We start from the raw sequence: 67,116 nt of genomic DNA on the forward strand, positions 1-67,116 counted from the left end.
TGGAATCTTCTAAAAATTTCCAAGGTGTTTACAAATATTTCCGGAGTCCATTACTCAAATGGTATCTCAACTATTTCAAATTATCTTCTAAATTCATTTTTCTTTCGTTTGTAACAACAAAGTCACTGAACTATGTCTATTGCACTCAGAAGGTCACTCAACTAAATTTTTTAAATTTTGAATTGCCAAATACCTATTTTACTCTCTAAATAATAAACATTTATCTTCTTTTTATTTTTTAACTTTTTAATATTATGATTTTTCCCTTTTTAATTTACATTATGGACTTACCCATAGAATAAATAAATATTATTTATAAAGTAATAAAATAAAAAATATTAAGCATATATAATGTTGGAATAACAAAATAATGAGCATAGTAAAAAATTAATTAGAATAATTTGTTAGTAATAATAATTTTAGTATTAACAACAAAAATTTAAAAATTTATTACACAATCAGAATGCAAGAAAATAAAGGTTGTAAAATATATATTCCATGCACATAATATAAAAAAATTTATTAAATAAAGGTATTTTTATAATATACATTATATATTTTTTAAAATTATGCTCAATTATATTATTTATTTTCCATATTGCACGACTTAACATAGCAAATTTTACCCTATAGAGATAGTCCCCCCTGCTTTCCGGTGACATAACTTTGTGTCGTCAAAAAGTTGGTAGAAACATAATAATATAATTGAGCATAATTTTCAAGAATATATAATTTATATTATTAAAATATCTTTATTTAAATAATTATTTTTGTATTATGTGTATGGAATGTATATATTTTATACCTTTATTTTCTTTAATTCTGAATTGTGTAAATAAATTTTTGAATTTTCGTTGTTAATGCTAAAAAGTTTAAAAAAATAAAAAGAAGATAAATGTTTATAATTTAGAGGGTAAAATAGGTATTTGGCAATCCAAAATTTGAAAAATTTAGTTGAGTGACCTTCTGAGTGCAATAGACATAGTTTAGTGACTTTGTTGTTACAAACGAAAGAAAAATGACTTTAGGAGATAATTTCAAATAGTTGAGTGACCATTTGACTAACTCATATTTACGTTATAGTAAGAAATATAGTGCACTTCATATTAAAATCGTATCATAATAATTTTTTGGATGTATTTGAACGATTTAAAATGGGTTGAGTTTGTGCTGAGGCAGTAGGCTATGCCAAAATAGGTAAACAATGAGTAGTTCCTAGCCCAACTCACACTACGCTTACCGAGTTTTAATTTGTATGTTTGTTTTCATATAATTTCTTTAATTGCCCAACACTATCTTTTTCTTTAATATAGCAATATATAATTGTATGAGTCCAAATTTGATAACCACGGTAACATATAAGTAAGACAAAAAGCGGGGTCGACCATAATATAACGACTAAAGGTTGTCCTCATGAAGGCCGACGCCCAAAGCGGACAGTCGAGATAGAACAGTAACGGTAACTTAGGTTAGAAGTGGACATAAAGAATATTCGAAGCAATATTCTTTATGCTGTACTTTTTAGGGGTTTTGGGGGAATGTGCCTTATAAATAGAAAGAAAGAGGAAACAAAAAGGGGATCTGCCTTTTTGAGAATTGAGACATATTGTAAAGTTGAGAAAAAGATATACGAAAGAGTTGTTTTATCCATTTTATTCAAGCACATGTTGTTCAGTCTTTATTCGTAAATCTCAAGATCCTATATACATATTGACTGTTTGCCTTTCCACATCGTCAGAGAAAGAAAACACTCAATCATACAATCATTGGGTGATAATTCCTTTACACTATAACCCTTGTCATTTCTTACATTCATTACATATTTATGATGTTATAATTTTTTTTATCAATCATTGGCATATTAAGTTCACTACTTAATGCTCTCAAAATCTACTTGTTATTCAAAAGTTTTATTTTATTTGGTCTAGGATTTATTAAGTTTAACAGAGATTCACCATATTAACTTATTATTAATTGGTTTAGCATTTATTTGCTCAAACAATTTGACGCTATCTGTGGGGAGGTTTCAGTTGAAATTATAGTTCCTTCTAGATAAAATAAAGAAGAAGAAACAATCGTCATTTCTTCGTTTGCACAAACTAACAATGGCAGGTAAAGGAGATGCAAGGTTGAAAGCGATAGCAGGTATCACCACCAACATCTTGAACACCATCAACGAAGATGGCAGAGAAGACAACGAGAACATGATGCCAAATGCTACGCCTAGATAGAGTGCTTCACCTCCCCCTCGCGAAAGTGTAACTGCTTCACACGAAGGGGAGCCTCCACGTCAAGAACTGAGGAAGCACCATCAGCTGTGAAGAAACTACTGGAAGAATGGCTAACAAGCACTCTAAATAACATACTCGACAAACCCGTCCAAAGGGAGAATAGAAACACCGCACAAGTCGATATCACAACAGCCATCGACGAGCAGCCCGCCCCCCCAAACAGGTAACACTTACACCACTGTTGATGCAGGTAATGATGCGCTCGCAGCCATTCTAAAGAAAATGGAACATATGGAAAATGAAAATAAGGCACTCCGTGATCAGATGAAGGAGCATTAAGAAAGGGTCAATAAGATACCGCGAGCCCCAAAGTTGCTACCGAAATGAGACATTGGCCAATTCGTCAAACAACAATACAACGAGGAAGCAGCTCCCCATGCCATTTCCAAAACCTTTAAAATGCCACCGCACCTGAAGATATACGATGGCACTACAGACCCAGAAGATCATATCGTCCACTACGCCACAACGGTGAAGGGCAACGATCTTTTGAAGGAGCAAGTACCATTAGTGCTACTGAAAAAGTTCGGCGAAACCCTAACAGGGGACCCTAACCTGGTATTTATAACTACCAGCGCGGTCAATAGCAACGTTCGAGGAAATGGCAGACAAGTTTTTCACCGCACATGCAGGGGCTAAAAAGACGTAAGCCAGGGTGAATGACATATTTGCCGTTAGGCAATCACCTGGAGAGGGACTCAGGGACTTCCTCACCTGGTTTAACAGGGTGAGAATGAGCCTACCAAATATATCAGAAGGGATGGCTGTAGCGGCTTTCCAGAACGGGTTGAGCAGGAACGGGTCGAGAGCAACCAGAAAACTGTTAAGCAGGCTCATGAAATACCCCCGCCCTCCCCACCACCACCACTTGGAAAGAAATCCACAATGCCTATTAAGCCGGGGTGAGTATTATGCCCTGCAATATTACGTCGATATTTCATCCTACAGCATTATATTATGATGATGTTATGCCTTGGAGTATTACATTACGAAGATGCTAAGCTTTGCAGTATTTAATTGCGACGATGTTGCACCCTGTAGAATTGTATGTTGAATTTGTCGTAAGGTGATTGACATCAGTCCAAGGAAAAGATTATTTGGAGATTATAAGGATTATGCTATTTCAAGCATGTGATGAGTAAATTCTGTGAAGGTAAGAGGGGAAGCAAGTCAAAGAAAATGAATTTTCGTTCAAGTTTGGCATGTTGGGATAAAATACAGGCCGAACGTTAATACCTAATATTTATGGACTAGTACCATACAACGTACCATATGTGCATAATAATATGATATATAAAAGGGTACTTAAAATGAGTAGTATTTTAAGTAATTTGAGATAATTTTTAATTATGCGTATAATTGATTAATTAATTTGGTAATGGGATTAAGGAGTCTAACGTGGCAGCAAGACCTTGCCCAAATTATGACTCATAATGAGTGAAAGGGTGAAAAGTTTAAGTAGTATGTGGTAGCAAGACACCTCCTAATCACATGACTCTTAGTCATTGTTGGGTAGGTGGCAAACTAAGGTATTAATTACAAAAAAAAACACTACAATCAAACACTAGCAATTCATTCTAATATTTCCAATTCAAAGGCGCTAAATTCTGACAGTAACAATTCCTACAAGCATGCCTAACATTTTCAAAGATATTTCTAAGAAATCTTCAATCAATTCTTACAAAAGAAATCCAACGAGATTTCTTAGCACATTAGCAACGTGAGATTTGCGATTCTAAAGGAGTACGGTACAACCTTTTCCAAGAATATCATACGGATTTTTCCCTACTCCAGATATATTAAGGCTAAGCTCTTCCTTCATTTTGGCATGATCTCGTCATTACACAAGTTTGATAATGAAGCATAAAAAAAATTCATATCCCGAAATTTATGTATATTTTGCAGTCTCGCAAGTTACAATATTCGCTTTATCGGGACTTTATATTCAATTGAGCATTTCCTTCTTCCGGTCAAGAGAGCAGAGAGTATATATATACAGTATTAAAATTATTTTCATTACCATCGAGCTATAATCGATGGGTAGGCTCCTATTGGGCAACCTCTGATTAGATGATAAGATATATACCGAGCCTACTATGGCCGAGTACGTATGAGCGAGCCCAGTTGGTCGAGATACAGAGCCTAGTATGGCCGAGCGCCTATGAGTGAGCCTACTATGGCATAGCAGTTATATATATACCGAGCCTTATAAGGCCAGATAGTTATTTTACTTACTATATTGAGAGAGTCGAGTCAGTATCAATAGGTAAGCATATCTTCAGATTATCTTTGACTTCCAACTACTTGCAATTATTATATTATCAGTTCAGTTTCAGCTTTCAGCATATTGCCTTACATACTCGGTATATTATTTCAACTGACGTTCCTTTTCTGGGGGCACTGCATTTCATGCGTGCAGGTTCAAATAGACAGACGGGTAGACCTCCTCATTAAGTATTGCCCGAGTTCAGCTTGATCAGTAAGCTCCATGCCTTTCGGAGTCGTCGGGTCTAGAGCTTTATGTATATCTTGTGTATATATGTATATATGTATATATGTATATATGTTGTGAGTAGGTCGAGGAGCTGTTCCGATCACAGTATATCCACCAGTAGAGGTTTGTAGACATGTCCTGTCAGCTAGTGTAATATGTTGAGCTTGTAGGCCTTGTATGTATATTTGGTTAGTTTGTCAACTGCAATAATTATGACGACCTTATCAGCCCAACTTTTATCGATATTTAGTCAACATTCACAATTGTCTTGCAATGTGGTCCATGGACAAAGTATGATGTCATATGTTCAAAGTCCCTTAGTTACAAGTTGGTACACAAGGATAGGTGAGGTACTGGGTGTCGGTCTCGCCCACAGGTTCGGGGTGTGACAATGAGAGCCGACGAGGACGACCTCAACGGTCCGACACAATGGCTAACGTCAGTTCAAGCAGAATCAAGGAAAGATCATCGTAACAACGGCCGAAGGGATCAGTCGGGCCCCCATCTCAGCCGAGAAAGACATCAGCCCTACATCAGAACAACCGTCCCACCACCTCCTCGGCACACGTAAGGGCCACCCAGGCCACACAAAGGACTTAGCGAAACGAAAGAGGTATGCCTCCACTCTTATCCCCTCATAATTTTTGTGTTTACCCTTCAGAAATAGTGTACGCACTAGAGAAGCTCGGCAAGAAGGTGAAGTGTCCACAAAAGATGAAATCCGACCCAAATACTTGGAAGTCGAACGTCCTATGTGAATTTCACCAGGAAAGGGGTCATAAACCGAGCATTACATAGGGCTGCGGCAAGAGGTAGTGAGAATTTTAAACCAAGGGCACCTGAGGGAATTGATGAGCAACCGTGGACGAGCCAGCTTTGCCCGAGGACACGAACCACACCAGGGACCTCTAAAGCCACCCTCTACCGCTCGCACCATCATTTTCTAAATGATCATCGGTGGAGGCGATGAAGCAATGATCAACCATATGAAGTTCACCACTACGCATAAACTGAAATGGTCGATCACCCATGAACGACACGACGACCTCGAAGACAGTATCATCTTCAATAAGTCGGATACCGATGGTTTGACTTTCCCTTATTTCGATGCTCTTGTTATTACTTTACGTATTTTAGACACTGATGTAAGAAGAATAACGGTAGACGACGAAAGCGGCGCGTGTATCATCCTCCCTCGAGTCCTCGCACAAATGAGACTCGAGGACAAGATAATACCGCATTGAATAACACTAACAGGTTTTAACAATGCAGTTGAGTGAACATCTGGGGAGATAACGCTACCGTTCTGGCCAGGGGCGTCACCCTAGAAGCAATATTCCATGTCATGAACTAAGAAACAGCTTACAAGGCCATCATAGGCCGGCCATGGATACACGCCATGAGGACCATCCCGTCAAGCCTCTATCAGGTAATCAAGTTCCATACTCCATGGGGAATATTCAGTATCCCGGACGAACAACACACCGCCTAAGAATGCTACCGTATCACCCTAGATTGCACGTACACCCAACAAATGAAGGGAACAGACGCAAAGGTATAACAATTACCACAGTTTGGGACCGGACTCGACGTACAAATAGACATCATCAGGGACCCCGACATCGTGGAAGCGGTTGAGTCAATGGTAGAAGATCTCGATCCCGTCCAATGGAACAACAGTGACAGCAGCAAAAAGGCTTACATCGGACATAAGCTCTCAGAACCAGGTAAATTTCACAAGTTTTTAATTGACAACACCGATCTGTTTGCTTTCTCCCATGCAGATATGTTGGGTATCCCGAAAGACGTAGCCACACATAAGTTGAACGTCAACCCACTCTATCCGCTAGTATGGCAAATAATAAGGAAATTCAACGCCACAATCAATGAGGTCGTAAGTGATGAAGTGGATAAGCTCCTCGCCAACGGTTCCATTCGAGAATCAAAATACCCCTAATGGGTCGCCAACATGGTCATGGTAAAAAAGAAAAATGAGAAATGGCAGATATGCGTAGATTTCACATACCTAAACAAGGCGTGCCCAGAAGACTCCTCTCAGTTGCCGCACATCGACCAGCTCATTGACGCAACAGCAGGACACGAGTTGCTAAGCTTCTTGGACGCCTGCTCGGGTTACAACCAAATCTTTATGGAGGAGGAGGACCCAGAGAAAACTACTTTCATCACTCATAAGGGAACGTACTACTACAGAGTCATGTCGTTCGGGTCGAAAAATGCAGGGGCAACGTACCAAAGGTTGGTCTTCAAGATGTTCAAAGATCAACTTGGCAAAACAATGAAAGTTTACATCGACGACATGTTGGTTAAATCAAAAAAGAAAGAAGACACATCGGTCACCTGAAAGAAGCCTTCGGTATATTGAGGCGACACGGCATGAAACTAAACCCCGAAAAATGCACCTTCAGCGTGACCTTGGGCAAATTTCTCGGTTTTTTGGTATCACATAGAGGCATTGAGGTCAATCCAGATCAAATCAAAGCCATTGAAGGGATACCTGAGGTGCTGACAAGCAAGAAATAGGTGCAAAAACTGAACGGCTGTATAGCCGCCCTGTCAAGATTCATCTCATGGTCATCCGACAGATGCCACAAATTCTTCAACGTGCTAAAAAAAGATAACGGGCTTTAGTGGAACTCAGAATGCATCGATGCCTTGAGAGAACTAAAAGCATACCTGCCCTCGCCCCCACTACTTGCCAAAGCCGAGCCTATGGAGCATCCTACATAAACCTGAATTATCAGGAAGACTGGCCAAGTGGGCCATAGAACTGAGCGAGCATGATATAACATATCAGCTGCGAACAACAATAAAATCGCAGGTACTCGCCGATTTCAGTGCCAAAATAATGCCCGAGGTTGAGCAGGAAGCTTCTCATACTTCCCTTGGGCAACCCGATCTCTGGGTCCTTTACACCGACGGCGCATCCAATGCCTTGGGATCTGGACTGGGACTCATGCTCGAGGTCCCAATAGGAGAAGTTATTTGCCAATCCATACAGTGCCCCAATATGACTAACAATGAGGTCGAGTACGAGGTCGTAATTGTAGGGTTAAAGCTATCTCTCAAATATGGAGCACGACAAGTCGTCCTCAGATGCGACTCACAACTCGTTGTCAACCAGGTTATAGGGACTTTCCAAATCAAAGAGCAAAGGCTACAAAAATACCAGGCAGAAATTCACAAACTACTGCCAGAATTCGATGAATGCCGACTCGACCAGGTACTCCGAGCTCAAAACATCGAGGCGGATGGCCTCGCCAAACTAGCAGCAGCCACCAAAAATATCATTAAAGAAAATGTGGTCACCCTCCTCCACTCGTCGATAGACCAACTCGAGGTACATTCCATAAATTTGACTTAGGACTGGCACAACTGCATTGTGACATATTTGCTGGAGGGAATACTCCCACAAGACAAAAAGGAAGCCAAAAAGCTTCGAATGCAGGCGGCCAGGTACAGCCTCATAAATCACGACCTGTACAAAAGAACGTTCGGGGGCCCCTTGGCAAAATGCCTAGGGCTGAGTCAAACAAGATGCGTACTCGAAGAAGTACAAGAGGGTCATTGTGGTGCCCATACAAGCAACCGAGCCCTCGTTAGATTACTAGCCCACTTTGAAAAAGGAAGCTGCAGATTAGGTTAAAAGATGCGAACAGTGCCAAAAGTACGCGCCTATGATACATCAAGCAGGCAAACTCCTCCACTCTGTCACTTCGCCATGGCCGTTCATAAAATGGGGAATGGACATCGTCGAACCCCTCCCAGTGGGATGAGGTAAGACACGTTTCCTTTTAGTTTTAACTGACTACTTTTCCAAATGGGTGAAAGCAGGTTTATCCACCTAAATACGTGAACATGAAGTCATCACCTTCATATGGAGGAACATCATATGCCGCTTCGGCATCCCCAAAGAAATCAGCTACAATAATGGACCCCAGTTCACCAGGAAAAAGACGACCGAGTTCTTCGAAAAATGGCGCATCAAGCGAATACTCTCCACGCCATATCATCTCGCCGGCAACGGTCAAGCCGAATCCTCCAACAAAACAATATTGAACATCTTAAAGAAAAAGCTTGAGGACACCAAAGGGATGTGGCCGGAATTGCTACCAGAGGTACTATGGGCCTACCGCACCACACCAAAAACAAGCATAGGAAAAACGCCATATTCATTAGTCTACAGGACTGATGCCATGATACCTGTCGAGGTCGGAGAGCCTAGCCTGAGATACTCCAATGAAATCGGACCAAACAACGACGAGAACAGAAAACAAGACCTCGACGAGGCAGAAGAACGAAGAGACATGTCTTATGTAAGGATAGTAGCCCAAAAACAACAAGCAGAAAGGTACTACAATAAGAAGGCCAAAATACGACCACTCAAAGTCGGAGACTATATTCTCAAGGCCAAAACACAAGCGGCCAAAGACCCGAAAGAAGGGAAACTAGGAACCAATTGGGACGGGCCGTAAAAAATCACAGCGGCAGCATGCAAAGGAGCATTCCAACTAGAAACAATGGAAGGAAAACTACTATAAAATAACTGGAATGTCGTCCACCTCAAATACTTCAACTTCTAAAAAAGAACACCCTCAAGTCGTACTCTTTTTCCCTCACCCAGGTTTTGTCCCAATTGGATTTTCTCAGGGAGGTTTTTAACGAGGCGACAAGAGGGACGTCTGGAAGTTCAAAGTATAATTCATCGGCCCGCCTACCGATCACCTCTCCAGGCCGAACGATGAAGGGACTACATACATGGAAACTTCTCCAATATATGTATGAAACATACATGTATAGTAATCCAGTGAATAGAATAAAGCAACATTTTGTACTCCACCAAGATATTCTCTAATGAGTGAAATAAAGCAACATTTTACTCTCCATCATTTTCTGCAGCTAAATTCGACCTCGCTCGAATCACAACGGGTTAACATTTCGATCGTAACACAAAATAACACCCATACGGCCAAAGGCTATCGTCAAAAGAAAAAAATTCGACATCGCTCGAATTACTTAACGATCAACCTTGCTCGAATCACAACGGGTTAACATTTCGACCTTAACTCGAAATAACATCCCTACGGCCAAAGGCTATTGCTAAGAGAAAAAATTCGACCTCGCTCGAATTACTTAACGTTCGACCTTGCTCGAATCACAACGGGTTAACATTTCGACCTTAACTCGAAATAACACCCCTATGGCCAAAGGCCATCGCCAAGAGAAAAAATTTGACCTCGCTCGAATTACTTAACGTTCGACCTTGCTCGAATCACAACGGGTTAACATTTCAACCATAACTCGAAATAACATCCCTACGGCCAAAGGACATCACCAAGAGAAAAAAAAAATTTGACCTCGCTCGAATCACAATGGGTTAACATTTCGATCCTAACTCGAAATAACACCCCTACGGCCAAAGGCCATCGCCAAGCGAAAAATTCGACCTCGCTCGAATTACTTAAAATTCGACCTCGCTCAAATTGCTTCACATTCGACCTTGCTTGAGTTACAAAGGTCAATGATCGACTACGCCAAAAACATTACACACGAGCGACCAAAAAGTCAGGAACCTTCTCACAGCAAACAAAAATAACAATTCGAAGGTACACAACAAAAAGGTAATCATTCCATTACAACTGTTATATTACAAAAACTTTTTACAAAGGGCTCAAAGACACCCCCCATGAAAATAGCAAGGCAAAAAAAATAAATACAACGACCCTACGCCGCGTCGTCCCCCGCAACATACTCCTCGTTATACTAAGAGTCAGAGGCGAGCCTGTCCGCATCAGCATCGACATTGTCCCCGTTAGGCGTACCGAGATCATAACCATAGGCTTCACGGGCTGCGCGTGCTTTGACACGAACACCCTCGAGTTCTGCCTTGGAAACCTTCCTGTTAGCCTTCAGATACTTGTACACATTAAGTTGAGCCTTATCGAGGACGTGTGGGGCTACGACCTCAACAAACGGAGGGACTAACTGTATGGGTTCAAATTTGGTAACCACATTAACGTATAAGCAAGACAAAGGGCGGGGTCGACCATGATACAACGACTGAAGGTCGTCCTCATGAAGGCCGACGCCCGAACCGGGCAGCCGAGATAGAATAGTAACTGTAACTTAGGTTAGAAGTGAACATAAAGAATATTCCTTCGAATATTTTTTATGTTGTACTTTTTAGGGGTTTGTGGGGAATGTCCCTTATAAATAGGAAGAGAGAGGAAACAAAAAGGGGATCTGCCTTTTTGAGAATTGAGACATATTGTAAAGTTGAGAAAAAGATATACGAAAGAATTGTCTTACCCATTTTATTCAAGCACATGTTGTTCAATCTTTATCCGTAAATCTCAAGATCCCATATACATATTGATTGCTTGCCTTTCCACATCGTCAGAGAAAGGAAACACTCGATCATACAATCATTAGGTGACAATTCCTTTATACTATAACCCTTGTCGTTTCTTACATTCATTACATATTTATGATATTACATTTTTTTTGTCAATCATTGGCATATTAAGTTCACTACTTAATGCTCTCAAACTCTACTCATTACTCAAGAGTTTTGTTTTATTTGGTCTAGGATTTATTAAGTTCAACTGAGATTCACCCTTTTAACTTATTATTAATTGGTTTAGCATTTATTTGCTCAAACAATAATATAAACAAAAAATATTTTTACTTAAATAATTAGACAAGTTTTCTCACATATACTTTAAAGTATTATTGGATTGAAAACGTCTGGACCATCCAATAATACTTCTTCATTGATGTTCTCAATCGAGTTCAATTTTTTAAATTTGTTTTACGATGAGAGTATCTATGAGTCAACTTCTATACAGTTTTCTTTCGATACAGTTAACAGGGGAATAGTACTCACTGTTTTTACATATCAAACATAAGTTCTATTCTAAAATCATTACGTCCAAAACATCCATAATTAGCACGCACGTTTCCTAACACATCCTTTTAGGGTCTTCTTGCCAACCGGGAAGGGGCCTCTTACTGAATTGTGATAGCCCATTCACAAAAATGGCCCACTTAGAATGAAATTAGAAGGTTTTTTGAAGTCCAATTGACCTTGTTTTTCCGGGAGAAATTCAAAAATAATCAGATTTATAACTGGTCGTTCAAAAATAGCCCAATTTCAAAAGTAATCGAAATTTAGCCATTTTTCATGTAAAGATAAATTTGAGCGAAAACACTGTTCAAAACCCGAAAAATACGTCAGTATATTATACTGGAGTTCCAGGATAAGTATGTTGGAACTCCAGCATAATATGATGGAGTTCCAGCATAAGTACACTAGAACTCCAGCATAATATACTGGAGTTTGGAGCACCGGTGCTCCAGTCTCCAGTATATTATACTGGAGTCAGCAAAGTATACCGGTCCAGCATAATATGTTGGAGTTCATACACAGGTGCACCGAACTCCAGTATATTATGTTGGACCGGTCTCTGTTGCAACAAAATAGTGGCTATTTTTCATTGACTTCGTAAACACTGACTATTTTTGAATAACCAGTCCGAAAACTGTTTATACCGTGTTATTTTTACTGTTTTTCTCCATCTTAAATGTGGGCCAATTTTAAATAAGTACTCTGGATTTGTTTTGTTTTTTACTTGATAGACTCAAACCTACTTCTCTCTTTCAGAACAACAATGGAAGCAATTTCAATGAAACAAATTAGTGGTCAAAATGTCATAATTTCAAAGTTGCATCACAATTCAGAATGTAAAACGTCAAACAAATTTCATAATTCCCAAGATATCTCAAATTCTTCAGTTGGAAATGGCAAAGGAAAGTCTCGAAATATGACTTCCTCCACTCTCCAGAAATGTAATATCTATAAATTAGAGGAAAATGCGTTTTTAAGATAAATATTAAGACAATCAAACATTAAAAAAAAAACATCGAGAAAAGATTTTCATCCATACCAAAAGACACCCTAGGAGGAAATTACCCCAGCAAATTAATTGACTTACGTGTGCAAACTATTATTCAAGTATAGGCTTAGCGAATCATGTATTCAAGTATAGGCTTAGCAAACTATTACATTTGCACGCCATTATTACAGTAAATTTTATTTTGAAGAAAGAGTTGACAATCAACAACCATGAAGTAAAGTCTCATGTGAAAGTCTGCTTCACACTTACAAGTAGGGGTATACATAGGCCGGGTTAGTTCGGATTTTTCAATTACAAAACCAAACCAATTATCTCGGATTTTTAAATTTATAAACCAAACCAAACCAAACCAACAAAAGTCGGGATTTCAATCACGATTTTTCTTGAGTTTTTTGGTTTTCTTGGATTTTCCGGGTTTTTTTCCCGACAAAATCTTCATAGCATAAAATTTATAATTTGTACTCAAATATTTCTTAGGTCCTAGTAGGATAAAACTATACAAGATATTACCCAACAAAATAATACAAGATAATAGGAGATAGTCACGATTATACTAAAATACTCAACAAATCGCATAAGATAAATATTGCTAATTAATAAGCCATAATAAAAATAAACATAATCTAAAAGTACTAAGTCATGTTAAAATAAGTACGACTAATAAGTACTAGTATTAATTACATGACTAAATAATATTAAAAGTGAGTTATGCATTTTCACTATCTAAATCAATGCAAAACTAATAAAATAAATATCCGATACTATTGTTATTTCTAGTATCGAATTGAATTTTTTTTGTTAGCATTAGTATTAACTAGTATTAGTACTCGCGCGATGCGCGGACACAAACATGTGATTTGAGTTATTTGATTTATATGCAAATAACTTTAAAATATAAATCTTTCAGATAAAAACTATATATAATCATTAAATAAATGTTAATAAAAAAACAGAAATTTCTCAAATCTCTTAAAATTACCCATAATTTCTTGGCTATATTGCATTACCCATAACTTAAAATTATCATATTCTTGTCCGTTACTTACATTATAACAAATTATAAATAAAAATATGTTTTTTTTCTTGTAGTAAAATTTTTTATTTTTCTTTTATTCTATTGTTCATATTAATGTTTAAATTTATCATATTTTTTATAATACCTATATTCTTATCTTTATAATTAATTAAGATAGAGGCGTTGTTTTTATCTTTCAATTTATTTATTTTTAAAATTTTATTAATTAAGATAGGGCAGATAATATCTTTACAAAATATTCGCTGTCTTTTAATTAAGATTCAAAAAGAAAATTTTAAATTAAGTATTAGTATTAATATTATCCTAAATTTTCAAGTAGTTTTATAGTAGTTTGTCACTTAGCTTATCCACAATGCAAGTTTTATTCGTTATAATTTAAAATACTTTCTCTTCTCAAAAATCAAATAAGTCTTATCCTTCCAAATATTTCTACATTGAAATAATATGTATGTATGTATGTATGTATATATAATACGTTAATATATATATACTTTCTCTTCTCAAAAATCAAATAAGTCTTACCCTTCCATATATTTCTACATTAAAATTATATATATATATATATATATATATATATATATATATATATATATATATATATATATATATTCTCGTTTTCTTTTCCGTATTGCATTACCATAACTTAAAATTATTTGTATCCTTGTCCGCACTTTCATTATAGTACATTATAGACTAATGTGGTTTTTTTTTCTTGATCCATACACACACACACATACACACACACACACACACACACACACACACACACACATATATATATATATATATATATATATATATATATATATATATATTCTCTTGGAATTTAGTTTATAAATTTTTCGATTTTCCGAGAGGTTAACAATATTACAAAAACTCAATGTCAAATTAGGAAAAAGCATGTAGGCTTCAAAAAATAATTCTTTCGATGTTACCTTTTCAAATATATATTTCTTGCAAATAACCCTTTTAAATGCCTAAAATTAAAGCGGGAAAGTAGTTTTAAAGAGGATTAACAATATCCCATAACTTTAGGCATTTATTAGTCCAATTAAAAATGAAGATTTTCCAAATCTTCGAACGTGATACAAAATCAATATATTATATTTTCTTCTTATCCTTTTAACTTTATCCTAAGTCTTTCCTAAATTCTTATTTATTTTGTATTACTTTGCTATATGTCTTATTCTTAAGACGCTACTTTATTTTATATTTTAACTCAGCCCAAAGTATAAATAGTCATATGTTATCTTAATTTACGTCTTTTATATTTTTTGTTTTGTTTCTATTATATCTTTTTAATTAATTTTTCACCTCCATATTTCTTGTTAATATATAAGAAAATCTATGAGTGGATCAATATATAGATATAAAATATAAATATAGATGTAGATACCAATATACATATAAATAAAAAATAGATATATAGATTAGATTTGTTTAAGATCTATTTAGATTATGAATAAGATTAATTCAACTATTTCCATTAATTATGTTTCCATTTAGAATTTTTAATTATTATTATTGTCTTAAAATTGCCAAGTGGATGCATTTTAGCTTGCCACTTGGCTCAACCACAATGCATACTATCCTACTTTTAATATAATATAGATGCAGACTACCCTCCTTTTAATATAATATAGATATTAGTACTCGCGCGATGCGCGGACACAAACATGTGATTTGAGTTATTTGATTTATATGCAAATAACTTTAAAATATAAATCTTTCAGATAAAAACTATATATAATTATTAAATAAATGTTAATAAAAAAAAAAAATCTCAAATCTCTTAAAATTACCCATAATTTCTTGACCATATTGTATTACCCATAACTTAAAATTATCATATTCTTGTCCGTTACTTACATTATAACAAATTATAAATAAAAATATGTTTTTTTTCTTGTAGTAAAATTTTTTATTTTTCTTTTATTCTATTGTTCATATTAATGTTTAAATTTATCATATTTTTTATAATACCTATATTCTTATATTTATAATTAATTAAGATAGAGGCGTTATTTTTATCTTTCAATTTATTTATTTTTAAAATTTTATTAATTAAGATAGGGTAGATAATATCTTTACAAAAATATTCATTGTCTTTTAATTCAGATTCAAAAAGAAAAATTTAAATTAAGTATTAGTATTAATATTATCCTAAATTTGCAAGTGGTTTTATAGTAGTTTGTCACTTAGCTTATCCACAATGCAAGTTTTATTCGTTATTATTTAAAATACTTTCTCTTCTCAAAAATCAAATAAGTCTTATCCTTCCAAATATTTCTACATTGAAATAATATGTGTGTATGTATGTATATATAATACGTTAATATATATATACTTTCTCTTCTCAAAAATCAAATAAGTCTTACCCTTCCATATATTTCTACATTAAAATTATATATATATATATATATATATATATATATATATATATATATATATTCTCTTTTTCTTTTCCGTATTGCATTACCATAACTTAAAATTATTTGTATCCTTGTCCGCACTTTCATTATAGTACATTATAGACTAATGTGGTTTTTTTTTCTTGTAATAATTTACACACACATACACACACACACATATATATATATATATATATATATATGCGCACACATATATTCTCTTGGAATTTAGTTTATAAATTTTCCGATTTTCCGAGAGGTTAACAATATTACAAAAACTCAATGTCAAATTAGGAAAAAGCATATAGGCTTCAAAAAATAATTCTTTCGATGTTACCTTTTCAAATATATATTTCTTGCAAATAACCCTTTTAAATGCCTAAAATTAAAGCGGGAAAGTAGTTTTAAAGAGGATTAAAAATATCTCATAACTTTAGGCATTTATTAGTCCAATTAAAAATGAAGATTTTTCAAATCTTCGAACGTGATACAAAATCAATATATTATATTTTCTTCTTATCCTTTTAACTTTATCCTAAGTCTTTCCTAAATTCTTATTTATTTTGTATTACTTTGCTATATGTCTTATTCTTAAGACGCTACTTTATTTTATATTTTAACTCAGTCCAAAGTATAAATAGTCATATGTTATCTTAATTTACGTCTTTTATATTTTTTTATTTTGTTTCTATTATATCTTTTTAATTAATTTTTCACCTCCATATTTCTTGTTAATATATAAGAAAATCTATGAGTGGATCAATATTTAGATATAAAATATAAATATAGATGTAGATACCAATATACATATAAATAAAAAATAGATATATAGATTAGATTTGTTTAAGATCTATTTAGATTATGAATAAGATTAATTCAACTACTTCCATTAATTATGTTTCCATTTAGAATTTTTAATTATTATTATTGTCTTAAAATTGCCAAGTGGATGCATTTTAGCTTGCCACTTGGCTTAACCACAATGCATACTACCCTACTTTTAATATAATATAGATGCAAACTACCCTCCTTTTAATATAATATAGATATTTCTAGTTAATATATAAGAAAATCTATGAGTGGATAAACATATAGATATAAAATATAAATATAGATGTAGATAGAAATATACATATAGATTAAAAAAATAGATATATAGATTAGATTTGTCTAAGATCTATTTAGATTATGTATAAGAATAATTCAACTACTTCCATTAATTATGTTTCTATTTATAATTTCTAATTATTAATGTTGTCTTAAAATTGCCAAGTAGCTTCATTTTAGCTTGCCACTTGGCTTAACCACAATGCATACTACCCTACTTTTAATATAATATAGATTTGGTTTTGCTTTGGGCTTTATTTGAGTTACTAACTTTTTGGGGCTATAAAACATATTTGACCATTCAAAAGTTCTAAGTTCAAGCTTGAAATAATACATTAAAAGAGAGAACCATTAAAGAGTTTAAATTATATTTATAAATTACATTACAATAATTATTTTTATGTATAAAATATTTTTAAAACTTGTATACATGTAATGTCGGGTTGGTTTGGTTTTCAGTTTGACTTTTTTATTTAAAACCAAACCAAACTAACTATGGTCAGGTTTTTTTTCGAATACCAAACCATAATCGGATGTTTGTTCTCGGTTTGACTCAGATTAACGGTTTGGTGCAGTTTGTCGGTTTACTTTGTACACCCCTACTTACAAGCAAGAACTCCTCTATCCCTTACTAAATCGAATTTGAAGTGATGAAAAAACCCCAATGAAAAGTCAACAACAACAACAAAAATATCCCAGTGCGATCTCACAAGATCCTTGCGAGGTACTATGTATGTAGGCCTTACCCTGCGTTGTGAAGCTAAAAAATATTTTCCGATAGACCCTCGACTCAAGTAATGAAAATCCATCTAAAAGAAGAAGAAAACATATATAGGTAACCCGGAAAAAAAAAGAATGTGGAAGAAATCAAGAACTGTAGAAAGTGGACTATGAGTTACTAGGTTATGGCACTTTTGCCTTGCATTCTCGATGCTTAATATAAAGGGTTTCGTTCCTATACCATATAGGAAACTATATTACCAAATATGTTTATAGGTTGCATATTACCCTTCATGCTAATAGTATTTTTACAAAATATAGTCCATGCATTAAATAAGGAATTATTGTAGCTGTAGGCTTCCTTATTTAGGCGCGCTAAAATTGGGGGATTAAATATTCTTCCAGATCTTCCAAACGCAAATCACGCACATTAATCTTCTTCGTCAGTTTCGTTTCAAATTTAGCGTCTCTACATCAAACACAATTATTCTTCTACAATTCAAAAACGAATTGATTATTCTTCTACAATTCAAAACGAATTGATTATTCTTCTACAATTCACAAATCAACAACGACTAAATCTTCTACAATTCTTCTACATCAAACACAATTATGTCCAAATTTCAGTAAAACAAAGCAAAGAAAAAGAGAGCAGCAATTCCACCATTGACAACCATTAAAAAGCTTGAAAGCTTTGAATTCAAATTTGGGTTTTCAATAATCATTATTTGTTTGGATTGGGTATTGTTGAAAATAATTGGGAATATAGTTTGGAGTTTATATCTCAATTTTGAGGGGTTTTAGTGAATATTAGACTTGGTTTTGATTGAATTTCAGATTGAAACTCGAAGAAGAAGAAGAAGACGTATATTGCAGAAATTGTAGATAATTGAAGAAAAACTGTAGACTATTGTTTATTTATTTATTTTTTATTCATTTACCTATTGTATGAAAGTTGAACAACATTGTATAAATATTGTATTTAAGTGGATGATTTAGTACTGTTTTGGATAAAAATATATATAAAAAATGTGAAACATACATTTCAGGGGAAGCATGTCGAGTCCAAATATATACCCAGTTTGTAGATATTTTGTAGATAAATTATAGATTATTTGCATTCTGATTGTAGATGCTTTATTTTCTGTTTTCACAAATAAAAAAATGACTAAAACTTCTACAAATCTTCTGAAAAAACACAATTATGTCAAAAATCCCAATTATGCTACAATTGAATGGGAATTGAGATACTAAAATTCAATGTACCCAGTTTGTAGATATTTTGCAGATAAATTGTAGATTATTTGTATTCTGATTGTAGATGCTTTGTTTTCTATTTTCACAAATCAAAAACGACTAAAACTTCTACAAATCTTCTGCAAAAAAACGCAATTATGTCAAAAATCCCAATTATGCTACAATTGAATGAGGATTGGGATTTTAAAACTCAATGTACCCAGTTTGTAGATATTTTATCGATAAATTTGTAGATTATTTGTATTCTGATTGTAGATGACCTGTTTTTTATTTTCATAAATCAAAAACGACTAAAACTTCTACAAATCTTCTACAAAAAACGTAATTATGTCGAAAATCCATATTATGCTACAATTCTGTGATTCTCTTATATGCTCTTGTTACTCCTTACAAAACTGCTATGCTAAATATGGAATCCAAAACAACATTTCTGCAATTTTTCTTCAAGAAAAATAAATAAACAACAGTCTACAATTTTTATTCAATTTATCTATAATTTTTCTACAATTTCTGCAATATACGTCTTTTTTTTTTCTTCAAATTTCAATTTGAAATTCAGCCAAAACCAAGTCTAATCTTCATCAAAACCCCTCAAAATTGAGATATAAACTCCAAAACATATTCCCAATTATTTACAACAACACCCAATCCAAACAAATAATGATTTTTGAAAACCCAAATTTGAATTCAAAGCTTCAAAGCTTTTTAATGACTGTCAATGGTGGAATTGCTGCTCTCTTTTTCTTTCCTCTTATATTATTGAAGAAACCTGAAATCATAACCATCAAAAGTTATTGCTGTGTATGAAACTTTGAAGATTTGACTTCAATTTTGATTGGTTGTAGAAGAAAAAACCTTGATTTTGGACGTTAATGGTAGAGGGTTTCAATTGTTTTTCTAGATTTAGCAGAGGTTTCAATTGTTTTTCTGATTTTTCTAGTTTCTGGGTGTGTGGTGATACGTGGGTGTCACGACCCAAAATCCCAACCCGGTCATGATGGCGCCTCTCGTGGGGACAAGGCCAGCCAACAACAAAACAATACATCTCTTTATAATTACTTAGCAGGAATAAGTCTAATTCGCAGATAATATAATCACAAGTGCGAAGTAAACATGATAGAATAATGGAAACCATCCCGACTCAGCCCGAAATCGGGGTGTCACAAGCCACGAGCATCTAAAGATCTAAATACTAATACAAGACCAGCAATATACAGAATGGAATTTAGAATCAATGAAGAAATACGGTGCCGTGAACGCTGACGGTCACCTTGCTCAGCTACAATAGTATACCTTCAGTCCGCTAATAACCCGCTACCGGGTGAACAGTACCTGCAACTGCACGCGAGGTGCAGGGAGTAAAGTGAGTACTTCCAACTCAGTGGTAATAAGAGTAAATAATAACTGAGCGATAAGAAATCACGTAAGAACACTTCATCATGCTATCTAAGACGGTACAACCCTTTTTGAAAACAGTAATTCCATGAAAATCCTTTATAAAATATCTGACTCAGTTTTAAACCTCTTTTGAAAATAATCTTTTTAACAGTTGCAAAATAATTCCAGCCATCAGTGTCACTATGCACAGAAACCCGCCCCTCGGGCAATATCTTCGTTCCTGGTCAGCCACTCGGGCCCCAACACTCAAGGATCAGATAGCACCAGCAAAAGCAGATAAATATCTCCAGAAATATCACAACGACAAATAATGAACAAATGCATGAATGCAATGCAATGCAATGCATATGATGGTACATTCCAGTACCCACTGCGGCGTGCAGCCCGATCCATCCATATTTATTTATCGTCGACGGAGCTCACTGGGGGTGTGTACAGACTCCGGAGGGGCTCCTACAGCCCAAGCGCAATATCTTGGTCAGTCATTGTTACCTGACCGGTCAGCCATTGTTACCTGACCAATTTATATCATACAGTGCCATTGTTACCACTGTTCAAGTATATCATCCAGTGTCATTGTTACCACTATTTCAAGTATATCACACAGTGTCATTGTTACCACTGTTTCAAGTATATCACACAGTGTCATTGTTACCACTGTTTCAAGTATATCACACAGTGTCATTGTTACCACTGTTTCAAGTCACTTTATAATCAGTCCAGAAAATAATATAATAAGCCCCTTGGGCATTTACAAAACAGAAGTTCCCAGCCCGGAATACATTTAAAAATATCATTTAAGTTTTCAACACTTAGAATTATGGCTGAGTTTGCAAAACAACATTTAAAACCTTGGACTGAAATTAAATGATATGCAAATCATGCTAAGCAGTAATATCAATCCTCGAAGGATTTTACAAATCGGCACAAGGCCCCAAACATGGCATCAAGCCCAGTAATATCAATGAAGTATGTGTATCAATCACCAGTATAGTATAAACATCACACGGGATGGACCAAGTCACAATCCCCAATAGTATCCGACCCCGCACTCGCCATGGAGTGCGTGTCACACCTCAATATAGCGTTACGATGGGAAAGTCCGGGGTTTCAAACCCTCAGAACAGCATTTACATCTATTACTCACCTCTAACCGGCCGTAGACTAGTCCGCAATGCCCTTTCCTCTTGAATCGACCTCTTCGCGCGTCGAATCTAGTCAAAACCACAACAAATACGTTACAATAGGCTAAGGGAATATAACCCAATTGAAAAGACTCGAAAAATGTCGAAAATCCCGAAATTAGCAAAACCCGAGCCCCGGGCCCACGTCTCAAAATTCAGAATTTTTTTTACATCAATACGACCCTTATCTCGCCACAAGTCTATACATACCAAATTCACAAAAATCGGAGTTCATTTGACCCCTCAAATCACCATTTAATTCTCTTAAGTTTCAAGCCCTAAACCACCATTTTTGTCCATAATTTACTTGAGTTTTCAGCTCTAATCCATGTATTTAACTTGGAAATAAGTAGAAACAACTCACTTTTGATGCTTGATGAAATCCCCCTTGAAATTCTCTCCAAAATAATCCAAGCCAAATGAAAGAAATGAAAGAAATAAGCCAAACCCGTGTTTAAAAGAATCTGCCCGTGCTTCGTCGAGTTGTACCTTGCACTTGTGTTATACAAGTTGTACATCCTATTAAAATTTTTTCTTGTCGGACACCTTCTGTTTAAACACCCATAACGTCTTGTATAAGTATCCAAATGACAAACGAATTGAAGATTTAGAAACTAGACTCGAAGATCTTTAATTTGATAGGTTGTACACCATATAGCTATTTATATATCCCGAGATATGAGCTTCTAAATTAGGCTCCCCGAATCAGAAAATTGCAGCAGAAATTTCTGCAGCTTTTTCTTTTCTTTTTGGTCCGAATTTCATTCCGTTAACCTTCCGAAATCCACCCGAGGCCCTCGTGACCTTAACCAATTATATCAACATGTCCCACAATATCATTCAAACTTGTCCCAACCTTCGAAACACCCAAAATAACATCAAAACATCAAATCATCATCGAATTCAAGCCTAAGTTTCCAAAAACTTCCGAAAATACACTTTCGATCAAAAACCCGACCAAACGATGTCCGAATGACCTGAAATTTTGCGCACACATCACAAATGACATAATAAAGCTACAACAATTCTCGGAATTCCATTCCGACTCCCGGATCAAAATCTCACCTATCAACCGGAATTCGCCAAAATACTAACTTCGCCAATTCAAGCTTAATTCTACACCGGTCATCACAAAAATATTCCGGACACACTCCTAAGTCCCAAATCACCTAACGAAGCTATCCGAACCATAAAATTCACATTTCGAGCCCTCTAACACATAAGTCAATATCCGGTTGACTTTTCCAACTTAAGCTTCCTTAAAAGAGACTAAGTGTCTCAAACCTTACCAAAACTAGTCCGAATGACTTCAAATTTTGCACACAAGTCATATTCGACATTACGGATGACTTGAAGCGAAATGAAATATTAATCAGGCTTTGTTCCTGTTGAATTCCTCCTGTTTAGACTTGTGTTTGAATATAATTTTCCTTTCTTTGTATAAAGATGTAGTTGAATGATTAATGAGTAATGAGGTTGCATATGTATAATTTTTTCATCTAATAATGTTAGTTTAAATTAATCGAAGAATAGTTAATCTGTTTTGATATTATTGTGTATCTATCTCATGTTCTAGTATTAGTAAATGGTAGAATATTGAATAAAAGCAATCTTTCTTGGTACAAACTCGATTGCAATTTTCCATTTGCATTAGCCGTAAACTAATAACTAATAAGTTACGTCTTTTTTAGCATGTAATTAATTGAGGGATTTTCTTTTATTTTAGAGACGAACCTAATAGAAAAATGTAGTCACTATAGGTTCATCCTTTTAAATAAAAACGAGACGAGCCTCGCCAAATAAAACGTATAGATTGCGGGGCCCTCACAAAACGTATGGTTTAATTAGAATTCGGAAGGACCGTTTAGTGAATTTCACGGCCTTCCCAAAATAATAACGCGATAGTCTCTTTAGACGCGTATTTAATAGTTTACTTTCTTAAGCTTGGGTGTGCATTTCATGTGACCCAAATCCAAATCACAAAACATCAAATAAAATGTGTTCTGGATTGTGGGTGCATTTCATGTGACGCAATCCAAAGACATGTTTTAAGCGATGTTCACATTCTTTTAAAAATAATAATAATAAAGTGGTAAAAAGTTAAAATTGGCACACCGGTTCATAATTGTATAAAAATCAGATAAATAAGCCGAATATGACAGTTGAGAGACCGTGCTAGAAACACAGAACTTGGGAATGCCTAACACCTTCTCCCGGGTTAACAGAATTCCTTATCCGGATTTCTGGTACGCAGACTGTAATATGGAGTCATTCTTTTCCTCGATTCGGGATTAAAATTGGTGACTTAGGACACCCTAAATCTCCCAAGTGGCGACTCTGAAATAAATAAACCAATCCCGTTTCGATTGTCCTTTAATTGGAAAAAACTCCTTGTACCCTCGCGGGGGCGCAAAAAGGAGGTGTGACAGCTCTGACGACTCTGCTGGGGACTCAACCTAGAACCACTGGTTCAGGGTTAGAAATCGAGCTTAGAATAAATTGTTATGTTCATCTTTATCTGATTTTGTGACATGATCTGTGCTTAATGTGCTAACTAATTGCTTTTACCGCTTTGATATTTTGTGAACTGTAAATAAACTGTGCCGAAACCCATCTTCTCTCTGAGTCTTCTGAATCATGAAGAATGGTGTACTTCGTACGACTTCTTTTCTGTATAGTGTCAAGTCCCAATTTAGAACGAGGTTTGGATAAGTCGCAAAGCCGGTGAAGCTTCTGTATTCCGGACTGCCGCCTCCTCCTCGGCTCGAGCTGTCCGCTCGGGTAAGCCAGGTCTAGAACAAATACCCAGGTTCTGAACCTAGAATAACTCAACTTCATGCCGGATCCCTAGTAGGAACGCTTATCTGCATCATGTGCATTTTTTGACTTAGGAGACTCAACACAGGGGTTGGGTCCGTCTAGGAATAACAACCTGAAACAGAAAAGACCATCCTGATGCATCCTACTCACTGCTTGTGCATTTATTTGCTTTGAACTTGCATGATGACCGGTTTTGAGTATGGGGAAAAAATTAAAAAAAAAAAAAAAGAGGAAGAAAGGAAAATAGCAGTGTATAGGGTTACTCTTCTGTTTTGAAAAAATAACAATGTCGAAATACTAGCGAAATTCTGCCGAAATTTTGGGAAAAATGAAAAGAAAACAAAAAAAAATATTTTTTATATATAGTTTGTTTCGCTCAAAAAAGCAAAAGAAAAAATATAGAAAAGAGTCCCTTATTTTTAGGTTGAAGAATAGGTTGGTCATTTTGTTAAAACTAAAAAATCTTCACTTTGTCTTGTCTTCAAAATGAAAAAGAAGAAAAAGAAAATAGTTTGTCTTGCCTGAAAAATGAAAATGAAAAAAAAAGTCTTGTTTTTAAAATGGTTTTATTTTATTTAGTTGTTATGAAAACGCCAAAAATAAAAATAAAAAGAGTCTTGCGTCGTGGTTTTATTATTTGTTGCAATATATATATAAATCCAAAAAGTGTTTTTCTTTATTTTCTTTCTAGAAAAGTTTTTTTTAGACCCCAATTTTCAAGAAACAAATCCAAAAATATTTTCCATTATTAATGTCTTTAGAAAGTCTTTTTAATTGTTTTAAATGAATAAAAAAATATTTTCTTTTAATTTCTTCCAAAAAAATCCGAAAATATTTTCATTCTTCTTTCAAAATTGAAAAGAAAAGTCAAAATTCAAAAATATTTTCTTTCTTGTTTAGAAGTTTCTCTTTCAAAATTTTAAAAAAAAACTCTTCTTTATAAGTCTTTCTTTCAAATATAAATAAAAACAATAATAATAATAATAAAAAGAAAAAGGGTTAGTTTATTTACTTTATTGGGTTTGATTCTCACCGGATGTGAGATACGTAGGCAACCCTCATCGGGTTCAACCCCACCTTTTTGCTAAAATAGCCAAAAACAAATAAATAATAATAAAAAAAACATGTCAAAATCTTAATTTTGTCATAAATAAGTCGGGTGATGCTGTTTTGTCAAGAATAGCCGAATGTTCCCGAAAGGGACGCCGGAAGGCTGACTTTGCATAAACAGCCACGTTTGGGTCATTTTTTTTAAGATTTGGTCCAGTTGACCCACACAGCCTTAAAAATCTTCGTCCCCGAGACGTTGAAAGGCCGTGTTTGCAACACCACGTTTTATTGTCATTTGAAAAAAAAAAGAGTCAGCGGTCAGGTGAATACCGTTTGGATTTTCTGTCAAAAATAAGTCGAGCCAGCTTCGGCAGTGTCTTAAACCGTTCTTGCCGAAATAGCCTCAGAGTATCTTTCAGTTGTCGAAAGGCTATTTTCGTAAAAGAATGGGCAAGCTTGTAAAGTGTCATAAAATAATCCTCCCCGGCCTCAAAATTCATGTTAAATTTGGAAAGGGCCACGTTTGCAAAAATAACCGCTCGGTTGCATTTGTCAAACGGAGAAAGGAAGCTGGCCATTTGTTTTTGGAGTTTGTAAATCTTTTAATTAGAATATGTGGGTTGTTTGATTTTCGAGTTTGTAGGTCATCTTCAAACCTTTGAAACCCAGTTTGTTATAATATGAAAATTGAAAAAATGTTTATTATTTTTTATCTTTTATGGTCCGAACTACGCAAGGTCTGATTCATGCGGGGTCATGATACGTAGGCAATCTCCATAAGATTCGACCACAACAAAAAAAATGAAAAAAAAATGAAAAAAAAGGGGAAAAAGATGTTAATAATAAAAATAAAAAAAGAAAATGAAAAAAAAAGGAAAAGATGTTGTTAATAATGAGGACCGACTGATTCCATTTTAACCTGTTGTTTTGAATCACAAAGAAAGAAGGTGGTTGATTTGTGGTAAGCCGGACAATGAGACCCAGAATATCGCGCAGAATCCTTTACTTGCACCTCATGATACACACTCTGCGGGAATCGGGCCTGATAACAGAAGCACTCGAATCCTATTGGGGACTTGTTGACGGAGGTTGAAGATATTAAAGCTGATAATGGTCTTGGCAGTATTGATGCGAAGCTCAGTGGCTAAGATGCCAATTTTGATAAAGTGGGAGGACGCTCCGTTCCTTGGTGAGCAAGAGAGAAGCTTGTGGTGGCTTATTTTGTTGTCATTTCTGGTGTTCGGATTATTAGGGTTGGAATTCAGATATTGTCTTGTGTCAAACTGTCTTATCTTTCCGTTTTGTCATTACGGTTTGTTTAAGTTTGTCCAGGTTGTGTTAGGATTTTATTCTGGTTGTTTTGTTTGTTTTGACATTCACACCATTTCACCGGTAGTCTAATGCAAAATCCGGTCTCTTTTATTATTTCCAGTTTTCTTTTTGTTTAGTTCTTTTATCATTTTTATTCAACGCCGATTCTAGTGACATGACATGCACACACAGTTTGGGCCTAGTCTTTAAAGTTAATCATAAAACCCTGGAGAGGTGATCAGAACATTTAAAGAAAATAAGGACGGTTTGAGATTATTCAGAGCTCGAGTCATATGGAACTGGGGCAAGTAAAACACAAAGAAAACCGTTTAAAAGCAAGATTCGCCAAATTGGCATGAGGGTCGTTCATGATAATAAGAGTGAGAGTGTCGCCCAACGGTGCTATAGAAATGACAAATGAAAAGCAAATGTTGAATATAATTGTCAAGTCCAGCACCATCAGAAGAGACTATAAATTTATGTTCAATTGTGTTGTATTCACTTGGCGTGTTTTGAAGACGGGAATGACGAAGGCATTTCGTTCTGCTACCTAAACACTTTATCCTTCGTTACCCCTTTTGAGCCTTGTTTATTTTCTTCTTTCATACCCCTCGTTCGGAATCAATAGCAACGACTAGAAAATACGAGCCTGGAAGGTAAAGAAGAGAAAAAAAGGAGAAAGAAAAAAAAAACAAAAAGAAAGGAGAAATGAAAAAAAAAAGTCAAATGAAAAAGAGGAATTGGGAACTACGTTTGACCTGATTCTTCAAAGAGGATACGTAGGCGCTTCACGGCTCGGTCATAGTTTTGAAAAATGGAAAAAATAATCAATTAAGATATCCCCAAGCAAGAAACTGGGGCAAAAGTTGAGTTTGTTGTAAATAAATCTAGTTCCGAAGGTTGTAATTAATAACCCAAAATCGATGCATTTTTTAGCCTTTAATACCCTTTCTTTCTAGCCTATCCAAAACCCACATTACGGTCCAAAGAAAGACCTTCTGATCAGTCTTCAAAAGATGCCAAGTCAGACAAATGAGAGTCTTACCGGTGAACATAACACTCTGTTCCACAATAGAAAGGACTCTAATCTCCAGCAGAGAGAGTCATACCGGCAACACTCCAAATCCCCAGCTGGAAAGTGATACAAATGAGAGAGTTTATCAGAAATAAATTTGTGGTTAGATAGTCTGTAATGAAAATAATTATAGCTATTAAGCCAATTATTGCCATCATTTTTAGAACTTGAAGCAAAAATATTTATCTAACTGTAATATTTTATTTTAAATAATTTATTATGTTTAAAAGGTTACTTTTGCTACAATAACTTTCAGTTTGTAGCAAAAACTAACAATTAGCTATAATATTTTGTCATAACAATATATTCGTGGCTATATCATTTACCTATTGCCACAATTTTTTTATAATTTGAAGCAAATGTATTTCTTTAGCTACAATATTTTATTTTAAATAATTTATTGTGGCTAAAAAGTTACTATTGCTACAATAAATTTTAATGTGTGTCTAAAATGTATGAATTAGCTACGCAATTTTATGGTAGCAATAAATTTGTCAATTTTATGGTAGCAATAAATTTGTAGCTATTTAGGCAATTATTGCTACGATTGTTAGCAATTATAGCAAAAATAAGGAATTAACTTTACCAATTTAATTTTCGTGGCTAGCAAATTTTACGAATTTGTAAATAGCCAGGAAATTCTAATTTTTGTGGTTATTGTTAGGTATTAGCCATGATAGATTTCGTAGCTATAAATACTTTATGTTGTAGTGTCACACTAAAGTTTAAAGGAAATCAAGAAACAACGCATTGGTTTAGTGGTCAATTTTAAACGTATTTATTAAAAGGTCTTTAGGAAAATGATGATCGAATGTATTTGGATGTTCTTATTACCCAAACTCATTAATTCTTCTAGAAGAGTTGAAAAAATGAGTTGATTAATACTTGATGGAGGAAAATCCCTAGTTTATCTTCTTTGCTTTTGTTGCCAAAATTCAGTTTTTCAAACTCAGCTTGTTACAGAATATTATTAAGCCTTTGCCATGGTGAGAATCTATTTTACTTTCGCTATCACGTTAATTTGATTTGCTCTGATTATTTAAAATCCAGGCGAATACTTTCCTTTATCCCTTTTTCTTTTGTTAATTGTGTTTATTCAAAAAGAAGGAAGTTTAACAGTTGCTTTATTGTTTTTTTACCTTTGTTTATTCAACCAGGTCAGAACCATTTACTCTCTGTTTTCTGTCTCGAATATCTGCTTTATTATATAAGTTTGTTTAATTTGGCATCCAATCCTTTCTTTACTGGACTTATAATAAGATATGTTGTCCCAAGAATATTTGGAAGTTCCATGCAAGTGTTGAAGAAATGGCCATTGAACTTTGTACTTCTGGAGAACTAATAGATAAAGGTTGTATTAAATCTTAAGGAAAAGTCTGACCTAACTTTTGGGAGTTATACTAAATTGAACTCTCTACGTATTACATGTGGAACTTTTACTTTCTGACAGTCAAAATTTTAATATTTTTAACACGAATTCTTTTTTAACTTGTCTAATGTTTAAAAGAACTTGTACGTAGTAAAAAGGTCGTTGGTTCCTGAAATGGCATATAAAATGGGAGATTAAGTAACCCCTGTAAGGAGATAAATTAATTGATACAATTTGAGATCTACCTTTGGTGATTCTCACTTAGTGTTGGAATAGGTACTCTAAAACTGGTCGCTTTTCTGGCACAATACTAGCAAAATAATCTCCTGCCCTGGCCCAAAAATATTTAAAAAATAGATACTAATAAAATGGTCAAGATGCTCGAGCAATAATGTAATAAGAACGTCAAAATAAGCTGCCATGTACTTTGGGAAAATTTATTGTTTAATGGGGAATCAAGCTGTACTAGAATTCAGAAAGTCTATTAGGGCAATTTTTTCGGTTAAGTAGTCATGTACTTGAGCTTCTTGGTCTATCGGACACAACTTCTTTACCTTTTACAAAATTATGATAAGATCTATATATATTCTATCCTCCTCGAATTTCATTTGTACAATTACACTGAATATGTTATTGTTGTTGTTGTAAGCAGCCATGAAGTTAAGCAAAAACCTAATGGCCAAATTATAAACTCTTATCTTTTACAAGATTCAGCCGGTCGGCCTTTAATTAAAAAAAAAATTCATCAACAAGATTCCTGATTTTTTTTAATTTGGTTTCCCAAGTCAGAAAAATTTAAATATTTCCGATATTATGACATATGGAAATTGAAAGGATTAGGAACGATGAAATCAAATACCATGACCTGGGACCTCAAACAAATCTTGGTAGTATAGTAACTGTTTGACTCAAAATATGTTAAAATCTTTTTGGACAAAGTAATCGAAGATGAAGGAGTAAATCGTAGCTGAAGATAATTATCTCTAGATTAATAGTAGGTAAGGAGAAGAGAGTTGCAAAATTTCTTTGTATTTTAGATTCGTTCATTTTCCGAATGTCCTCCCTTCTTACAAGATCTTTTTTCCCCTTATATACTAGAGAGAAAATATTCAGAATTATAAGAAATAAAAATACAAGGAATATTCGACAGAATATTCTCAATGTCTCCTAATGGGCTTACATTTTGTCACGACCCAATTTGAGATTGTGACCGGCGCTTAGGAGAAAGTGCTCCCAAGTAAGCTTCATCGGTAATTTTACAGAAAATCGGGCAGAGTTTCCCCTATTTTTGGACCATCCCAAAAATTTTCCTGTCTCAAATCAACAACCAAACATCCTAATATCATACCAAACAATTGACAACTTGTCAATTAACTAATACAAGTCTCCACCATAACTAAATCACCAACTAACCACTAGAAATACTAATTTATCTCCAACTTTGATAATAAAGAACGATACTCAGCATAAGACTATAATAAATAAATAATACTCATGACACTAAAAGAATGACTATGGAGCGACTCTAAGAATTCAAAGAATAGACCATAACAATAAATAAAATCTCCGCCCACGCGAACAAGTGCGAGACTCACCAAGAACTATCAACCTGTGTGCTCTAATTAACGAAATCCTCGCTTGCGTCAACTGCTGTCTCTGGGAAAAAAAATTAGCGGGGAATGAGTCGCAAGTTCAGTGAGTAATAACACTTAACGGAAGAATTCTGTAGATTTTACCAAGTTTTCCCAGCACAACTTTCGCCATACTCGCTCAAGGTGCTTTTACTATTGACTAAGTATGCAGAGTTGGCGAAATATAGCATTTCCGTCCATCACCTTTTGCACCTGTTCACACCTAGCTTCCTCAGGAGTACCATGGTGCATTTGAGGTTTCGTGGTATGAAAGGGCTGGTGGTCGGGACGAACGACCAGGCGAGCCGCAAGTTTTGGCACAAGTATTTCTTTGTCAAGACCGAACATGTCATTTCTGATTCTGCCAGATTTCCGGAGCGATGGAACGGAACTCGTAAGTGCCGTCGTTCGTTATGTTCCCCTCTCTTTTGTAATTATTTTAACTTTTACTTACTCATCGTTTTGCAGCTATGGGTCGTCCGCCTCGCCCTATTGCGGGTATCAAGGATTGGGTAGCCTGCCTGTTGCCTCATGCAGCAAAAACTCGGACTTGGCCCGCCTTCGTGTAGCGTTATGGCCCTAAAGTTTCCTCAGGTAAGTGATTTACTTACTACTTCGTTGGCTATTCGACCTTGGTTAATAGCACGACCCTTTGTGATGACAGGTCGGGGAGCTTCTAGGCGGAGGGCACCGGTTCCCGCCTTTAGACAAGCCGTTACTACTGCGGACACGCGGTTTATCTTGAGAGAGTTTGTTTGGGAGGGTTGTCCTCAACCTATTCAATTGGGAGATTCGTCTTGAGTTGTGACCACGAGGGAGGAGGCTTCTTCGGTACCGGCCTCACATTCTTTGGATGAATCTTCTAACGGGGACGAACCGTTGGAGAGAAAAAGGAGGAGGCTGGAGCTGGGGAAGGGTATGGCTACGGACGCCGACTGCAGCAGGGCATCCCGAACGGCCCCAATGCCCATATTCATAGCCGATGCCATTTTGTCGGGGATCTCCCAAGTGGAGGGAGTTAGCCCGGGAGCCGGTTTAGTGCGCTCCGTTGAGGGTGGTGCATCATTTAATGTTGGAGGGCCTCATGTCGAGGATGGCGGCTCGGGTACGGATATCAACCCAGAGGATGTTAATGAATTTGTGGGTCGCCATACCCATGTGGAGGTTAGGATAGATGGATCCGACCGTCATATGGTAGTCCCAAGGAACTACAATTTGCTGCTGAACAGCAAGCAGGTGGCGTCGGCCCTCGCTCCTTTATGTGCTTCTCCTGAAAGCGAGATGCTTCGAGCAATGAGCGACGTGGAGTTATCTCAGAAGGTTGCTGGTATGGCCCTGCAGGTAGGTACCTCTCCTCTTTTTGTCGTTGGATTGGTAAGATAATCGTCATTCTGTATTTTGTTTCTAACTTCTGCCCTTCCCTTTTTGTCAAACCCTCATCCTGGAGATGGAGAGAGAGCGTCGTGAAAGAAAAAGGACATGCCTTTATGAGAAAATATCGTCTAAGTATCAGCAGTATCGTGCTAAGCATCGGGCAATGTCTGACATTTATCATCAGGATCCTGAGTTCTAGGTGTTTCATGAGGGGCTCAAGCAGCGGGAGGACCAATTAGAGCGCAAGATAGAGGAGTTGAGGGAGAGGGACGAGGAGTTTGTGAAGGTTGTCGCCCGTAATAGTGAACTGGAGGCCTCCCTTAAGGCGAAGGAGGACGAGCTTGAATTGAGCAGGGGGGTAACAGCTGAGAATGCCAACTTGTAGCTGAAGGTGGCCGACTTGACCGCCGAGTTGGGTGCTAAGGTAGAGGGATTGAGGGGCTTAAGGGCGAGCTGAACATCAGTGCCGATAAGTAGGCGGTAGCTATTTCCGAATTGGTATCTTTGGAGGATGCCCTCCGTATTTCCAGGTCGGAACTGACTGGGGAGGGGTAAGCCTCTGGTCGTTAAGTTGCAAGGCTCGAAAGGCGTGTCAAGGAGCTGGAGGCGGAGTTGGCCGCATTGAAGGGACAAATGGCCTCGCTGAGGGCGGAGGAGGCAAGTCGACATTCTCAGCCTTCTACGTCTCGTGTCTCAGCTGATCTAGGCATGCCCCGCCATTTGTATGAGTTGTGGGTCCATGCGGAGGTTCGACATGATATATATAAGGCTTTTCACGCCGAGGGCAGGGCTACTGAGGCGGAGGTTCAGGCCGTGCATGGCGAAGCTCGTGCGGCTCGTGAGTCATGTGGGTACAACCCCCTCACACCTGACGGGGAAGGCATCAATTCTGATGACGCGAATAGCCTTGCTTCAGATTCGTGGTATGAAGACGCTTACCCTGCTGGGGATGATGTGTAGTCCTGGTTTGTATTTACTTTTGTTTAGGAATTTTTGCACGGGGCGTACTTGTGCCTATTTGTAAGGGCAAATATAAATGATATTTTGCTGTAATGTAAAATTTTACTTTCGTCGGCTTGTTTTTTTCCTGTATTTATTGCACATGGTATTACCGTCCTTGGATATTGGGATTTTTCTTCGACCTGTCGTCAAAATAGAATCCTGTCGTGGTTCGAACGAGGTCGAACTTATATTGTCGTCGACGGCCTTGGACGTGGGTATGTTGCTTCGAACTGTCGTCAAAGTGGAATCCCGTCGTAGTTCAAACGAGGTCGAACTAATACTTTCGTCGATGGCCTTGGCCATTGGGATGTTGCTTTGAACTGTCGTCGAAGCAGAATCCCGTCGTGGTTCGAACGAGGTCGATCTTATACTTTCGTCGATGGCCTTGGCCATTGGGATGTTGCTTTGAACTGTCATCAAAACAGAATCCCGTTGTGGTTCGAACGAGGTCGAACTTATATTTTCATCGATGGCCTTGGCCATTGGGATGTTGCTTTGAATCGTTATCGAAGCAGAATCCCATCGTAGTTCGAACGAGGTCGAACTTATACTTTCGTCGATAGCCTTGGCCATTGGGATGTTGCTTTGAACTGTCGTCGAAGCAAAATCTCATTGTGGTTCGAACGAGGTCGAACTTATATTTTAGTCGATGGCCTTGTCCATTGGGATGTTGCTTTGAACTGTCATGGAAGCAGAATCCTATCGTAGTTCAAACAATGTCAAACTTATACTTTCGTCGATGGCCTTGGCCATTGGGATGTTGCTTTGAACCGTCGTCGAAGCAGAATCCCGTCGTGGTTCGAACGAGGTCGATCTTATACTTTCGTCGATGGCCTTGGCCATTGGGATGTTGCTTTGAACTGTCATCGTAGCAGAATCCCGTTGTGGTTCGAACGAGGTCGAACTTATATTTTCGTCGATGGACTTGGCCATTGGGATGTTGCTTTGAATTGTCGTCGAAGCAGAATCCCATCGTAGTTTGAACGAGGTCGAACTTATACTTTCGTCGATAGCCTTGGCCATTGGGATGTTGCTTTGAACTGTCGTCGAAGCAGAATTCCGTTGTGGTTCGAACGAGGTCAAACTTATATTTTAGTCGATGGCCTTGTCCATTGGGATGTTGCTTTGAACTGTCGTGGAAGCAAAATCCCATCGTAGTTCGAACAATGTCAAACTTATACTTTCGTCGATCGCCTTGGCCATTGGGATGTTGCTTTGAACTGTCGTCGAAGCAGAATCCCATCATGGTTCGAAAGAGGTCGAACTTATATTTTCGTCGATGGCCTTGGCCATTGGGATGTTTCTTTGAACTATCGTCGAAGTAGAATCCCGTCGTGGTTCGAACGAGGTCGAACTTATTATTTCGTCGACGGCCTTGGCCGTGGGGATTTGATCGTTTTCACGTAGGAAGGCGTCACATGTCGACTAGTGGAGATATGGTTCGAATCCCGTTGTAGTTCAAACGAGGTCGAACTTATATTTTCGTCAATGGCCTTGGCCATTGGGATGTTACTTCGAACTGTCGTCGAAGTGGAATCCCGTCGTGGTTCGAACGAGGTCAAAATTATACTTTTGTCGATGGCCTTGGCCGTGGGGATTTGATCGTATTCCCGTAGGAAGACGTCACATGTCGACCAGTGGAGATCTTATTCAAATCCCGTCATAGTTCGAACGAGGTCGAACTTATATTTTCGTCGATGGCCTTGGCCATTGGGATGTTGCTTCGAACTGTCGTTGAAGTAGAATCCCATTGTGGTTCGAATGAGGTCGAACTTATACTTTCGTCGACGGCCTTTGCTGTGGGGATTTGATCGTATTCCCATAGTAAGACGTCATATGTCGACTAGTGGAGATCTGGTTCGAATACCGTCGTATTTCGAACGAGGTCGAACATATATTTTCGTCGATGGCCTTGGCCATTGGGATGTTGCTTCGAACTATCATCTAAGTGGAATCCCTTCGTGGTTTGAACGAGGTCGAACTTATACTTTCGTTGATGGCCTTGGCCGTGGGGATTTGATCGTATTCCCGTAAGAAGACATAGTCGGTGTATCATGGGGGCGTACTTTTGGTGTATCATGGGGGCCTTGGCCGTGGGGATAGTTCCCCTGTTTGGTGTATCATGGGGGCGTACTTTTGACATTGTTCACATTTCCTAACATAGTCGGTGGCTTCTTTTTTCATGGTGGGCCAGTAGTATCCGGCGCGAATGAGGCATCTGACGAGGGCGCGGTTTCCCGTGTGGGCATCGTAGTGCCCCTCGTGTACTTCTTCTAGTACTCGCCTCGTTTGATGCATCCTAAGACATTTGGCTAAGGGGCCGCCGAACGTCCTTTTGTAGAGATCTCCGTTTACTAGGCTGTACCAGATTGCCTGCACCTGGAGTTTTTTGGCTTCTTTTTTGTCTTGCGGGAGTGTTCCATCCTGCAAATAGGCTACGAAGCGGTTACGCCAGTACCAAGTTAGGTTTATAGAATGTACCTCGACGTGGTCTATTGCGGAATGGAGTAGGGTGACCACGTTTTCTGTGCCGATATTCTTGGTGGCCGCAGCCAGTTTAGTGAGGCCATCCGCTTCGATATTTTGTGCCCTGTGTATTTGGTCGAGGCGGCATTCATCAAACTCCAACAGAAGTTTGTAGATTTCTGACTGGCATCTTTGTAGACTCTACTCTTTGATTTGGAAAGTTCCGGTAACCTGATTCACCAAGAGTTGGGAGTCGCAGCAGAGGACGAGTCGTCGGGCGCCATATTTGAAGGTTAGCTTCAAACCTGCAATTACAACTTCATACTCGGCCTCGTTGTTAGTCATCTCGGGGCATCGTATGGACTGGAGAGTTACTTCGCATGTAGGGGCCTCAAGGATGAGTCCCAGTCCCGAGCCCAAGGCATTGGAGGCACCATCGGTGTAGAGGACCCAGAGGTCGGTGTATGCAGAAGTGCGGAGTGCTTCCTGTTCTACCTCGGGCAGTATTTCCGCGCTGAAATCAGCGACGAAATCTGCGAGCACCTGCGACTTGATGGCAGTTCGCGGTTGGTACATTATATCGTGCTCGCTTAGCTCTTAGCCCATTTGGCCAGTCTACCTGATAGTTCGGGTTTATGTAGGATTCCTCTTAGGGGGAAGGTAATCACCACTTTTATAGGGTGACATTGGAAGTACGGTCTAAGCTTCCGTGAAGCTACGTCCAATGCCAGAGCTAGTTTTTCAAGGTGAGGGTACCTCGTTTCGGCATCGATTAAAGTTTTGCTGACATAGTAAATTGGAGATTGCGTACCTTTATTTTCACGGACCAAGACTGCGCTTATCGCAACATCAGAAACTGCTAGATACACAAGTAGGCATTCACCTAGATCTACTTTAACGAGCAGCGGTGGTGAGGATAGATACATTTTCAGCCTTTTCAGGGCGTCGATGCATTCACTGTTCCAATGCAACCCGTGGTCTTTCCTTAGTACATTGAAGAATTTATGGCATCTATCCGAGGATCGTGAAATGAACCTTGATAGGGAAGTTATTCGTCCCGTCAACTTCTGCACCTACTTTTTGCTGGTCAGTGGTTCCGGTATTGCATTGATGGCCTTGATTTGATCTGGGTTGACCTCGATTCCCCTTTGCGACACTAGGAAACCGAGGAACTTTCTAGAAGTCACGCCGAAGACGCACTTTTCGGGGTTCAGTTTCATTTCGTACTGCCTTAGTATTTCGAAGGCTTCCTTCAGATGACCAATGTGATCTTTGCTGACTTCGCTAGCATGTCATCGATGTAAACCTCCATTGTTTTACTGAATTGTTCTTTGAACATTTTGGTGACCAATCTTTGCTACGTGGCCCCTACGTTCTTGAGCTCGAACGGCATTACCTTGTTGCAGTACGTACCTTGGTGAGTGATGAAAGTGGTCTTTTCCAGATCCTCTTCAGCCATTAGAATCTGATTATAATCGGAGTACGTGTCTAAGAAGCTTAGCAGTTCGTGGCCCGCTGTTGCGTCGATAAGTTGGTCGATGTGAGGTAGCGGGAAAGAATCCTTCGGGCATGCTTTGTTCAAATCGGTGAAGTCGACACACATTTACCACTTCCCGTTCTTCTTTTTGACCATGACCACATTGGCGACCCATTGGGGGTATTTTGATTCTCTGATGGAACCGTTGGCGAGTAATTTATCAACTTCTTTGCTGACCGCCTCATTGATTGTGGCATTGAATTTCCTCCTCATTTGTCGTACCGACGGATAAAGCGGATCAATAATTAGCTTGTGTGTGGCGATCTCCCTTGGGATTCCTGGCATGCCTGAATGGGAAAAAGCAAACAAATCGGCGTTGTTAGTTAAAAACTCACGATAATCACCTGGCTCCGAGAGGTTGTGCCCAACGTAAGCCTTTTTGGTGCAATAGGTGTTATCTAACTGGATGGGATCGAGATCCTCTACGGTCACCTTGCAAGCTTCTACAATGTTCGGATCTTTGATGGCCCCTTCTTATATGTCAGGCTTGGTGCCCGACATGGCTGACTATTATGCTTCCGCACTTGCCCCTTTTAGCTGTTTGGTGTGTGTGCAATCCTGGGCGGTCCGATAGCATTCTTGGGCGGTACGTGGTTCACCTCGGATGCCGAATATCCCCCATGGGGTGGGAAATGTGATCACCTGATAGAAGCTTGAGGGGACGGCTCGCATAGCGTGTATCTATGGTCGTCCTATGATGGCGTTGTAGGTCATTTCCTGGTTCATGACATGGAACGTTGTTTCCAGGGTGACCCCTCCTGCTAGGACAGGTAGTACTATTTCTCCGGATGTCCGCTCTACTGCATTATTAAAACCCGTTAGTGTTATGCAACACATTATTATTTTATCCTCGAGCCTCATTTACACGAGAACTCGCAGGTGAACAATACACACGCCTTTTCCATCATCCACAATGATTCTTTTCACATCGGTGTCAGTGATGCATAAAGTTATAACCAAAGCATCATAGTGAGGAAAAGATAAATCGTCGGTATCTGACTTATCGAAGATGATACTGTCTTCGAGGTCATCATAACGTTCGTGGGCGACTGTCCATTTGAGTTTGTGCGTGGTAGTGAACTTCACATGGTTGATTACCGTATCATCGCCACCGCCAATGATCATTTGTATGGTACATGTTGACGATGACGATGGTGGCTTTGGAGGTCCTTGAGATGGGTCGCGTCCTCGAGCGAAGTTGGCCCTTCCTTTATCGCTTAACAGTTCTTCTAGGTACCCTTGGTTCAATATTCTAACTACTTCTTGCCGTAGACCTATGCAATCTTCGGTCTTGTGTCCTCTTTCTTGGTAGAACTCACAGAGGACGTTCGACCTCCTGGTGCTTGGATCTGATTTCATCTTTTGTGGCCACTGCACCTTGGTGCCCAGCTTCTCCAGTGCGTACATTATTTCTGAAGTGGAAACACAAAAATTATGAGCAGATAGTAGTGGAGGCATACCTCTTTCGCTCCGGAGGGGTGTAGTGTGTCGTGGCACAGCGTCTGCGTGTCGTGTAGGGGGCGGGTTGGATGTTCGGATATAGGGCTGATGCCTTTCGTGATTGAAACATGGTGGTTGATCTCGTTGCCCATCTCTACGTCGATCTCTCTTTGTCTCGGTCTGGACTGATGTTAATCGTTGAAGTGGGCCGTTAAGGTCGTCCTCATCCGCTCTCACTTCGGCGCGGTAGGCATTGTGAATCTCTTCCCATGTGGCAGGAGGGTACTTCATGAGTCTACTGAGCAGTTTTTTTGTTGCCTTTGACCCGCTCCTGTTTAACCCATTCTGATAGGCTACGACTGCCATCCCTTCCGACATGTTCGGTAGGCTCATCCTTACTCTGTTGAATCGGGCCAAGAAATCCCGAAGTCCCTCGCCCACCGTTTGCTTGACGATGAAGATATCGTTGACCCTAGCTTCAGCCTTCTTCGCTCCTGTATGAGCGGTGGCGAATTTATCTACACAGCACAGATGGTACCTGTTCTTTTGATAGATCATTGCCTTTTACTGTGGTAACATAATAGATTAGGTGATCCTCTGGGTCTGTGGTCCCGTCATATATTTTCAAGTATGGCAACATCTTGAAGGTCTTTGGAATAGGATGGGGAGCATCCCCTTCGCTGTAAGGTTGTTCGACGAATCGGACTATGTCGCGTTTCGGTAATAGTTTTGGAGCGCCTCGTATTTTATCGACCCTCTCCTGATGTTCCTTAATTTGGTCACGGAGTGTTTGTTCTCATTTTTCATTTCTTCTATTTACTTTAAGATGGCCATGAGTGCAACGTCACCTGCATTAGTGACAGTGTGGGTGTTATCTGTTCGTGTAGTGCTTGGCTCATCGGCGGTAGCTGGGATTTCTGTAGGTGGTATGCCTTCGACACCTCCTTGAGTGGGTTTCTCGATCATGTTGCTCAAAGCACTTGTCAACCATTCTTCCAGCAACTTTTTGACTGCTGGTGGTGTTTCCCACATGGTGGATGTTGAGGCTCCCCTTTCCCGCAAGATCGTTAGATCTTCGTGTGGAAGAGGTGAGATCTCCCCCTCAGGTGTAGCTCTTGGTGTTGTATTCCCATCATATTCTCTACCGGCTTCATCGAGGGAGTTTAGGAAATTGTTCGAGACGTCTTCCATCGCCTTCAGCCTCGCTTCCTTTCCCGCCATTGTTGGTTTTGGAGGTTCGAAGAAAGGTGATCACTTTCAGGGATCTAGACGAGAATTATGATTTCATCTATGGAAGTCCCCACAGACGACACCAAATTGTTTGACTCAAAACATGTTAAAACTTTTTTGGACAAAGCAATCGAAGATGAAAGAGTAAATCGTAGCTGAAGATAATTATCTCTAAACTAATAGTAGGTAAGGAGAAGAGAGTTGCAAAGTTTCCTTGTATTTTAGATTCGTTCACTTTCCGAATGTCCTCCCTTCTTACAAGATCTTTTTCCCCCTTATATACTAGAGAGAAAACATTCAGAATTATAAGAAATAAAAATACAAGGAATATTCGACAGAATATTCTCAATGTCTCCTTATAGGCTTACATTTCTACAAGGGTCGTACAGTTTCTACGTTTGCCTTAAGGTCGTCTTCCTCGGAACGCCGATTCAAAGATACTCGGTCGTTAGTCGTACTCATTATAGGTCGAGGTCGGTCAAATTTGGACCCATACAGTAACTAATTGCAGATTTGTTATTTTAAATCTTAGATGCAAAGAACTATTGCACTTATTATTTGTTCGTGACGGAGTATTCAAGTTGGTTCAAACATATATTTTCAAAAAAAAAATCAACCATATATTATACAGCTAAAGTTGAAGACATCCACTAATATATGAGGCCACGACGATGACATAATTTAACCGAAAATAATTAACCAAGAAGGACAATTACTTAATTTAAGAGTTGACCAGCCCCTTGCTTTGATTTTTCAGCCAGCAGTGCAGTGTTACTGCCCTATGGAGTAATGTACGGACGCATTCGATGCACTTTCTTTTTGATTTTTCCTCCGGTACATTTTTAGAGCATGTTTGACTTGAATTATGATTTATAATTAATTAGACCTAATTCTAATTGCAAATCAATTATTGATAATTATGAAATAAATTAAAGTTGTGTTGGTAACCAGCATTAGTTTAACGATGCTTACGAAAATTATTTATTTGTACAATAAAAAATTGCTAGATAATTTAAATGATGTAAATTATTAATTTAAGATTAACAAAATGTGATTTTATTAAGATTTAAGAAAAGAAAAAGTATGAGAAGTGTAAACTTGAAAATATCGAATATGTTATAATATATGTTCGGGCTTATAATATAGGAGTAGTAAATAGTAGGTAAATTTCGAAGTTGAGGTGATCAAGATTGAAATTTCGAACACAAATTACTTTGCTTTCGTGTGTCCGTTTATGCATTTTGAAACTTTTCCTTTCATTTTGCATTCTGTCCCAGATTGAGAACACCTGCAAAACTTTATACAAAAGATATATATTTGAGGTACAAAAATTCATCTACAGTCCTTACGATAATGTAAAATTTTAATTACTTTTTATGTTCTAAACTACTCCCTTTGGTCCATATCCTTTGTAATTTTGGCAAACTGAATTTACACAAAAATTGTTGATGTTTTGAAATTTGAATTTCTTTTAAGTTCACCATTATTTAATGTTAATTAAGTGACACATTTAAGAAAGCGATAACGTATGATTTAGACAAATGCTGTTATATGTAAGGTATTAAATATCATTCTTAAGTAGCATATTATAAGGCCAATCACATGCACTAAGAGAGAGTATTAATTTACAATCTACAAATAATCTATTTGTATTAAATTCATCAAATATTATTATTCTATTTCTATTAAAAGTGTTGATGAAGAGAATTGTGGGGGGAAATTCAAATTTATAAGCAAAGGAGGAAAAAAATTGATTGAGGAGCAGAATGTATGACATGAGGCTAACGTGTGCCTTGACATCACTGTATAGGTTTATAATGTCAATTGTCAATTGTGGCACCGCAACATTAGGTTTGAATTTTCTCATCTAGAAAACATCAGTCCCCTTCAAACAATACTGACCCCTTCCTTTTACAAATACGACCACCCACACATGTATTGTACATTTAAAAATTAAATAAATTTAAGTAAGTAATCCGATTATTAGATTACGTAGCTTTATTATTTGTACATTATAATTTATAATAACTCCATATTTGGGTAACAAAACAATCAAATAAAGCTGTCATTGTCCTTCTACACGTACCAATGATATCATCTTTCTATATAAAGGCCCTCCCTCCTAATCTTATTGACATAAAAAAGTAAAGCGCAAATAAATCAGCGTAGTTTTACTAGTTCCCATCATCATTTTCTCTGCATCTCCTTTTTGAAGCTCATTACAATGGCGGAAACTGCTATAGTAACAAAATCAGAAAATCCCCATATCGTAATTTTACCAAGTCCTGGTATGGGTCACTTAATCCCTCTTGTTGAATTTTCTAAGAGACTAATCTCTCAACACCAATTTTCTGTCACTCTTATTCTCCCTACTGATGGACCTATCTCTAATTCTCAGAAAAGTTTCCTTAATTCTCTTCCCTCTTGCATGGATTATCACCTTCTTCCTCCTGTTAATTTCGACGATTTGCCTCTTGATGTTAAAATTGAAACTAGAATCTCCCTTACTGTTACGCGTTCTCTTTCTTCATTGCGTGAAGTTTTTAAAACACTTGTTGATTCCAAGAAAGTAGTTGCTTTTGTGGTTGATCTTTTTGGTACTGATGCATTTGATGTTGCCATTGATTTCAACGTTTCCCCTTATATTTTTTTCCCTTCTACTGCCATGGCTTTGTCTCTGTTTCTTTACTTGCCTAAGCTTGATGCAACCGTGTCATGTGAGTACAGAGACTTACCTGACCCGATTCAGATTCCGGGTTGTATTCCTATTCATGGCAAGGATCTTCTTGACCCGGTTCAGGACCGGAAGAATGAAGCTTACAGATGGCTTCTTCATCATTCTAAGAGGTATAGAATGGCTGAGGGAGTAGTAGCAAACAGTTTCAAGGAATTGGAAGGAGGGCCAATTAAAGCTCTGCAGGAAGAAGAACCCGGCAAGCCACCCGTTTACCCGGTTGGACCACTAATTCAGATGGATTCGGGTAGTAAGGTTGACGGGTCGGGCTGTCTGACGTGGCTGGATGAACAGCCACGTGGCTCTGTTTTGTATGTCTCGTACGGGAGTGGTGGGACCCTCTCTCATGAGCAGCTCATTGAAGTTGCCTCAGGATTGGAAATGAGTGAACAAAGGTTCTTGTGGGTAATTAGATGTCCCAATGACACTGTAGCCAATGCCACTTATTTTAATGTCCAAGATTCAACTAACCCTCTTGATTTTCTCCCAAAAGGGTTCTTGGAAAGGACCAAAGGGTTAGGTTTAGTGGTGCCTAATTGGGCCCCACAAGCTCAAATTCTTAGCCATGGTTCGACGGGCGGGTTCTTGACTCATTGCGGATGGAACTCGACTCTGGAAAGTGTGGTCCACGGAGTACCACTCATAGCTTGGCCACTTTATGCTGAACAAAAGATGAATGCGGTTATGTTAACTGAGGATATTAAAGTGGCACTGAGGCCAAAAGCCAATGAAAATGGACTAGTGGGAAGATTGGAAATTGCTAAAGTAGTGAAAGGATTAATGGAAGGTGAAGAAGGAAAAGGAGTGCGCACTAGAATGAGAGACCTTAAAGATGCAGCAGCTAAAGTTCTGAGTCAAGATGGTTCTTCTACAAAAGCACTAGCTGAATTGGCTACTAAATTGAAGAATAAGGTGTTAATCAATTGATATAGTTTGCCAAACTGTGTCTCTAGTTCTACTTCTAGTTAGTTGTTATAAGCTGGTAGTAATTGTGCTTTTGCAGTTGAAAAGTTAGACATGTATGGCTTATTGCTTGCTTTGTGTACAGCGATGAAGACTAGTAACTACTCAAGTACTCCCTCCTATTTTAAGTACCAGTCGTTTTTAGCAAATTGAATTCCAAAATATTTAATGTTCAGGAAAAGAAAAAAAAGAGATTACTTCATTTTCCAAATCTATCCTTACGACCTCCTATTAATGTGTACTCTCTCTCAAATTATTTGTCATTTTAGAAGTTCAAGACAAAATAAATTATATTTTTTTTCATTTTACCCTTAATAGTAATTGTTGTTGAAAAAGGAGATAGCACTTAAATAGAGCAAATATTCAATGAGGAGAAATCATATCTTAAAACATAAATACAGGTAAAATAGTCTGAAATCTCTTATAATTAATGTTTTTTAATGCGCGTGTAAAGATAAATATGAGAAATAATTTGAGATAGAGGGAATACTAATTAAGTAATATGTTCAAAGAGAGAGAAAAAGAATAATTTAAACAAATATTATTATGTTTAAGGTAATTAAATATTTTTCTTAAAGAGTGTACAAAACATTAGAAGACAAATAATATAGATCATAGGAGGAAGTAAAAAAATTTTCTTTTTTGTGGTTAATTAGTTGTGTTATTATGAAGTAGGAGTAGTAGGTAAGCAGGGTGGGATGAGTGATCAGCAAGTGGAGGAGGACCCAACCACTAAGAAATTGTGTTAAACATGGTGGGCACTTGGAATTAAATGGAGGTGTTGGTTGGCATTGACAATAAGGCCTTTCACCATTTGCCACCAGGAAAGATATTTACTGTGTGTCTTGTAGTGTGAGTAGTATAAATTAACGATAGTTTTTGCATGAAAGGACAGGAGTACGACAAGCAAGAGAAAGTGAGAAACATGATTTCTTTAGTGTTATTTTTTCTTTCTTTTAAATTGATTTTAGTTATTTTTCTATTATATATGTAAATTGGTAAAATAATAGTACTTTTTAACTATAAAAGTACAAAATAGAAATGTATGGACTTTGGGGCTACTGTGGCACTCCACGCCCGACCTCGAGAACCTCGAGGGAGTATATCGAAGATTCACTGTGGTCAATCTCGGAGCAGTACAAATCGATGATCGTCATGGAAAAGGCGGGAAAACTCCCAAGGACACGTGGTTAGAGCTGATCGGGTCTGCAAGAATAGTACAAATCCGTATTGAGCCATTATACAGCTGTACCAATAGCATTTCCTCGCCATTATTAGACATGTACTATGTTGGGATTCTCCCCTCCTATATAAAGTGGACCCTTGTCATTTTGTAATACATGAATATTCAATACAATAGAACATTTTCTGCTTTTCTTGCCTAAACGTGCTCAACAATTACTCTACAGATCTATTACTTGTTCATTTATTGTTCACTTATTGTTCTTCATTTATTGCCCATCATTAATCGCAAAAAGTTATATTCGAGGTCTTCGATATCATTGTTTCTTCATCAATTGTTCATTGCTACAACATTGGTTCATCGAGGCCCCCTGTTCCAGCCAACTCGAGGCCCAGTCTTGTGACAACATTGGTTTGCATATCTTATTATCTTTACTTACACTTAGTATCTATTGCCTAACAACTAGTATTGAAATAAATCACATATTTTTAGAACCATAAAATCAAATATAATTGTTAATACCATTTTTAAGGTAAACAAGAAATTAAGAATTGAATAAAAAAGTAGAGATTTGAAAGATAGATGCAGTAATAAAATCAAAATGGTAAATTTACTACTTTCTTTTTGGTCCTGCTGCAACATTTTTGTCCAAAATGGCATATAGGCTTTGAAGTGCAGTAAGTTTTGGGGTTAGAGGAGAAAGTAATTTAAAACCTGGAGGACAATAATTAGAAATTATCATAAAAACAGAAGGGATAAAAAGAAGACTTACTGTCCGTACGTCTCGGACCATGGCAATACCAGGCTTGTCTTTCTTTTGCCTTTATTTTTGAGTTGGCTCTTTTTTTCTCATAAGAAAAGTGCATTGTATTAAAATGGAAATTTAAGAAGGTTCAATAGCTAACTTTTTACATCAGTGAATGTGAAATATTCTTTCGTGGACCGTTGCTAACATTACATAAGTATACATCTTTTTCTTTGGCCATGCATTGGGTAACTTACTTACTGTGCAATAGTTCATAAACTATATAGGAGATGTAAACCGCACAAAGCAAGTCCGTTGCGACAAGCTCTGAGTGAGGAAACTGCTAGAGATGGGTCTCTCATATTAGAAATCACTCACCCAACCAACTCAATTTGGTAACCTGCTCACTGTGCAATAGCTCAATAAAGCACACAAGAAATGTATACCGCCTCAGGCAAGCACGACGCGACGAGTTCTGACTGAGAAGACTAATGGTGAGGGGAATCGGACCCAGATCTCTAAGGACCACCCACCCACCGGCCACCCAACCAACTTAGTCAACCCTTACGGGTAGTGGTGTCAATGGTTCGGTTCGGCCGGTTATTTTATAAAATTTGTACCATACCAATTTTTCGGTTATTCTATTATGTATAACCAAAACTAAACTTTTCGAAACCATTCCAATCATGTCAGTTTCACTTCGGTATCGATACGGTTCAGTTAATTTTCGGTAATTTTTTAAATGTCATGTAAAATTCACCAGTAAAAGTAGAATGCAATAACATACGTTCTTTTATTAGGACTTAACAAACTCTCTAGACATTTTTATTGTTTAAAAGGTGATAAATCAAAAAACATAAAAGATGGCTAGAGTATAGATACACAACTATTTGACAACAACGTAAAAGAAACCAAGTAAAAGCAAAGAGCATATAAATCACACGAGTGGAAAGATATTAACCAAGATGGGACTCAAAAATAAAGTCTATATTAAATATTCAAAAAGATAAATCTAAATTATATGAAAGGAAACATATTCAATACATTGTAGTTTTCTACTCATAATCGCTAGAATACTTTGTGTCTTGCTAATATATAAAGATACTTGAAATAATTTAGTTTAAGTATAAGTAGCATAATAGGTTTTGGAAATTAGTATTTTGAGTTTAATTACTTATTGGCTTGTAACAGTTTTCATAATTCCAAGGCCCAATAAAAAATTTAATGCTTTATTTGTTTTAAACTTACTATATAAATATATTTTTCACATGTAAAATTTATTCGGTACGGTTCGGTATTTTTTTGATTTATTTTTATAAAATAAAAAACCTACCCTAATTATCGGTTTGGTTATAGATTTATATAAGAACCTACGGTTTCATTAAAAGAAACCTAAAAATCGGTTACGTACAGTATAGTTCGATCGATTTAGTCGGTTTTCAAATATCCATTGACACCCCTACTTACGGACATATAAGGTATATTATATTAAATTATTCAATAGCAGTTGGTCATCCACTTAGCCTTTCGATTCAAATCGGTATCAAATACTATTTCACCCAAGTTCTTTTGCAGATAATACTCCTTCAAAATTCTTGCTCGAGTTTATGTTTTTTTTATATATTATCCAAATATTTTCATTCATAACTTGGTGATTTTTATCTCCCTTAAAATTCAAGTTCCAAACTGGTTCCAATTAATTTAATCTTGCTCCTACCAAGAGCACCCTAAAGTTTACCTCTAACACGTACGATTCACGTTTTTCTAAATGATGTGGAGTAATTAATCATTACCTCTCCGAAGCTTTTCTTGCTTCTGCTTTGTTTCCTTCCACATGATATCCATCCATCTGTTAAACAAAATGGTGGAATTTATTTTATTTGTTATCCTGGTCTTTAAGGTTGTTACAGAATAATTAGTGAGATGTAAATAGATTATTTTTCATAGATAGGTGACTCAATTATATATAGGAGCTGATCCTTAGAATATTTTCCGTTATTTTGTTTGATTTAGCTTCCTTTGATAGAGTTTTGTGTAAGTATATAAATCTCTTGTATTCATGAATAGAAATACATCTAGTTATTCTCTCTGATTACAAAGGTCATCTTTTGAACCACAACATTAATCAATGTTGCAAATTTAGTTATTATATGGCTACCCTTAATTTATTCTCGATCAGGATGGCCCATTATAGATGATCAAACATCAATTTAGCAAGTCCGCCATTTTTGACTCTGATTTCTAATAATTCATCACACGTTTGTCACAGTATCATTTGTGAGTTTAGTGCTTACCCTCAAAATAAAAAGAAGAAATAAATGTTGATGTAAGTGTCTAAATGATGGTCATGTACACCAAATCATAAGACATGTGATGCTAGTGAAACCACACGTCAATAGTTTGAAACCGATTTTTGACAATTTCTTTTGCATCATATATAGCTTTGGTCTCTCTCAGTACAAGACAAAATGAACTAACAAGCCAGCGGTTGATATTTCTCTATATCATTTTATTAGCATATAAATTTCCGACGATGACAACTTCCATCACGGTACCAAAGTACAAATACCAAAAAGACTAAGTCAATGTTTACTTCTAGATAACTCGAATATTAATATAGTCATGCTTGGACCTTCTGTCCATTTTAGTCTACTAAAAATGTTTAACCAATAACCAGGGAGGTTGGCTATCCAAATTTGTCAGCAGGTACAATTAGCTGAAAAACTCGATATTGGACAATTTATCAAAATATACATCTATATATAGTGCGCGTCCATTATCACAAAAAAGTTGCGAGTATACTTAAATTCCATTACAGTATAATAAGATCTTAGAATTACTTATGCAAAAAAACACAAGCCCTTCATAAGATATATTGGTATTGTGATGACCCGATAGGTCATTTATAGTTTTAACCCTCAATTTTGTGTTTCAAAATCCCGAATAGTTTCGTTTAGCTTTCCCACAGTCCGTGTCTTTTTTCCGGAAGGGGTTTATGTGAAAAATTGATTAGAATTTGAAATCGTACTGTAAAACTTATTTGAGTTGACTTCTGGTAGTGTTTTAAGCAAACGGACCGGATCTGTATTTTGACGGCCCCGGTGGGTTCGTATCGTAATTTGGAACTTAGGTGTATGCCAAGAATCGAATTCGGAAGTCCTTAGCTTGATTTATCGCAATTTGTTAAAAATTAGAAGTTTAAAGGTTTAAAGAAATTTCAAGTTTGATCGAAGTTTGACTTTGTAGCTACCGGGTCCGAATTTTGGTTTCGGAGCTTGGTATAGGTTCATTACTGTATTTATGACTTGTCTGCAAGATTTGGTGCAAAACGAAGTCGATTTGACGTGATTCAGACGTCCGTTGTTAAAACGAAAGTTCTTAAGTTTCTTTAAAAATTTCATTCATTTTGGTGTCCGATTCGTAGTTCTAGGTGTTATTTTGGTATTTTGATTGCACTAGCAAGTTCGTATGATGTTTTTGGACTTGTGTGCATGTTTGGTTTGGAGCCTCGAGGGCTCGGGTGAGTTTCGGATAAGCTTCGAAGTGGTTTTAGACTTAGGAAAAATAGCTGGTGCAGGACTGCAGACTTCGCAAATGCGAGGTCTGGCTCGCAAATGCGAGCCTCGCATTTGATAAGGAGACTTTGCATTTGTGAGTAGGGGCTGGGGGGCTGGTTTCTCGCATTTGCGAGATTTGGGTCGCAATTGGGATCTTCTCAGGTTCGCAAATTTGCGAAGGCAGCAGAGATGTGAATGCTTCGCATTTGCAGGGTTCGTAATTGCGAACCCCAGGTCGCAATTGTGACATCTGCGCTTGGTCAAAAGCTGAGATAGGCGGGATTTTAGCTTATTCTTTCAAATTCTCGACCCTAAACACCTTAGAAGCGATTTTTTCAAGAGATTTTCTTCCTCAATTCATTGGTAAGTGACCTTAATCTACTTTCTTTCTTTTACCCATTACATTTCATAAGTTTTCATCATTAAATCTAGGATTTTTATGGTAAAAATTAGGAATATGAGTAGAATTAGGAATTTTTGTAAAATTAAAATTTATATCTCGAATTGAGGTCGGATATCGAAATAAATTAAACAACTGGGCTTGAGGGAATGGGTAATCGGATTTTGGTACGAATTTTGAATTTTAACTAAGCGGGCCCGGGGTTGACTTTTGTTGACTTTTTCGATAATGACTTAAATTAAACCTTTTTCATTCATGGTTGGTTCGGAGGCTTGTTCGAAAGGCAAGGCCGTGGTTGAACCTTGAGTCGATTGCGGAGCGAGGTAAGTGTTGCGGTTAATCTTGACTTGAGAGATTAGGGCTTGTTTTCCTATTTGCTACGTGTTTAATTAATGTGTGGGTACAACGTATATGTGAGGTGACGAGTACCTATGCATTGTTGGATCAAAGCATACGGGTAGAACTTGTTTCCTTGTGATTTATTGCCTTGTTAATTATGACATCCATACTTAGATTAGATTCTTATTTGCTTGATTATTTCTTCCATATTTATGGGTTAACTGTGATGGTTGAGTATTTTGGAAGTTGAGGTTTGGCATCTTGGAATCATTATTGACATAAAATTTATTCTTGTATTATCTATCTCTCGAATTTTTATATTCATTACTACATGGTAAGTGAGAGTGTTAAAGCACGAAGGGTGATGTCATGTCGTTTTATTATTTCATTTATCGATTTATACATAGTGAGGAAGAGAGATAAAACACGAAAGATGATGTTGTGCCATCTATATCAAATATTCATTGCTACATGGGCAAAGCGAGAGTAAAAGCACGAAGGGTGATGCCGTGCCATTCATTCTACTTATGTCATCATTTCATGGTAAGGTTGAGAATAAAAGCATGATGGGTGATGTCGTGCCATCTTTATTTCGTACGTTTATCCGTCTTTATTGGTTGATGATTTATTTGACTTTCTGGTGTTGTCATTCCTGCTGTAGTTATTGTATCTTGATCCCCTTCCGCATATCTCCTCCCAACCGTACTTATTAAATCAATATTTTGCGGTTGTTTGGTACATATAACTATGTTTGTACAGGTTTAGTTACGCAAGTGTCCTGTCATAGCCCTGTCACTAACTCGTAGAGGTTAGGATCGACACTTACAGAGTATATTGGGTCAGTTATATTCATACTACACTCTGCACTTCTTGTGCAGATTTTGGTACCGGTTGTCACACCTCCTTTTTTGTCCCCGCGAGGGGTGAAGGAGTTTTTTCAATTAAAGGACAATCGAAACGGGATTTGTTTATTTATTTCAGAGTCGCCACTTGGGAGATTTAGGGTGTCCCAAGTCACCAATTTAATCCCGAATCGAGGAAAAGAATGACTCCATATTACAGTCTGCGTACCAGAAATCCGGATAAGGAATTCTGTTAACCCGGGAGAAGGTGTTAGGCATTCCCGAGTTCCGTGGTTCTAGCACGGTCGCTCAATTGTCATATTTGGCTTATTTATCTGATTTTATACCATTATGCGCTCATGTGCAATTTTAACTCTTTACCGCTTTTATTATTATATTTTTAAAAGAATGTGAACATCGTTTAAAACATGTCTTTGGATTACGTCTCATGAAATGCACCCGCAATCCGGAACACATTTTTATTCAATGTTTTGGGATTTAGATTTGGGTCGCATGAAATGCGCACCCGAGTTTAAGAAGGTAAGATTAATTAAATCGCGCCTAAAGAGTCTAGCGCGTTATTATCTTTGGGGAAGGAAGTGAAATTCACTAAACAGTCCATCCCAAATTCTAAGTATTTATTATGACCAATTAGTGAGGGCCCCGCAATCTGTGCGTTTTATTTGGCGAGGCTCATCTCATTTTTATTTAAAAGAATGAACCTATAGTGACTACATTTTTTCTATTAAGTTCGTCTCTAAAATAAAAGAAAATCCCTCAATTAATTACATGCTGAAAAAGACGTAACTTATTAGTTATTAGTTTACGGCTAATGCAAATGAAAAACTGCAATTGAGTTTGTACAAAGAGAGATTGCTTTTGTTCTATATTCTATTATTTAATAACACTAGAACATGAGATTGACACACAATAATATCAAAACAGATTAACTATTCTTTGATTAATTTAAACTAACATTATTAGATGAAGGAGTTATTATACATGCGCCCCATTATTCATTAATCAATCAACTACATTTTTATACAAAGAAGGAAAAATTATATTCAAACACAAATCTAAACAGGAGGAATTCAACAGGAACAAAGTCTGGTCAATATTTCATTTCGCCTCAAGCCAAAGTGTACAAATGTGTACCTGGAAATGGAAATACAAGAAGAAGAGAAGTATGAGTCAGCAACAGTAATAACACAGCAACGCAACAGCAACCCAACAGCAGCAATTCGAACCAGATTCAACGCCCAGAAAGATTTGAAGAAAACCAAACAAGTTCAATAGAGCAAACCCAAAAGTTTGTAAATAAACTAAACAGCAACAACCCACGCGTGTATTAAATCCGAAACTAGACTCGCTTCTCACTTTGTTTTTGTTTTCTCTTTTTAAACTCTATCACACTCTCTTCAGATTTTCAGAATGTATTCCTCTCTCAAAAATAATCCTCAAAAATCTTTCAAGTTCAAGTCTAAGTCTTCTTTTCTCAAGTCTTACCCTTTCAAGTGTAAAAGTCCTCAAGTGTAAAAATCCCCCCTAAGAATGTGTCAAATGACTCTATTTATAACAAGACTCTTGTCTTGAATCCCCAACCCGAAATATTCCCCCAATGGCATGCTTTGTCCCCACTAGTTAATGTTTTCTTTATTTTAAACCTTGTCCCCCATGCTTAACATAAATAATTACATTATTCCCACCCCACTACATTATGTCTTGTCCCCCATTATATTAAACAATTATATCAACCCACCCCATTACATCTTGTCCCCCATGCTTAACATAAAAAATTATATTATTCCCCCACTAATTTATGTCTTGTTCCCCATTATATTAAACAATTATATCAACCCCACCCCATTACATCTTGTCCCCCATGCTTAACATAAAGAATTATTCAAAATGTTCAATTCCAACTCCGACCTTATTGCAATTACCATTTTACCCCTGAACGTACTGCAATTTACCAAACTACCCCATCAGCTATAACCAATTCACCTAATCAATCTCAACCAAAATATAGCAAATACGACCAATTTCTAAACAAATTCAACAACAAATCACATGAACCAATTACTAAACAAATTCAACAACAAATCACATGAACACAAATTGAACAACATCAAATTAATGTGAATAAATTAACCATATTGGGAACCAATCCTGGTTAACTTAGACCAAAAATGAATGAGCAAAAGAGACAACAATATTAACAACAAAGATACATGATTCAAACTAAATCAACAAGTCAAAAACCAAAACATAAACTCACATTAAATCACTGGATTAAAAACGAACTTCAAACAAAGATGAACATGAATTAAATCTATTTTAAACAACAAACATGACGGATTCAAATGATTTAACCAACATTAACAATTTCTGAAAAAATACATAACACATGAAACAAAATGAAGAAATAATTAATTAAACTTCAATTTGAATCTAACAAACATTAAACTAACAATTTCACATGAACAAACTGAAAAATTAACAAAACAATGAACACGAACAAAACAAACATTTACCGATTTTAGATTTGAGAATATCAAAAACAAAATACGGACAAAATTAAAACTCAAAATTCACTAACCGGATCGAAACGACGAACAACGACTGACCAACGACGAACTCGAACTATGTATGGACTGTTTTGACAAACCTCGACCAAAGCTCGAACAAACGAGATGGTTGAGTCTCATTTTTGGACCGGACTGAAAGCGACGAACCCAAATGTGAAGCATTAGCGATGGGTTCTATTTGGACGTAGCGAAGAAGAAGCAGTAGGGTTAGCAGGGTCCGTAGGGATGGAGACAAATGAAGCGAAACCCCACGTCTATGGATGGAGCTCGTAGATAGCAGTGGTGAGCGTAAGCATCCATGGGAGCTCGATTTCGAGCTCGACGAAGACGAAGAAGATGAAGCAGCAGCGACTGGGTTTCTTTGGACGTAGCAGAAGCAGCCATGAAGTTTTCTTTGAACGTCGTCGAGGAAAGCAGCCATGGGAGCTCGAGCTCGAGCTCGACGACGAAGAAGGAAGCAACCTGCTTGGCTTTTGGTTTGGAGCTGTTGTTCGACGTCCTGGCTGGATTGTAGCAGAAGGGTGAGGTGCTAGGGTCTCGAGGGTGTTCGAGAAAACGATGGTCGAGCTGGGATGCTGAAGAAGACGACACAGCGGTGTTGCGACGTGGTCGTGGTAGACGTGAGGCTGATCCAGTGGTCGCTTGGTTGTGAGAAGATGAAGCAAGAGGCTGGGTGATGGTGGTTTGGGGTGGTTCAAGGAGTGAAGGAGAAGCTGCCATGGACGCTCGAGCTGGGGATGGTCGTTGGAGCAAGAGGACGACGATGGAGGCTGGGCAGCTCTTGCGATGGAGGGGTTGTGCGTGTGTTCGAAGGTGAGGCAGAGGGGGAAAGGGTAGCAGCCATGGCTGCTTGGGGTTTTGGGGTGTTGTCTTGGAGAAGAAGAAGAGAGGGTGGGGGCGGATAGTTTGGGGGGCGGATAGTTTAGTTTTAGGGTTTGGGTTTTTTTGTTTTGTTTTGTGTTTGGGAAAAAATGAAAAAAATGAAGAGGGGTTAGGTATTGGGGTTATGGGGCGGACCGGGTCGACCCGTGTGGAGATGGACCGGGTCATGGGGAAGGTTGGGTAATTTTTTGGGCCTGTGGCTTGAATTTAAAGAAGAGCCCAATTCCGATTTTCTTTATATTTTTGCTCTCTTTTCTTCTTTTATTTTTTCTTAAACTGAAACTAAATTCCTTAAATTATTATTAAGTTATAAAAGCGCAAATTAACTCCCAATAACAATTAACGCACAATTAAGTAATAATTAAGCATAAAATTGTACAATTGGACATTAAATGCTAAAAATGCAAAAGATGCCTATTTTTGTAATTTTCAATTTTTGTAAAACAAACTTAATTACTAACAATTGTAGAATTAAATCCTACATGCAAAATGCGACATATTTTTGTATTTTTTATTAATTTAACAAATAAACATGCACAGACAAATACAAATAATTATCCAAAAATGTCACAAAAATTCTCAAAATTGCACACCAAGGAAAATCATTTTATTTTGAATTTTTGGGAGTAATTCTTTCATAGGGCAAAAATCACGTGCTTACAGCTGCCCCTCTTTGCCTGAAGACACGAAGGGTTTTCGTGCAAAGATAAAGTGAGCGATTTTTGCCCATCCGAGTACTCCATGTGAAGCATTTTTTTGAAAAAGATTTAACCGAACCTTTGCTTCAAAGGTTTCCTACATATCCCTGGCTAAAGGGGAATCAGGTTAATGTAGTTCGGGAAGTTTTGGTAGCTGAGACTACCATGGGACTGCAATGTTACTGCTGTTGCATGCTATTACCACTGCTTACCGATCTCCTTGTTACACCGTGCTTAAAAGAAAAATCAAGAAGTTAGGCTAGACTACGGATCATGAGATCTCATCTATCTTCAACTTGTTCTTGTTGCCTTGCTTTCTTATCGGCTTGTGTTTCTTCTTGTGCTTTTCTTCCGAGAACTTGGGGATGACACTGGCCTTTTGCTTTTCTGAATACCAGTTTTCATCCTTTTGTTCGGTCCGCTGGGGATATGGCTTTCTTCATTAAGATTTTCGGCGGTTCCTCTGGGGATACGGCTCTCTTCATCAGATTTGTTATGCTGGGCATAATTTAATATTCACAGGCCGCTTCTTTCAAGACGCGTCTTTTCTTCCTTTTGACTCATGCGCTTGAACTTGCGCTGGGACCCCTTGTTGCCACCTTCTGCTTTCCGGTGCTGGGGATTTTTATTGTTTCCCGCTGGAGATTCCTGTTGTAACCTTCTGCCTTCCGGTGGGGTTACTGATTTCCAGATCTGCAGTATAAGACTCAAAAGTATTCCTCTCGTTATACAGGTGGGCGCCTGAATGGAATAAAAATCAAAATGTGTACCCTCATTATACTCGTGGGCGACCTAGGACATGAAATGTAAAGACTGAAATGCATACCTTTATTATACTGGTGGGCGACCTAGGACAATGAAATGAAAACATAAATGTATACCCTCATTATACTGGTGGGCGACCTAGGACAATGAAATGTAAAACAGAAATGTATACCCTCATTATATTGGTGGGCGACCTAGGACAGGAAACGAAAACAGAAATGCATACCCTCATTATACTGGTGGGCGACCTAGAACATGAAATGAAAACACTGAAATGCATACCCTCATTATACTGGTGGGCGACCTAGGACATGAAATGTAAAGACAGAATTGTATACCCTCATTATACTGGTGGGCGACCTAGGATAGGAAATGAAAACAGAACTGCATACCCTCATTATACTGGTGGGCGACCTAGGACAGGAAATGAAAAATGCATACCCTCATTATACTGGTGGGCGACCTAGGACAAGAAATGAAAATAAAACTGTATACCCTCATTATACTGGTGGGCGACCTAGGACATGAAATGAAAACTGAAATGTATTCCTCTCGTTATACAGGTGGGCGCCTGTCATGAAATGTAAAGACTGAAATGTATTCCTCTCGTTATACAGGTGGGCGCCTGTCATGAAATGTAAAGACTGAAAAGTATTCCTCTCGTTATACAGGTGGGCGCCTGATTTCGACAACTTTGAAAATAAAATGTCATTCCTTTCTTTAGGCTGGCGAAATTTCAACAACTTTTAAAAATAAAACGTCTTTCCTCTCTTCAGGCGGGCTCCTAACTTCAACAACTTTGAAAAATAAAACGCCTTTCCTCTCTTCAGGCGGGCTCCTAACTTCAACAAACAATTTTAAAAAATAAAACGCCATTCCTTTCTTTAGGCTGGCGAGGTTTCAACAACTTTTAAAAATAAAACGCCTTTCCTCTCTTCAGGCGGGCTCCTGATTTCAACAACAACTTTGAAAAATAAATGCCTTTCCTCTCTTCAAGCGGGCTCCTGACTTCAACAACAACTTTGAAAATAAAATCCTATTTTGAGGGCGGATGAACCCAATTTATTCAACTTAAATGTAAAGACTGAAATGTATTCCAAATTCAAAACTTGAAATTTAAATTGTCATTCTACAGGTGGGCTCCTGACTTCTTCCATTTAAAATTTAACAACCTTCATTCTATAGGCGGGCTCCTGACTTCAACAATTTAAATTTTAACACCTCCATTCTCCAGGCGGGCTCCTGACTTCTTCAACTTTTCAAAATATATTCAGCCTCTATTCTTCGGGCGGGCTCCTGACTCCAACTTAAAATATAATAACCTCCGTTCTATAGGCGGGCTCCTGACTTCTCCAACTTAAATTTTAACAATCTTCGTTCTCCAGGCGGGCTCCTGACTTCAACAACTTCTTAAATTCTATCACCTCTATTCTCCAGGCGGGCTACTGACTTCAACTCTAATATTTTTTAAAAATAAATCAAGCTCCTTTCGAGCTTTGGAGAAAGATTCATCGGACTAAGATTTGATATCTCAGGAGAAAATTTCATCAGACTAGGACTTCTATCCTAGGAGGAAGATGTAAAGATCAAAGGTTTGAGAAACTTACCATTGTAATTCCTTCTTTTCTTTTTTTTTCCTTTGCGCTGCTTTGTTCCTGTTTCAACTCTTAAGCAAAGAAAATTTTATCAGTTTTGTTTTTATGGTGGCCGATTTGTGGCCTTGCTGGGGGATGGTTATCTCCTTTGAAAAGCTCGTGTTGTCTTTCCCCGAGACTCTGGGGATAACACGGATGGGGAATTACTTACTTACCTGTTGGGGGATAATATTATTGGGGAATCTCCTTTCTTCCCCTTTTCTCTAATACCTCCTTAAAAACTTTCTCTCTCAACATTGCTGGGGATAAAATGTTATCAGCCAGGGATAACGCTGTTGAGGATAACACTGCTGGAAGATTTTGATTCCTTCAAAACTAGTGCTTCACTCTTCTGAAGGCTGCTGGGAATGACATTGGCCTTTTGCTTTTTCCGAGCACAAGTTTCATCCTTTTGTTCTGTCCGCTGGGGAACAACTTCCTTTATTAAAACTTGTTATGTTGGGGGTAAAACCGGTTCAAAGACCACTTCCCTTGAGACTGGTGCTATCTTTATTCTTCCCCAATTGGGTATCTGACTTTCAGAAAATTTTCTAAATGAAAGGAAAATTTTCTGCCCCAGTTTTATAATATCCCTTGTGGCATGCATTTCTGTCATCAATGCCATTTCCTTTACCTGTTTCAAATCAAACAAAATCTGTTAGTTTAAAACGCGGTGGTTGGTCATGATACTCCTACTGGGAGGGCTTTTCCCTTTCTCCTTCCCTGCTCTGTGTTCCAAAAACTTGCGGGGATGATATTATTTGCTGGGAATGATCCCTTTCTGCTGGGGATATCCCTCTTCTTTTGTGGCATAGTTCAGAAACTGTCATTTTCCCGGCCTTTTAGTCTCGCATGAATTTCCCAAATCATGCCCATTGCTCTTCTTGATTTGTCCACAGGCCTTGCCCTTGAGGTTTATAACCTTTGATTTCGGCAAGGGTATCCCTCTTGACACTCGCCAATCCTTTTGTCAATTCTCTTTTGCTGGGGATATCTTTCTTGACATTGGCCTTGCGCTTGTTCCTTGCTGACTATACCACTTGGATGTACTAGTCAGATCTCATCTTGCATGATTGGAAAGTTCATAGCCTATTTTAAAGTCATTTCCCACTGGTTCTGATCAAACAGACTCTACTGGGGAATGTTTCTATGAAAGGAGAAAGATAAACAAAAGGGGAACCGAATAAAAGACAAAGGAAAAAGATGACTCTTTAACAAAAGAAACTATAAATAAAAATCTATCAAACGCAGATACTGACTCTAATGGTCATGACATGCATATGTGGCCTATCCTCCGTCGTTAATCGTCTTCCAAGATCTTCGCTTGGCGATTCCCCATCTGATTCTCAATCTTATTCGACTTGTAGTGCCCGAAGGGTTTTCACTATCAAGCCTCTCTCATTTTGTTGTTTTTTTCTCTCAGCTTTCATCGCCTTATGGTGTCCGTGAAGATTTTCACCGATAAGACTCTCTCATTTGTATCACTTTCCAGCTGGGGATTTGGAGTGTTCCGATATGACTCTCTCTGCTGGGGATTAGAGTCCTTTCTGTTGTGGATTAGAGTGTTATGTTCATCGGTAAGACTCTCATTTGTCTGACTTGGCATCTTTTGAAGACTGATCAGAAGGTCTTTCTTTGGACCGTAATGTGGGCTTTTGGACAGGCTAGAAAGAAAGGGTATTAAAGGCTCAAAAAACAAATCAATTTGAGGTTCAAAATTACAACCTTCGGAACCATATTTGTTTACAACAAGCGCAACCCTTGCCCTAGTTTCTTGCTTGGGGATTTTTATTTTTGCTATACTATGCACATTATGCACATTATGACCATTATGGCCATTATGACCGAGCCGTGAGGCGCCTATGTATCCTCTTTGAGGAATCAGGTCAAACGTAATTCCCAATTCCTCTGTTTTCTTCTGACTTTCTTTTGTTTGTTTTTTTGTTATCATTTTTCCTTTCTTTTTTTTTTCATTTTTCTTTTGTTGTTTTCTTTTCTTTCTCTTTTTTTCTTTTTCTTTACCTGCCATGCTTGTGTTTTCTAGTCGTTGCTAATGATTCCGAACGAGGGGCATGAAAGAAAAATAAATAAGGCTCAAAAGGGGTAACGAAGGATAAAGTGTTTAGGTAGCAAAACAAAATGCCTTCGTCATTCCAGTCATCAAAAAATGCCTAGTGCAAACAACACATTTAAACAAAGATTTGTAGCCTCTTCCGATGGTGCTGGACTTGACAATTATATTCACACATTTGCTTTTTCCTTTGTCATTTCTAAAGGACCGTTGGGCGACACTCTCACTCTCATTATCATGAACGACCCTCATGCCAATTTGGCGAATCTTTCTTTTAACGGTTTTCTTTGTGTTTTACTTGCCCTAGTTCCGTATGACTCGAACTCTGAATAATCTCAAACCGTCCTTATTTCCTTTCAATGTTCTAATCACCTTTCCGGGGTTTTATGATTAACTTTTAAGATTAGGCCCTAACTGTGTGCGCATGTCATGTCACTAGAATCGGCGCTGAACAAAAATGATAAAAGGACTAAACAAAAATGATAACTGGAAATAATAAAAGACCGGATTTGCTTTAGACTACCGGTGGAATGGTTTGAATAACAAGACAAACAAAACAAACCAGAATAAAATCCTAAAACAAACTAGACAAAACTTAAACAAACCGCCCTAAGAATAATCCGGTCAACAGAAATGACAACAAAATAAGCCACCACAAGCTTCTCTCTTGCTAACCAAGGAACGGAGCGTCCTCCCACTTTATCAAAACTGGCATCTTAGCCACTGAGCTTCGCATCAATACTGCCAAGACCATTACCAGCTTCAATATCATCAACCTTCCGTCAACAAGTCCCCAATAGGATTCGAGTGCTTCTGTTATCAGGCCTGATCCCCGCAGAGTGTGTATCATGAGGTGCAAGTAAAGGATTCTGCGCGATATTCTGGGTGTCATTGTCCGGCTTACCACAAACCAACCACCTTAACTTTCTTTGCGAAACAAACAGGTTAGAATGGACTCAGTCGGTCCTCATTATTAACAACATCTTTTTTTTTCTTTTTTTTCTTTTTTTTCATTTTTTTTGTGGTCGAATCTTATGGATATTGCCTACGTATCATGACCTCGCATGAATCAGACCTTGCGTAGTTCGGACAAAATGAAAGGTAACAGCAATGAAACATTTTTTTTCTTTATCAATTTTCATAATAAAACAAACTGGGTTTCAAAGATTTAAAGATGACCTACAAACTCGAAAATCAAACAACCCACATATTCTAATCAAAAGATTTACAAACTCAAAAACAAAAGGTCAGCTCCCTTTCTCCGTTTGACAAATGCAACCAAACGGTTATTTTTGCAAATGTGGCCCCTTCCAAATTTCACATGAATTTTGAGGCCGGGGAGGATTATTTTATGACACTTTACAAACTTGCCCATTATTTTACGAAAATAGCCTTTCGACAACTGAAAGATACTCTGAGGCTATTTCGGCAAGAACGGTTTAAGACGCGGCCGAAGCTGGCTTGGCTTATTTTTGACTAAAAATCCAGACGATGTTCACCTGACCGCTGACTCTTTGTTTTTTTTTTTCCAAAGTACAATGAAAACGTGGTGTTGCAAACACGGCCCTTCAGCGCCTCGGGGACGAAGATTTTTAAGGCTGTGTGGGTCAACTGGACCAAAATCCTAAAAAAATGACCCAAGGTGGTTGTTTATACAAAGTCAGCCTTCCGGCGTCCCTTTTGGGAACATTCGGCTATTTTTGATAAAAACAGCATCACCCGACTTATTTATGACTCTTTTTATCATTTTTTCAAAAATAGAACACTCAATATTGCAAACACGGCCTTTCAACGCCTCGGGGAGGAAGATTTTTAAGGCTGTGGGGGTCAACTGGACCAAATCTTAAACATGACCCAAAAAACGGTTGTTTATGCAAGGTCAGCCTTCCGGCGTCCCTTTCGGGAACATTCGGCTATTCTTGACAAAACAGCATCACCCGACTTATTTATGACAAAATTAAAATTTTGACATATTTTTTTATTTATTTATTATTTGTTTTTGGCTATTTTACCAAAATGGGAGGTTGGACCCGATGAGGGTTGCCTACGTATATCACATCCGGTGAGAATCAAACCCGCGTAGTTCGGGAATAAAACAAACTATATATATATATATATATATATATATATATATATATATATATATATATATATATATATTTATTTTTTTAAAAAAAACAAGACTCTTTTTCATTTTCATTTTTGGCATTTCATAAGCAAATAATAAAACCACTTTCAAAACACGACTCTTTTTTCATTTTCATTTTTCATGGCAAGACAAACGATTTTTATTTTTTTATTTTTTTTTTCATTTTGAAAACAAGACAAAGTGAAGATTTGTTTTTCTTTTCGTTTCAACAAAATGACTAACCTATTCTTCAACCTAAAAATAAGAGTCTCTTTTCTATTTTTTCTTTTGCTTTTTTGAGTGAAACAAACTATAAAAAAAATATTTTTCCTTTTTTCCAAAATTTCGGCAGAATTTCGCCAGTATTTGGGGCATTGGGGTTTTTCTTTTCTTTCTTTTTTTTTTAAAAAAATAGGCAATTAACTCTCTACACAGTTACTTCCCTCTTTTTCGCAATTTTCCAATATTCTTGATTTTCGAAACCGGTCAGCATGCAAGTTTGAAACAAGTAAATGCATAAAGCACACAGTATGCAGCAGGATGGTCTTTTCATTTCAGGTTGCTAGTCCTAGACGGACTCAACCCCTATGTTGAGTCCCCTAAGTCAAATGCGCATGATGCAAAGAAGCGTTCCTACTAGGGATCCGGCATGTGGCTTTGTTATACTAGGTTCAGAACCTGGGTGTTTGTTCTAGACCTGGCTTACCCGAGCGGACAGCTCGAGCCGAGGGGGGGCAGCGTACCGGGAATACAGAAGCTTCACCGGCTTAGCAATTTGTCCGAACCTCGTTCTAAATTGGGATTTGACACTATATAGAAAAGAAGTCGTACGAAGTACACCCTTCTTCATGATTCAGAAGACTCAGAGAGGATATGGGTTTCGACACAGTTTATATACAGTTCACAAAATATCAAAGCGGCAAAAGCATTTAGTTAGCACATTAAGCACAGATCATGTAACAAAATCAGATAAAGCTAAACATAACAATTTATTCTAAGCTCGATTTCTAACTCTGAACTAGTGGTTCTGGGTTTCGTCCCCAGCAGAGTCGTCAGAGCTGTCACACCTCCTTTTTTCGTCCCCGCGATGGGTGAAGGAGTTTTTCCAATTAAAGAACAATCGAAACAGGATTTGTTTATTTATTTCAGAGTCGCCACTTGGGAGATTTAGGGTGTCCCAAGTCACCAATTTAATCCCGAATCAAGAAAAAAAATGACTCCATATTACAGTCCGCAAATCAGAAATCCGGATAAGGAATTTTGTTAACCCGGGAGAAGGTGTTAGGCATTCCCGAGTTCCGTGGTTCTAGCACGGTCGCTCAACTGTCATATTTGGCTTGTTTATCTGATTTTATACCATTATGCGCTCATGTGCAATTTTAACTCTTTACCGCTTTTATTATTATATTTTTAAAAGAATGTGAACATCGTTTAAAACATGTCTTTGGATTACGTCATATGAAATGCACCCGCAATCCGGAACACATTTTTATTCAATGTTTTGGGATTTAGATTTGGGTCGCATGAAATGCGCACCCGAGTTTAAGAAGGTAAGATTAATTAAATCGCGCCTAAAGAGTCTAGCGCGTTATTATCTTTGGGGAAGGAAGTGAAATTCACTAAACAGTCCATCCCAAATTCTAAGTATTTATTATGACCAATGAGCGAGGACCCCGCAATCTGTGCGTTTTATTTGGCGAGACTCGTCTCATTTTTATTTAAAAGGATGAATCTATAGTGACTACATTTTTTCTATTAAGTTCGTCTCTAAAATAAAAGAAAATCCCTCAATTAATTACATGCTAAAAAAGACGTAACTTATTAGTTATTAGTTTACGGCTAATGCAAATGGAAAATTGCAATCGAGTTTGTACAAAGAGAGATTGCTTTCGTTCTATATTCTATTATTTAATAACACTAGAACATGAGATTGACACACAATAATATCAAAACAGATTAACTATTCTTTGATTAATTTAAACTAACATTATTAGATGAAGGAGTTATTATACATGCGCCCCATTATTCATTAATCAATCAACTACATTTTTATACAAAGAAGGAAAAATTATATTCAAATACAAATCTAAACAGGAGGAATTCAACAGGAACAAAGCCTGGTCAATATTTCATTTCGCCTCAAGCTAAAAGTGTACAAATGTGTACCTGGAAATGGCAATACAAGAAGAAGAGAAGTAGGAGTCAGCAACAGTAATAACACAGCAACGCAACAGCAACCCAACAGCAGCAATTCGAACCAGATTCAAGGCCCAGAAAGATTTGAAGAATACCAAACAAGCTCAATAGAGCAAACCCAAAAGTTTGTAAACAAACTAAACAACAACAACCCACGCGTGTATTAAATCCGAAACTAGACTCGCTTCTCACTTTGTTTTTGTTTTCTCTTTTTAAACTCTACCACACTCTCTTCAGATTTTCAGAATGTATTCCTCTCTCAAAAATAATCCTCAAAAATCTTTCAAGTTCAAGTCTAAGTCTTCCTTTCTCAAGTCTTACCCTTTCAAGTGTAAAAGTCCTCAAGTGTAAAAATCCCCCCTAAGAATGTGTCAAATGACTCTATTTATAACAAGACTCTTGTCTTGAATCCCCAACCCGAAATATTCCCCCAATGGCATGTTTTGTCCCCACTAATTAATGTTTTCTTTATTTTAAACCTTGTCCCCCATGCTTAACATAAATAATTACATTATTTTCACCCCACTACATTATGTCTTGTCCCCCATTATATTAAACAATTATATCAACCCCACCCCATTACATCTTGTCCCCCATGCTTAACATAAAAAATTATATTATTCCCCCACTAATTTATGTCTTGTCCCCCATTATATTAAACAATTATATCAACCCCACCCCATTACATCTTGTCCCCCATGCTTAACATAAAGAATTATTCAAAATGTTCAATTCCAACTCCGACCTTATTGCAATTACCATTTTACCCCTGAACGTACTACAATTTACCAAACTACCCCATCAGCTATAACCAATTCACCTAATCAATCTCAACCAAAATATAGCAAATATGACCAATTTCTAAACAAATTCAACAACAAATCACATGAACCAATTACTAAACAAATTCAACAACAAATCACATGAACACAAATTGAACAACATCAAATTAATGTGAATAAATTAACCATATTGGGAACCAATCCTGGTTAACTTAGACCAAAAATGAATGAGCAAAAGAGACAACAATATTAACAACAAAGATACATGATTCAAACTAAATCAACAAGTCAAAAACCAAAACATAAACTCACATTAAATCACTGGATTAAAAACGAACTTCAAACAAAGATGAACATGAATTAAATCTATTTTAAACAACAAACATGACGGATTCAAATGATTTAACCAACATTAACAATTTCTGAAAAAATACATAACACATGAAACAAACTGAAGAAATAATTAATTAAGCTTCAATTTGAATCTAACAAATATTAAACTAACAATTTCACATGAACAAACTGAAAAATTAACAAAACAATGAACACGAACAAAACAAACATTTACCGATTTTAGATTTGAGAATATCAAAAACAAAATACGGACAAAAATGAAACTCAAAACCCACTAACTGGATCGAAACGACGAAAAACGACTGACCAACGACGAACTCGAACTATGTATGGATTGTTTCGACAAACATCGACCAAAGCTCGAACAAACGAGATGGTTGAGTCTCATTTTTGGACTGGACTGAAAGCGACGAACCCAAATGTGAAGCAGCAGCGATGGGGTCTGTTTGGACGTAGCGAAAAAGAAGCAGTAGGGTCAGCAGGGTCCGTAGGGATCGAGACAAATAAAGCGAAACCCCACGTCCATGGCTGGAGCTCGGAGATGGCAGTGGTGAGCGTAGGCAGCCATGGGAGCTCGAGTTCGAGCTCGACGACGAAGAAGGAAGCAACCTGCTTGGCTTTTGGTTTGGAGCTGCTGTTCGATGTCCTGGCTGGATTGTAGCAGAAGGGTGAGGTGCTAGGGTCTCGAGGGTGTTCGAGAAAACGATGGTCGAGCTGGGCTGCTGAAGAAGACGGCGCAGCGGTGTTGCGACGTGGTCGTGGTAAACGTGATGCTGATCCAGTGGTCGCTTGGTTGTGAGAAGATGAAGCAAGAGGCTGGGTGATGGTGGTTTGGGGTGGTTCAAGGAGTGAAGGAGAAGCTGCCATGGACGCTCTAGCTGGGGATGGTCGTTGGAGCAAGAGGACAACGATGGAGGCTGGGCAGCTCGTGCGATGGAGGGGCTGTGCGTGTGTGCGAAGGTGAGGCTGAGGGGGAAAGGGTAGCAGCCATGGCTGCTTGGGGTTTTGGGGTGTTGTCTTGGAGAAGAAGAAGAGAGGGTGGGGGGCGGATAGTTTAGTTTTAGGGTTTGGGTTTTTTTGTTTTGTTTTGTGTTTGGGAAAAAATGAAAAAAATGAAGAGGGGTTAGGTATTGGGGTTATGGGGCGGACCGGGTCGACCCGTGTGGAGATGGACCGGGTCATGGGAAAGGTTGGGTAATTTTTTGGGCCTGTGGCTTGAATTTGAAGAAGAGCTCAATTCCGATTTTCTTTATATTTTTGCTCTCTTTTCTTCTTTTATTTTTTCTTAAACTGAAACTAAATTCCTTAAATTATTATTAAATTATAAAAGCACAAATTAACTCCCAATAACAATTAACGCACAATTAAGTAATAATTAAGCATAAAATTATACAATTGGACATTAAATGATAAAAATGCAAAAGATGCCTATTTTTGTAATTTTTAATTTTCATAAAACAAACTTAATTACTAACAATTGTAGAATTAAATCCTACATGCAAAATGCGACATATTTTTATATTTTTTATTAATTTAACAAATAAACATGCACAGACAAATACAAATAATTATCCAAAAATGTCACAAAAATTCTCAAAATTGCACACCAAGGAAAATCATTTTATTTTGAATTTTTGGGAGTAATTTTTTCATAGGGCAAAAATCACGTGCTTACACCGGTCGCAACTGTACGTGAGGTGCACCAGCTCGGATTATCGCATTTGGAGACTTGAGGTTGATCTGTTGACGTCCGCAGATTTTGAAATCCTCTTCCTCTTTCCTCTTTTACTATTCATTTCATTCGAAATAGTTGTCTTTATTTCAGACTCTATTTGTAGAACTTCTAGTAGCTTGTGCACTTGTGACGCTAGATCCGGGGTTGTACTTAGATCTTTTGATTTGTTATACCTTTTCGCCCTTTATCTAGTTTTATTTTGAGTTTAGTTGGTTTTAATTACTTGAATTGTTTAAAAATGGCTTAAGAATTACTCTGACGTTAGCTTGCCTAGTGAGTGGAATATTAGGCGTCGTCACAGTTTCGAAGGTGGGAATTCTACTCGCGACAATTATTATATTTTCGAAATGATATCCTTTGCGTGGCATCACAACATTCCGATC

At 37.4% G+C, this 67,116-nt stretch overlaps 2 protein-coding genes across 2 annotated transcripts; one reads left to right on the top strand and one right to left on the bottom strand.

Moving 5' to 3' along the window:
- Positions 1-38,328: 38,328 nt before the first annotated feature.
- On the bottom strand, positions 38,329-39,465 carry LOC104233933 (uncharacterized). Its single transcript, XM_070155319.1, has one exon. It carries the CDS (start codon positions 39,463-39,465, stop codon positions 38,329-38,331), a length of 1,137 nt encoding a protein of 378 aa, XP_070011420.1.
- Positions 39,466-42,267: 2,802 nt separating this feature from the next.
- LOC104233921 (hydroquinone glucosyltransferase-like) lies at positions 42,268-44,045 on the top strand. Its single transcript, XM_009787386.2, has one exon. The coding sequence runs from the start codon at positions 42,362-42,364 to the stop codon at positions 43,796-43,798; it is 1,437 nt and encodes a 478-aa protein (XP_009785688.1). The 5' UTR covers positions 42,268-42,361; the 3' UTR covers positions 43,799-44,045.
- The last annotated feature ends 23,071 nt before the right edge of the window (positions 44,046-67,116 follow it).

The sequence above is a fragment of the Nicotiana sylvestris genome, chromosome 1, assembly GCF_000393655.2.
Source record: "Nicotiana sylvestris chromosome 1, ASM39365v2, whole genome shotgun sequence".
In the NCBI taxonomy this organism is placed as follows: domain Eukaryota; kingdom Viridiplantae; phylum Streptophyta; class Magnoliopsida; order Solanales; family Solanaceae; genus Nicotiana; species Nicotiana sylvestris.

What these genes read in the sequence shown, in the direction of transcription:
- LOC104233933 (XM_070155319.1), bottom strand. Translation starts at nt 39,465, where the DNA reads ATGATCTATCAAAAGAACAGGTACCATCTGTGCTGTGTAGATAAATTC.
- LOC104233921 (XM_009787386.2), top strand. Translation starts at nt 42,362, where the DNA reads ATGGCGGAAACTGCTATAGTAACAAAATCAGAAAATCCCCATATCGTA.